Here is a 72,089-nt window from a genome sequence, read left to right as displayed (position 1 = left end):
ATCGGTTATGTATTTGTTGATTATTTATGTAATAAATTATTAAGTATTTAAGGTAGTTCGTTAAAGTATAGTCTAGTTCGTTAAGGATGTTTAACGAACTAGATCTATGTTAATATCCCTCCTAATTCCTTAAGGATGTTTAACGAATCAGGGGGTGATTCGTTAAGGATTATTTCATTTAAGTGTATGTAACGAAGTGGATGCTAGTTCGTTACGGAATGTGTAACGAACTAGATCCATATCCTATATATAGTGGCTTTAGTCCACTGTTAAGTTAAGTTTCGAGATTACATTAACGAATTGCTGTCTAATTCTCTCTCAATCTTCATCTTCATATTAATCTTATAATACACATACATACAATTAAGATCTTATATATATAGCATACAATCAAGAGTATCAATGAACTAGATCCTTAGGTAAATTATTTATATACATAACAGATCTGTGATCTGTGTGTGTTAGGATTATTCCGAGTTCAAACATAATCAAATATCTCGCCTTCTCTTCCTTTGTTTCTTTTGGTGGTAGGTAAGCAGATTTCCCAGACAGCTGTAGTGGGGTCATGTAATAGTCAACTAGCTCTTGTGTGTGTGTTCCCAATGGCATTTGCAAACTTAGATGTGAATAAATATCATCATCATCATCATCAAAATCTCCTTGAGTAGTTTGATCGGCATTATCTATTTCAGTTTCACTTTTCACATATGTTTGATTACATATTAATGTTGTAATAAATGTAGCATTAGATGAAATACATATGAGAGAGTTTTAGATGAAACTAACAAGTTTCTCACCATGTTTTTGTTTCTCACCATCTACATCACCAGCATCAGGATGATGCATTCCTTTCTCACCAGCAGCAGCCTCACTCATTACTTTATTTGCAGAATTCTCTTTATCTGTAGGCTTACCAGCAGCGGAAACACCAACTGTATCACCAGTAGCCGCCTCATCAATCCCCTTGTCTTCACTGTTTTCATCATTTGCAGTCTCACCAGTAGCCGCAACACCAACTGTACTAGCAGCAGCCTCATCAATTCCCTTGTCTGCACTACTTTCCTCATTTGCAGTCTGAATAGCAGCCGCAACACCGACTGTATCACAAGCAACAGCCTCATTTGCTGTCTCATCCGTTCCTTTGTTTGCAGCCTCAACATCAGCAGCTACACCAACTATATCAACATGTCCATACGCGACATCATATACCTCATCTTCATCATTTTTAACATCATCTTCTAAAGGAGGACCGTTATCATACAAGTATCTCTCCATCTTACTAAGAGTTGTTGTTGTTATGTAGTTGACTGGAGGTGTTGTTACGGGAGCCCTAAATGGACCATATTTTTTGAGAATGCATTTGAACTTCAATCAATTGATTCATTCATTTCAATTGATCACTGGATCTAGTCATATGATATATGTATAATAATCTTAATTAGGTTAACGAAATGTTGATTAATCAGTTGGACAGAGTAACGACAAGGAGAGAATAATATAAAAACACTTAAATTAATATGCAGGCTGATCCGCCTATTTATAGAAGACGAACGCCATTCATTACACATTCCGTAACGAATGGCCTTGATTCGTCTTCATTACATAAATAATAAAATGGTATAGCGAATGACTCATTCGCAATACCCCATTCTTCAACATTCCATGACGAATGGATACATATCAATAATGATTAAGGTCCATTTGTTTAACATCCTTAACGAATGGACGGTGATAAATACTATTGGTCTCATTCGTTAAACATCCTTAACGAATGGGACTTATAAATTACTAAAATGCCCTTACATTAAAATAATAATAAATTACAAACGATTACAAAGATTCGAGACGACCAGAACCGTGCACTAACAAACACCCCTCGTCTCATGCTCTTTGTCTTTAAGTTACTTGAACCTCTTCGACTTCCAGTCAGCACAACTATGAACGCCAAACGCGTGACACACACGAACAACGCGTTGGAATTGCATAGCTCGATCATAGTCTTCATGATTTGCGAATAGGATCTTGTTCTTGAATAGCAACTCATTGTCGGTCTCTGATAAATTAATGAGCAACATAGGATCTATGACTCGTATAAAATTAATCTTCAGCCATTTTCCCATAACAATGATTGCCTCGCATGTTTTGTTGTCGCAGTACCACCAATTAAATGACATATGAAGATCTTGCGGAAAGGTCTTCACCGGTACTCGCTTTAAAGTCTTTGCCAGTTTTACTTCAAGAACAAGCTTCTTCCAACCAGTACGAGGATCAATCTCATTGATGTATTTTCTGGTTGGCATCTGTGGTTTAAAGAACTTAAACCCGTGGTTGACCTCAAAGAGCAGATGTTGATGAAACCATCCTTCTAACTGATTTGCCCCATGGTTAATAAACGGCCGATGGCGAGCGTCCGCACGTCCCACCTCGGCAGTGAGAGAACGTCAGTAATATATTGAAATCACTGAACGCTGTTCTCCCACTAAATAATACAAACTCTTAACTCCGAATTGTTAATGATAAGAACTCACCCTCCTCGATCTCATCAAAATTTGCAGTACTCATCACCACACCCCTATTAAAATCCATAAATAGTACGGTGTTGGCTATGATCGACTCAATAGGATTGACATTAGAAGTATCTTGATAGACTACTATTTTTCGATCATTGCCCTCACCATTGCCACTACTAGTACATGCAGCAGATGAACCGTGAGCTTGTTTAGGCTCACTACGGCTAGCACCAGCCGCATCAGGATCCTTATCTTTATCATCGTTCTTCAATTTCTTTAGTGCATCGTCTTTGCACGTTAATTGAAGAATAAGGTCCTTATGTTCCTTTATCTTCTCCCCCCTGAGACGTAACAATCTCATGCAGTTCTTTCGTCTCCTACTGGCAGAATGAGATATAACTCATTAACCGTCGTTGATTCATCAACATTTGATCCTGTTATTGATGATCAGCTGCCATCTGATTCTCGTATAAATGAATCAAACTTAGAAGAATATCCATCTGCTGTGTAGACGGCAAGGTATGAAATGAAGATGGTACAGGCTGCACTGGACCTTGTGGACGACTAATTCTCATAAATCATAGAGCCGAAGGTTGTGTCGGCCTCAATGTAGGAGCAGGAGAAGTTACCATCGATGTCATAGGAGGTATATGCATGGAAGATAGTATCGATTAAGGAATCGAGCCAAACCTCGGATCGGATGATGTTGTCAGCGTAAGAGTAATTGTTGGGGTCCTAACAGTAAGCGACCCACTGACGTTTGTTGCACAGACGATCTAGGCACTTGTGTACCTATCTCCACACCCGAAGCGTGCCTAATCCGACGCTTTGGCGGTTGATCTTGAAGCTTTTCCTTGAACTTACGTTTACATTGAGCATCATATGAACTGGCTGCCTCAATGTCAGCTCATCGGCCATCACCCCCATTTCCACCGTCTCCACCTTCATCATCACCACCCTTCCTACCTAGTCCCTCTTCACGTTCAGATCCAATTCTTCATGGATCCAACGATCATTAGAAGGACATACATAATTCGGATTCACCAAATGACCAATTAGTCGTTTGGTTCTTGGAAGATATTCTGGTGCTTGACTACGATATGTCTTCATTCTCTTCATCGTATCAGCCGTCATATGTTCTAATTTCAACACGTCATTTTCTAAGGACTGATCAATTACCAGATCAGGAATCAAGTCTTGATAAATAGTTGCACGAATGTTGGATACATGAGAAACTTGTTCTGACGATTCTTAACCAAACTGTTCTCCTTCAAATGGTAGAATATAAGCTCGGAGAAATTGAACGCTTTGTTCAATATAAGAGCGACGAAAGCGGATTGGAGCATTATCCGACATTTGTCAAAACCACCTTTTCGTCCCCCAAGGCAATGAATCAAAACGTGTAGTAAGTACTTGTATGGAACACACAAGTACGCATTGTTATATTGGGAACGCTCAAGGTCTCCAGTATAGAACATTCTCCGAATGAACCCACATATCAACGGCTTATCAAATTCACATGGAAGATCCATGTTGTCTGCAAATCTTAGCACCCGACATATCACACCAGGAGTGATAGTGATAGTCGTCTTGTTGATCTCAGCAACGATGTGGTTCTCGGACTCCACATACTTAGTTGAATCCGAGAAAGGACGGATTACGCTAAAATATACGGGTACATCAGTGGTTATAGCATGATAAATCCGGGATCGGCGTAAGAATGTAATAAGGTCTCTAAAGACGTCTTGATCAGCAAAATTATCCTGCATAAATGCACAAATATTGTGCTTCTTGTCATATGCTAATGCAGGAGCAGCTTGAGCTTGTTGTTGCTGTACAGGAGGTTGTTCTTGTTGAGAAGCGGGTTGTGGATCGACAACTGGTACATCTTGGTTCATCTCATCAGCCATTACTATAAATACACAAACCCGAAGATTAGTAACGTAAACTTTATTAACTTAAAATCAAATTTTCATTAAAAACTTAGTGAAAATTTTAATTTTAGTGAAATATCATTTGTTACCCCATTTGTTATAACGAATGTTGTCATTCGTTATGACGAATGAACACATTCCTTATATTTCAGTGACGAATGACTATGTAACGAATGTACATGAATGAATAAGATCATTCGTGTAATCTGTAAGACGAATGAGGAGTCTATTCATTACAAAAATAAAACGAATATAGGTTATTCGTGATTGAGGCTCAAAGAATGGATTCATTCATTATAGTTCAACAAGAATGATCAGCTATTCGTTATGCATAAATAATAGCTAACAATAATTATCTAACTTTGACTCCAGAAGTCAAAGTCAAGATTAATAAGAACTCAGACAGTCAACTTGCATTCAAATTTCCAATTAAACCATAAAACACGATGAATCTATAAACAAGTTATATCAACGAACTCGGAATGACATCGTTGAGCAACCCTGATCAATCAATGACCCAAACATCATATTTATAGGTACTATTGATCAGTACATTAACCCGATTAATAAATTGATAAATTAACCTAGCAAATGTGGACGAAATTTGACAAAATTCATTGCGGTAGAATCGTTTATACCTTAAGTTTCTTAAATGATCAACGAAAATCAGTTTAATGATGTTAAAAAATGCTGGAAAAATTTTGCAAGAGTTCTCTTTGTTTTTACTGTAAACAAGGTGAATGAATGAGCCTATTCGTTCACCCCTGGTCATTATAAGGGATAGATTTGAACGCAATCCTAGACAAACGAATGGACCCCGTTAATTCAAAATTAACGAATGGTTGACATTCGTTAACACTGTTAATGAATAAACGATAAGTTACATGCCATAACGAATCAGCCAAGATTCGTTCTTCATTCGTTATCATTATTAACGATGAATGAGGTCATACGTTATCAGAGTGAGCGAAAGCGAATAGGATAGCGAATGAGTACATGCGTTATATTATTTAAGGCACAAAACACCATCAATCGTTATCAAGAACGTTAACGAATGGGTTCTATTCCTTATGAATGCTCATAAAGAATAGAAACAAATTAAGAAATAGTCATTTTGAATTTTCATGAATTATATAATGCATCAAAACCGTGTCCCGGTGACCTTTACCTTAAAACTTCTTACCACTCGGAGTAAGATGCAATACCTTAACGTGCTTTGCGTTCAAAACACATAAGTTAAATGAATTAACTTAAAAACCGATTAATTTAAAAATTTAAATAAAATAATTAAATAAAACTTGGGAAAATCTTTTTGGTATTTTCTTTTTCAAATTAGTACCCTTTAGCTTGAAAATCGAAAATAAATCTTGAAAAAATAAGATAAAACAAAATACTCGAAAGTTTAGTACCCTTTATAACAAAACTTTAGCCCGAATATATATATATATATATATATATATATATATATATATATATATATATATATATATATATATTGTGTTTTCGAATATTTTTGAATTAAAAACAAATATGAAAACTATTCTAGAGAGTTGAGCAGAGAATCATATTGACCAAATTGTTATTCCATCGCAGTTTTATATTTCAGGGTTATTATGACTGGCTTTAAGTCGGTCATTGATATTGGTGTCCACTTAAATCTTATAACAAAAGTTTCGATAATTTTTGTGATATGATTTAGTTTTCAATTTAGGCACTGTAATATTAGAAACTATCAGCCCCTAATCTCGGTTCAGGCCAAGTTTGACTTTTACCATATCACCCCAACTTGACTTAAACCATTATGCTACTGATTAAAATATAGATTTATAGATTTATAAGCAATCTAATTTCGTAATCCCCACTACAAGGTATACCCCCGTTATCAAGCAATGCACCAAGCTTCCTTTACTATGAGTAAGTATACACGAGTTCATCTGTAGGTTTATAGGCATTGTATCCCGTGGGGTCCGTTTCTTACTGGTATTAGGACGTGCGCAAGGGAGGAACAATGTATGACTAATAGCTGATTTTGATAAAGTCAGTAATGAGTTTGTACGATGTACAGTGGTGATCAAATTTAATGACTTTGCGTTCGCTCTAAAAGAATTTGAAATATTCATGTTTATGAATACCCAGATAATTAAGCCGCATAAAGACTCACAGTGTCAATAAACCGGATGCATCCCATCAATACAGAATTTGAGGCCAAAAGACCATACACTGTTGAAGTGTTAACTATAAACTAGATGCATTTTATTTAGAATTTTTGTTTTGGTGATCAAACAAACATAAGGCTTGAGTATGGCATGCTATTACATTTCTGCATTCGTTACCAAAACTTTTGGAAGAGACTAACACCTCTTTCAATTTAGCAGTTCTTTTTGTTTATATCATATACTTTACTTTACAGATTGTTTAAGACCTATCAATGCACCAATGCAATTAAGCACTCATTCTATTAAGCTTATTTTTTTTGGATATGGGACTAGATGATCAATGTACTATCATTTTCTCTTTTTGCTTCAAAACTCATTTTTTAGGAGAAATTTTTAATGTTGATGTATTTTTGAAATATTTTTGTTTTTCTCTATACAAACCAAAATCACAAATTTTTTTATTTTCGTATCTTTCCCATTTCTCCCCCAAAAACTAAAATATTAAAATAACCAAAACAAAAAAAATGATTATCTGAGCTTAATTAGGATATCAGCAAAAGTTTTCAATCCGTTTAAACCAAGCAAAAAGTTAAAGCGAGTTTTATCAAAAGCTTTGGTAAACAGATCAGCTTTCTGAAAATCCGTGTGCACCTTCTCTAAATCAATTAATTTATTATCAAAACAATCACGGATAAAACGATATCGAATCTCGATATGGTTCGTCTTAGAGAGTTGACGGGGTTCTTTGTGATACATATTGCATCTGAGTAAGAACTTCAAACCGCAATCCCGCGGATGTTGCTGGATCCAAAGAACCTTTTGTAACACCCCGTAACCGCAGCGGAAACGTAAACGGGATGCAACAGACACCTCTGATATCAACCACATTGTTTATAAAGAAAACTGAATATATTAATATACTTCAAATTACATTATCTCATGTTTCATTACCGTCTAGGTGATACACACATCATACAATACGGTACATAATTCTATTTAATATAATGTATCATAACATCCCGCATACAAATCTTACACACATCAAGCACTTAGAACGTAAGCAATCACTTCATCTTAATCGTACCTGAAAAGCATGTGAGAAAACGGGTCAACTACGAATAGTTGGTGAGTTTCACAATTTGAGTAAACCATGATAAATCAATAGCATAATATAATATTATCGATGTAATTATGTTGAGCCCACAAGTGAAACCTCTGACTATCCACACACAACCCCGTGGCATACTCCGCCCAAGGACCTGCCCCAAACCGCTATGTCTAACATTACATAGCAAAATAAATAACAACAAAATAGACATGTGCAACTGGCTGGGAAACATCAGCAAATCCATGCCGGACCAGTTGGGTTTGTCAGACCAATAGTACTTTTCACACTCTACCAGCTTTCAGCTAATCACTCGTGTTGCGGGGCTTTACAATGTTAGCAACTCAGACAATTACCATATTAGTACATTTCCGTACGATTCCCGTACAATAAAATATATATAAATCCGTGCAAATCCATGCGTTCAGTATGTACTTAAACATTTCAATAGTAACATGCTTTCCGCCCCGGGAAAATATTTAAAAACAATTCAGAAAAAGGGGCTCGTGAAACTCACCTTATCACATACAAGCAGGTAACAACAGTCATTATCAGTTAACACGTCCAATCTGTAATATGATCCCTACGATCGTTACTATACAATCACTATTAATATAACTTTAACCGTGTTAACCGGTACATCTGGGGACACTGTTAACTCAGTACTGTACCCGTTCCGGGGGTAATGTTAACCCAGAACTGTACCCGTTCCGGGGGCAATGTTAACCCAGAACACTTCTCCGGACTCAGATTGTGATATCGTTTAGAGTTCAACAGTCAAAATTACTATTAGTTTGTTTTCCCCGTTTTGCGTGCCTAGCACGGTTATCCGTTTTTACGTTCCAAAATTGAGTTTGGTCACACACGACTCGAAAATAGTCGTTGACTGATAATTTAATTAAAGTTGTGAAATTAGAACTCGATTTAGACGCCCCGATTGGCCGTGGGACCCGTTTCCGTCTTTAGTGTACCGGAAACTGTTAAATTGGATAAAATTACCCAAATCATCCGAATTATTTTCGGATGATTAATTTTTTTACTTGTTTAACTCATTTATATGAAAATAGTTCATTTTTAGGGTTTTTATACACCAGTCAGCTCGTTTAGGCGAACTTTACCGGTTTACGCGTTTTAAACTTTAAAAGTTTGTTTTTACACAAATAATTATCATTTAATCCCGGATCTTGAAATTTTGCACAAATCACTTTTTAAAAGTGGGGAATTTTATAAAAATATTTCCAGAATTAATTTTTATATTTAAAATTTATTTATCTATTTTTAAACACTAAATATGTCGTAAATACCAAACGACCTTAGAAAAATCCCAAATTTTACCTGGATGACCCCTGCCATCCACATAGTTCCCTGTAATTTTTCCAGAACCAAAATCTCTTTTTACATGCCATTTTCACTAAAACCGAGCTAGAAAACCCTAGAACTCGTTTAACCAAAAAGCCTACTTAGACTTCTCCAACGGACCTAAAATTTTATGTGTGACTTTTACATGTTATAAAAAGCTTATCTGGAATTTTCCAGAATTTTTCATGATATTTAACTATTTTCCCCCATTTTTGGCCAAAACCGAGCATTAAATTCACCAAATATTCATCCTTTATCAAAATATTACCAAATTTTCACATAACTCATATTTTCATATATCTAACACCTCTGTAAAATTTCATGACCTAACTCTAAACGTATCACAATCTGTCCAAAACACAAATATCATACAAAAAACCGAACTACCTTGTGTTTCTAGCTTCGAATCGCAAGGATCTCGCTTTCTAGCCTTTGTTACCAACTAGATACAACACCTACAAGCACAATAACACCACACCAAGCAAGTTACACCCGCAATCAAGCCATTTCTTTCATGGTTTCGGTTATGATTTAAAAACAAAGATTTAAACCGTAAAAATTCGTTTTTGGTTCGTTTAACTCCTTTCTTGGACCAAGATCCCTTGTATAACCCGTATACATCACTTGATCATGCAAGAATCGGTTTCATCTTGGGTTTTCACCCTTTATCACTTGAAACCTCATTTTCTTGCAAATAAACTCAAGAAACGAAGATGGAAACGTAAATAACTCAATTTTTACCTCGGTTTTCTTGCAACACACTCGGGTTTTTAGATTATGAAGTGGAGAGGAGAGGAAGATTGTTGAGATGTTTGTGAAAAAAAAGAAAAACAAGACAAGGGGTTATACCCCCTTGTCCGATCGGTCCAAAGAGGGGAGGTGGGGTGGGACCCACTCCTCCATTTCTAGCCACATATTTGGATTTCTGAAATCTGGATAACGTTTTGGATAATCTGGTTCAGTTCGTTTTTTGGTTAAATGTTTAATCTAACTTAAAACGAGGCTAAAACGGTCGTTTTCGGCTTAGAAATGAAATTTATATAAAACCGATTTAAAAACTTTAAAAACTTAAACCATGACATTTATTAACTTAAAACATCATATTATTAATAATTGCGCAACTTTTTCGGCTTGATCGATCGTCTCTTGCTCGGTTTGGTATTGAAGGTTTCGTTTAATGTACCGACGTACCATTAAATCGAAAATTCTTTTTCTGTGCTTTAATTCACTTATCCCGAAGCTTTAATACTTCGTAAACATCACTAAATATTATATATCTCGTCTATAATGTAACCCTCGATTCGTTCGGGTTTCAATAACTATCGATCGATTAATCGCATGTTCAATACGATAAGTTATATATTCACGTACAATCAATACAGTGAACCATGTATTCTCGTATAATTATTATGGTAATTCGTGTACCCGACATTAAATATAACGTAACTATTGTCTACCGGTTAGGGTATACCTGGTTTCGTTGGAATCGTTACACCTTTGAACAGAAACTCGAGGCTGCCACATACTCTGCTTCGGCGGTTAAAGTGGAGACCATTTTCTGCTTATTACACTGGAAGGAAACAAGTTTTCTTCCTAGAAACTGACAAGCCACTGTAGTTGACTTGAAGTTGATCTTGCATCCTCCGTAGCCCGAATCGGAAAACACAGTGAGTTCAAAGCTAGCATCCTTGGGATACCATAACCCGGTGTCAGGATTACCCCTCACATAGTGAAGTATAAGTTTAACCGCCGCCAGATGAGTCACTCAGGGACTCGATTGGTACATGGCACATAAACAAACAGAAAACATCATATCAGGACGAGAAGCAGTTAGATACATTAAAGAACCTATCATTGCTCGGTTAAGAGTTGGATGTACGGTCCTCCAATTCATCTAGTGACAAATTGTGACCCATAGGAAAGGCGTTGAAGGAATTTTTCCGTCAGTAATCATGAATCGGCTCAAGACATCATTCACATGTTTCGTCTGATGAATAAAAATTTCAATGTCAAACTAAGGAACCTGCAACCCTAAGAAGAAAATAATCTCCCTCATCGAGCACATTTCAGATTTCTTCTGCATTGACTTTTCAAACTCCTTACACAGCTTGTCGTTCGTATAACCAAATATGACGTCGTCGACATATATCTGGACGAGGAGCAAATCATCTCCGACAGTCTTATAAAAAAGAGTACAATCCATAGTCCCTTGTTTGAAGCCACTATCAGTCAGATGGTCAGCAAGTGTGCTGTACAAAGCTCTCAGGGTTTGGTGTAGACCATAAAGAGCCTTGTTTAATCAGTAAACACGGTCAGGATAATCTGGATCTGCAAAACCAGGAGGCTGCTTCACGAGCACCTCTTCATGAAGTTCCCATGAGAAACGCACTCTTGATGTCTATTTGATAAACTTTAATATTCTTGAAAGCTACATAGGCCAATAATATTTGTGTAGCCTCCAATCTTTCAACTAGAGCATATACTTTTGTGTAGTCTACGCCTTCTTCCTTATGAAACCCTTGCCAAGAAGCACATAATCAACATGTTTATATTTTACATATTAAACATCTTAAATATTTTTTTAAGGAAGAAGAGAATTTCATAAACCATTACAAATAATGGCTTTATAATTAAAAATAACAAAAGTGTTAACTTTAGTCACTGTGTATCTTAGTCTAGTCGAATGGATAATAAGGAATTCCCAAAATTAAAATCCTCCAAAGTTTCATTATGGCTCCATCTCTCCAAAATATCTCCTCTTTGCCGCTAAAATTCTACTTCTATGAATGTAACACTAATGGCGCCGCTCCTAAGGTTTTCCACTCATAATCGAAGCTCCATATGTTGCTCAATTAGTTTCCCTTAACAATCGACACCCTCTACTAATTTTGTGATGTAACCAGGTATGAGTTTCATTCAATGTATAGGTTTTGATAACTAAAATTGTGCCTAATTTCTACTAATTTTGTTAACTGTATTAATATAATTGATGTTTAGGGGATGTAATCTTTAGGCACGGTGTGCTCTTCTTTTGAAATTTGAGAACCAAAAACCTACATCAAATTAGAAGGTAAAGTTTAAGTTTTTTTTTTTAATTTAAGTTTATTTTTACTTTTATCTCTTATGGTTCGGTGGTAAAGTAGGATCCTTAGTTCTTGTGTCTCGTTTGAGAACATGATTAGATAAGCATGTTGTATGGAAACTAAGCTCGTGTATTCTTTAAACGGGCTGCTTTAAGTAATATTTTTTGCTCATGAGCTGTTTAGTATAGGGATCTTACTAAATTTTGACACTGAGCTATGCTAAATTTGGTCTTGTTTCACTTTTAGTGTAATGGTGTGAAGTAGGGGGTGTTCACAGTCCAGTTTTCGTGGTTTTTGGGTCAAACCGTAAACCAAAACCAAATAGTAGAAATCTTAAACCGAACCAAACCGATAGTAATGGTATGGTTCCAGTTTGGTTTCATGGTTTTAGTTTGTTGGAATCTCTTATAAGATCTTTAAATACTTTTTTATCTATGGTGTGTCATTTGTACTAATCTTTTTACGTACACTGAATCAAGGTTTTACATGATTAATTATTATGTGAACCATTCAAAATTTGAAACATATAATAAGTTGAAAACACACATGTTAACGGATAATTGTTGGGTCAACAAAGTAAAAAAACTAATGTTAGTTTGTTTAATTTTACTTCACTTATCTTATTTTAATCACAAAGAATCAAGGTTAGGTCTTGGTCAAATTCTTTTGACAGCAATTAACAAATTACACTAAAATTTGCAGTGCTTAACAATAAAATACAACAAAGTACTTATCAACCAATCACATGTTCATGTTACATCTTTTTTATGTAGGATAAACGAAATGGTGGACCATTTGTCTTTGTAATAATTTTCATTGATACCACGCCACCAAGGAAAGCAAAAAAAAAAGATTAGGAGATGGGGAAGTTAATGTCAATGACTTGGAAAAGTTGGAGTTTGTTACGGATCGATCAAAACAATCGTTTGTAAGTTATCATTATCATTTAAATATAATGTATCATCTTTTAGTACAGTAACAATCACTTTGTTATTATAATGTATCATCTTTTAGTACAATAACAATCACTTTGTTTTGATAAATGTAGGCATCATACAGTAAGGAACTTGAGAGGTTGTATGGGAAGGACCGCAATCATAATCTGAAAGATCGTAATGATTTGGCTGTGAGGGAGTGTGTGCATCCCAACAGTAGTGGTCGCTGGAAGCTCGGGATAGGATCTTCTAAACCACATTTTGTGGTTACCGGGACACCATCTTCCGCAGCTTACGGGCATAGATGATTCAATGGCGGGCAACAGTCACAGGAGGTATTGTAATTATTGTAATTATTATTTTATTATTGTTTAGGAATTACGGTATACTATTTTATCATATTTTAGGGTCAGTTACCGGGTTTGGAGGATCGTTTTTGAATCATTGTGTTCATGTTGTACTGCATGGTTTATTTAGGTATTGTTGTTGAGTTACGACCGGTTTTGGAAATCATGTTAATAATAGAAATATTATTAAATTATGAACTCGACCTGTCATATTATATATTGCAGCGACATGTTGATTTTATTATCACGTTTTTCGATGCAACAAGTCAGTCTGTTTATATATGTGTTTGTGTTTGTCTTTGTCTGATTAATTGTGATTTGGTGTGCGATGTAAATATATCGAGACGCTTGTTTGTTTGTTTGAGTGACTCTTCGGGGATATGCTTTGCAGTTTGAATTTTAAAACGAGTATTGATTGAACTAACCGTACTCAATCTCCATTCGGGCGGGACTAGAGGTGCACAAATCGGTTTTTTTTAAAAAAACCGGTTCGGTTAATAACCGGACCGGTTTTTCTTGGCCTGGAAAAAAACCGGTTTTTAAATAACCGGACCGGTTTATTAACCGGTTTTTTTGGTGCAAAACTCGGACCGGTCTAACCGGTTAGGACCGGTTTAGAAACCGGTTAGAACCGGTTAATAACCGGTTTTTTTTAATTAACCGGTTTTTTTTTTAAAATAACCGGTTAATAACCGGTTTTTTTCATAATAACCGGTTTTAAAATTAACCGGTTTTTTCCATAACCGGTTCAGTAACCGGTTTTTTCTCTAGAACTTGTAACCGATATACGAACCGGCGGTTACTAAACCGGTCAAACCGGTTTTTAAATAACCGGTTTTTGTAAAAACCGGTTTCCGGTTTAAACCGTTGAACCGGTTCACCAACCGGTTTTTTTGCCCATCTCTAGGCGGGACACTATGGTTTTATGAATATGCGTACAGGGTGTCTTCGAATTTTTCATTTTTTTTTTATTTTTTCTTATTTTATTTTCGTGCATTATTTTCTTAATATTTTATTATATGGGACGACCGCGACTAAAATGCTATACGGTCGTCACCATGGGTTCTCGTTTATATATCTAATTGAACATATTTATTTTATAGACATGTATGTGGCAAGAGTAGGGATGGCAATAAAACCCGAACCCGATTGGTATACCCATAACCTAGGTAACATGCCGATTAAACGGGCATGGGACCGAGTATGGGATTAAAAATTATAATTTTTTGGGTTCGGGTTAATGAATGGGATTAGGTGATACTCGGCCCGATTATCTGAAATATATATACCCGATTACCCACAATTATACCCGAAATATCTTATGTACAAATTTAATTTTATATTTATTTAATACTTTAATTAATAATTCATTACTTTAATGATTTATTTATGAATTAAGTTTCACATGTGACTCTTCATATAGCTTATCCAATTAATAGGTTGACATGTGACAACCGTCAAAAATTAGGCTAATCTGGTAATTATCTTAACTGTAATCGCATATTAATTAGTGAGATAAATATATAGGGATAATATTTTACCTAAAGACTTTGATTTTAGTTGAGTTTTAAAATATGGAGCCCGAAAAAGTTCAATTTTGTCGTCTAGCAGACACTGTACAAATTGACACAGGGTAACGACTCAAAACAAATAAATTCATAAACATGTCAAGATGACTTCGAAAAATTAAATTTTATATTAGGATATTAGAGATAGTATATAAACTTAATTTTAGAAGGTTCGAATCACAAAAATTAGAAAATAAGTAACCGAAAGCCAGTAGAGGACACTGTAAGGACCGACATCAAGTTTTTCAGAAAATTATGTTTTTAGGCAGACATTGACTGTAATCTTGTTTCGCTCAAAGTCTGATAAAAATTATTGGAAACGGATGTCGTTGGGCTAGATAAATTACGAGATACGTTAAACCTTAACACCTAGATAATACCATAAGCCTTGATATTAACCCAACTCTTCCACTCCCCCTTTGTTCCAGCCGACCCACCCTCACACAAACCCCAACCCACTTGCATTATTTTATACAAAACACCTAATGATTACTATGTTACTTGTAAGAACTATAACACTCCAACACAACACCCTAGGATACAATTTATCAATCCTATACCCCTCTCTCTCCACATAAAACCGTATACCATCATCATCCTCATATTATCACCATTTCAAAAATCACCATACCTCCATTATTGAATACTAAGGGTTTTGCTGGAAGTTTAAGCAAATAACAAGGAGTAGGAAGCCAAGGAAAGGATTATAGCTAACACAAGATCACATTATCTTTCCCTTAGGCACCAAATCCGAAAATCCAAGGAAACCCACTTCAATATTGGGTATATTAGTTGTTATATGATGTATAAAGTTTGATTTTAGTATGCTTGATAATGTGCATGCAAGTATAATATGGATGTATGCATGCATGTGTGTGACCCGTGAGTTTGTGTGTGAATGTATAAGATGGGTTTTGTTGATATTAGGACTTGTAATGGTTGCATATTAGCTTGTTTAGATTGTCCATATTAAGTTTACTTGAGTTTGTTTAACAAATGGGTTTAAGTATTGTTATAATAATCAAAGTAAATATGTACATGGTCAAAAGATTGAAAATGATTTATGGGTAAAATACCCACATGAGCCGTGGGCATTGGTATGGGTTATGGTTGGGAGATTGTTAATTATCCTCTTAGCTAAATGGTTAAAAATGATTGTTAAATTTGAAACCCACATAGTTGATTTATCAAATATTACTTGAAAAGTTGTAAGTAATATTAATAATGGTTTTGAAAAGGTAAATGGGATCTTGGAAAAAGGGTTTACAAAAGTGGTGTAGAGATTTGATGATTGATTATTTTGAAAAGTTTACTTACACATGCAAGTAATACAAAAACTTGATTTTGATATAACGTTCATACTTGTCTTATATTGATTTTTGGTGTGGAATGAAAGTGACAAAGTAAGTGATTGAATGGGACATATGGAAAGGAATAAAATCAACAAGAAGTACTAGGTTGCATGAAACTTGGTAACTTAAACAAATATGAAATTGTGTTAAGACTTACTAATAAAAGAAACTTTGTAAATTGTACAAGATGTTTTGTAAGTTGGTTTGATAAGTGAACATAATCTTGTATAAGTAATTAAGGACATATGGTTAGGATTACTTTAGTAAACTCTATTGTAAAGATTTTTGGGATAATAACAAGGTTGTTAAAATTGCTACTTGCTAGTAATAGTAACTTTGTTAATGAGTACATGGAAAATCTAAGAACAAGTGTTTAATAAATTGTTAAGAGTTTTCTATCAAACTAGTTGAATGAGATAGATATAAGTTAAACCTAATTACATTTGAAAGTTGGAATTGAATGAAGGTTGATAAAATAACCGAATTGCCAAATATAGAAACTTTGTTGTTAAAAAATCAAGAATGTTTTTGTTTAAAGGATGTTAAAGGGATGGATTAGGACTATATTATGGGTTGTTAAGATCTGGAAAGTTTGATACATAAACACCTTGTAGAGATTATAGGAACAACATGCTCATTGTATTGTTAAAAGCTTAAGCTAAGGCTTGAGCATGTATAGTGAAAGATTTGTAAAAACAATATTCGGATGTTTATTACTTGTTTATATTTTAGGTGTTTATTTACATAATTATAAATTAGTAATTTGTATGTGATGTGTGCTTGTGTGAACTTTTAGATTAAGGTATATATATATATATATATATATATATATATATATATATATATATATATAGTAAACCAATTTTGGTTAAACCCGAACTTAAGATTAACGAACGTGTACTAATATAGGACACAAGCATTTGGGCGCTTACCAAAATCGAATGTGAGTTCTTCCTCCGAAAAGCATATTGTATATCTATATTCGTATTTATATATATGTTTTGAAAGCGCATTATACTTTACAAATTGTCGTTATTGTGGGATGAATAAATTTGGTTAAATAACTGTTAACCGAATTGAGGGCACAGAAATGTCGGTAGATCTATCGGGGTGACACCCCCCACTTCCATTCACGTTGGGTTAAAACTGGGAATATTTCGAGTATGGTACGTTTCGAGTTATCAAATTGGTAGTCATACATGCGTTGTACTCTTAGCTAGTTTACAACTAACGCTTTTTGTGCTTAAAGATAAAATACGGGTTTCGTTATTGTGTTGTACAGTGTACATATCAGTATTGTTGGGAGTATAATGGCCGTACACTATTATATTCATTTGTTGTTTATATATATAAATTGTCTATATTTATATAATATTTTTTCTCGGGAATAACTCACCAACATTCGTGTTGACCCAAATATTATTTAAAAATGTTTTATATGTAAATGAAGATTTGGCGAGGAGGCGTGGAGCGAGGCGTAGGTGTTTGAATAAAACAAATGTATGGGACCGTAATGTAGTTTTTATAATAAAAACTATGTAAACTCTGATATTTAAATAATATGTTTAATATTATATATTAAACATTGTGTTATTATGACTGGCTATCGATTAACAACTGTCACCGCCCGAAAATTTGTTTAGTTGTAAAGACTTCCGTTGAAATTATCATTATGGGTTTTCGGGGTGTGACATAACACTATCATCAACATTTTTTTACTCAAACAGACTCATTAGTCATTATTTCATTAATACAATTGTCACTCCCCTTAACCCTAATATCATCGACGATTCCACGTGGTTCATCTCCAGAAGCGATATCATTCATCCATTCATCAAATCAGTAATCAGTTGCAGAATTGAAGCCTAAAAGGTAAATTTTCTCCTTTATCTTTTAATGGTTATTCTTATAATAAACTTTTATTCTATAGTAAACAAACAAACTAATAAGTATCCCACTAATGTATTAATGGGTCACATATATTTGAAAGTTTTACTCATCCGTTGTGCTTATGGCATGTTGTAAATAATATGATTTGGGTTTTGGAGTAGATCAATTTGTTTATGTATTGGCAGTTGGGGGGGGGGGGGACTTGGATGATTGAATACTAGTATCATAGAATGCAACGTACACACAAACACATTGCTTATCATTGCTTATGATTGAATACTATTTTATCTTCACGTGCTACTGTGCCTTTTTAGAATTTCTTCTTTATTTGATTTAATTTGTATAATTGTTTTTACTTTTTTTTCATGTGCTTACTTTATGTGTATATATTCCTTTGTAGGTAATATTGATATGCAAGGAGAAGGAATCATAAATTTTGATAGCCCAAAAACGGATACACATGATGGTAGTAATCAAGGAAATCAACAAACTCAAGATGAGAGCAATCATGTTGAGAGAAAAAGAAAATTTGTTTCAGAAGTATGGTAACATTATAAAAAGATAAAGGTGAATGGTGAGGACAAGGCAGAGTGCAATTATTGCCTGTCCAAATTAGGAGCAAAGTGTAAAAGTGGGACACACCATTTACATGCTCATATGGAAAGTTGTGAGAAACGAAGAAAAATAAAGATATACGCAAACAAGGGTTATCGACGAATCAGATTAAAACATCAGGACCATCAGATCTCTCTTGCTACAATTTTGATGCTGATTAGTCAAGAAAAGATATTACTTAGATGATAATTGTGCATGAGTATCCACTTATTATGGTTGAGCATGATGGATTTAGAAAATTTGTGGGGAGTCTTCAACCTTTCTTTAAGGTTCCATCTCGAAATACCCTCAAAAGTGACATATTGAAAAATTTTTTATTATGAAAAACTGAAGACAATGAGGTATAACTTATTATTATTTTTTATTAAAACCTTTATTAATTTATGTTCATACTAGTGATTATTTATTTTAGGATGTTGGAGACGAATGCGAGTAGAATTGCAATAACCACATATATGTGGACATCAAGCAATCTGAAAAAGGGATTCATGGCTATTACTACTCATTTCATCGATAGCAATTGAAAGTTGCAAAGTCGAATAATGAGGCATATCATGTTTTATTTATATATAAATTTTCCATTTAATTGTTTAACTAATTCTTAAAAAATTACACTAGGTTTATTTATGTTCCTTGTCCTCATACTGCTGAAGTTCTTGCCAATGTATTACATGAGTCCATGTGTTATTGGAACATAGATAGGAAAGTTTCAACTGTAACCGTTGATAATTTCTCAATAAATGATTTGTTAATTAACCTATTACTAGACAAACTCTCTATGGGTGATCTTATTTTAGAGGGAAAATTATTTCAGATGCGTTGTTGTGCGCACATTCTAAATCTAATTGTCCAAGTTGGGTTGTTGGTTATTTCTGATGGGATAGAGAAAATTAGGGATAGTGTTGGTTTTTGGACAGCAACACCCAAACGCCTTGAGAAGTTTGAAGAAGCAGCTCGACATTTAGCAATTTCATCGACAAAAAAAGTTATTCCTTGATTGCAAAACTCGTTGGAATTCAACATACCTGATGTTGAAAGTTGCTATTATCTACAAAGATGTTTTCAAACATCTTAAGCAACGGGATAGTCATTATAATAGTTTGCCAATAGAAAAAGATTGGGAGTTGGCTTCCAAAATTTGTAACAAATTGAAGGAATTTCATGATTAGACCGAATTGATTTCTTGATCAAAATAACCAACAGCAATATATTTTTCAAATCTATATACGAAATAAAGTTTGCATTGGACAAGTGGAGTAGAGATAAGGAGAAAGTGATCGAGGACATGGCCAAGAAAATGATTTTCAAATACAATAAGTATTGGTCCTTCGTTCATGGGTTTATGGGGGTAGCAGCTATTTTAGATCCTCACTACAAGTTGACAATTATGAAGTATTTATTTCCTAAGCTTTATGATTCAGCAAATGATGCAGATGCTGAAGTTGAGAACCACGGAAAATTTATATATGAATTGTTTGAAGACTATAAGACAAAAAGTTATGAGAATGGAAGGAACAAAGATTATAGTAGTTTGACTTCAAACAATGACGAGTGAAAATGGATTGTTTGATGACTACTCATCATATGTTGACAATGAGAACACATCAGGTATGGCTTGTTTTTACTATATCTAGTTATTATGTACGTGTTCAAATAATAAGACTCTAAAAATTAATTTAAATGTTGTAGGAGGTATTATGTTGGAGCTTGATCATTTTCTTGAAGAGAAAGTTTGTTCATAGAACATGGATATTGATATACTATCTTGGTGGAAAACAAATGGTATGAAGTATCCGATTCTCAAAAGATAGCCCGAGACGTATTTGCAATCCCTATAACAACGATTGCATCTGAGTCCTCTTTTAGCACTAGCGGTAGATTGGTAAGTCCTCATAGTAGTCGTCTTCATCCATATACATTAGAAGCGTTGATATGTCCTCAAAGTTGGTTGCTAAACGGAATAAGAGGTAATTTTATTTGGCTTAAGTTTTACAATGATCTTATTTCTTGAATTTAATTGTGTTGCCTTTTTTTTTTGTAAACACAGCAACTTGTTCAAAGGAAACCGAAGCATATTGTAAAACAATCGAGTATGACCATGATGATGGTGATAAGATAAATGTATAAATACATACATACATATATATATATGTGTGTGTGAGTGTGTGTGATGTATGTAATAATATGTTTTTTTTCTTTTTGAATCTTAGGAGTGACATGGAAATCAAAGAAACTTGTAGTGTCAAAAAAATGAGATTATTGTCTTGGATATGCATTTCTGAATGCAACTACAAACTTATTTTTTGTTTGAATATGTATTTTGAATGCAAAAGCAAACAGTGGTATTCAGATTTGCAGATTATTTTGCCTTTTCTTGGAATCATTATCTTGATATTTGATATATTATCTAATAGTGATGTTGTATCCTTGTATTTTGTCATATTTAATGAGTTGAAATTTTTAAAAGGTTAAAGTTTGAATCATGAAAATCTACTTACAAATTCTTGCAGATAATTTTTTTAAACTAATGGGTATACTCGATATCCGCGGGTATGCCTGATACCAGACGGATAATTACCCGACGGGTAATGAGCCAGGTTTGGGACACGGTTTTACAAACGGGTATGGGCATGGGATTACCAATACCCAGCCAAAACCCGTCCCATTGCTATCCCTAGGAAAGAGATGCACGCGCCGCTGGGCGCAAGAGAACAAGACAACAGAGACCAGAGGGTTCGGCTGCCGTGGCCCGATTGTTGCTCCTCGGGTGGGCACCCAAGGACCAAAGTTCATTCAGCAGCCACCACGGCCGCCGCATGAGATTAGGTATAATGGTGACGAGAACCAGATCATCGAGGATACAGTGAGGCTTGATATAGATGGGGAAAATGTGCGTAACTGTCACACGGTGCTTTGTTTTACCGCACTTTCATAGGATAACACCATGTATAAACGGATTCAGCCGATGCAGCTTCTTCGAAATAAGACTTTTAACTGGGCGTTGATGTGTTAGTTATGGATTTAGGATCGGATTAGAGATATGTTGAAAGATCGGTGGGCGGCTGTGCTCAGGTTGAGCTCACATGTGAGTTTTATTCTAAATTCCGACACACACCCACCTACTTTGCAAAGCCTGATGCAGTTTCGTTTGCCTTGGGCCACACATATGAGATGTAAGTAACATTTTTTGTCGTGGCCACATGTTTCTACACACAGGAAGAAGTTCAGACTCCTGCATTTCTATAGAGTTTCTAGGGTTATACGTTGCGGGCTTAGCATGATCGTGAGTTTTGGTTGACTAAGGCTCAGTTAGCTCAGTTTGGGAGCATATTGCAGACATGGCCCACTCCAGTACAGTGGTCGAGTCCTCCATACGGAACCTCATCGATCGATATGTACACAAAATCGTTGCATGCACTATCAGTGGCCGTCACTCTAGCCACGAGAAATGCAGCAACTTTGACTTATTATGCTTCTTGTCCATCATTGGTCGTCAAGAGGCCAACATTGTGATGGTGCTAGTTACATCATTTGTACGGGGTCGTAGTTACAGGGTTTGTCGACATGTTTATCTTTGGGGCCCTATATTATGCGGATTGTGGGGCCTATAGGGGTATTTGCGCGATATCGGACAGATTACTTTACCCAGGGGCCCGCTACTGAGACTTACATGTTGGAGAATGGCCGAAGGGCTAGGATCTGCGACTTACATGATCCTCCAGCATTGTTCCTGGTTAGACAGGGCCCACATGCTCTACCACCTCCTAGGTCAGATGTTGTTATCACATTACAGATGGGAGTTCCCACACATAGGCAGCACGTCTTGGCCCCACGCATGATGCGGCCTAGAAACAGGGTTTGCTCAGGCAGCAGCCACAGCAACCAGTCACCCTTGACATGATTTATTAGCAGCAGGTCACCATACTTGCTAGTCAGGAGGAGACACGTGCCCAGTTGGTCTGCAACAATGATACTTCTGTGCTTTAATTACTCATTTGCATGTACCAGTTCCCGCATCACTTTAGATTCCTGGTCAGCAGGCCGACGGTCAGGCTGAGGGAGAGAGTGGTGAGGTAGCATAGGCTGGCGATGCTCCGATTACGGAGTGATTGGGGATTGCAGCAGACTACCGGTTACATTTTGGTTTTCATTTTCCCTTTATTTTGTTTTTATTATCATGGTTTGTATTAAATAATATTATATTAGGGAAATCTGTATGGGAAACTGGTTGGGTAATATATGTATATATATCTTTATTTCATGTCTGTTGTGCTTGATTGATTGCATATTTTGTTGTATTTTGAACTTTGTGGGTGTAGTTCACTATAAACGGTCACGAGACCTCACTCGTCCACCACCCAGGCTACCGGGGGGTTTAAAGGGCTTGTTGCATACGTTAAATGCTTCAGTGATTCCTATGAAAATGATTTAGGTCTTTAAACACTTTAACTAGTTTAACAAAAATTGTTATCAAACTTAATAATCGGCTCAGAATTGTCTTATAAAATTAATTAAAAATAATATTTTCAAAATTCTTAAAAGACATCTTACACTTGTGGGAAGCTTCCTTCTACACGTTTCGAGATTTTGCAGATTCGGTTATTGTAGTTGGGGGAGATGAGTGTCCACGAGAGTTTACGAGTCACGTTGAACATTGCTTATCATTCAATCAATTTCAACCTCGTCCTCCAAATGTTCAATAAACGATTCATATTTTTAACATTGAGGACAATGTCAACCTCAATTGTGGGGATGGGGGAAAACAGAAATTTTTATCCCGATAGTATTTCGAAGAGTGTTCGGAAACCAAAGTTGTTAACAGTTAATTATTGTCATTAATGTCAAGTTGTAGTTTCTGGTCATGGATGATTTTTCAGGTTCTCGATAGTTTTACTAACAATTTTATTCAAAAAGAGAAGTTGAAAGTGGGATCATTTAGGCGGGGATAACGATTCAAAGGGTGGACATACATGTTTCATATCGGCAACCTATATTTTCTTACATATTATGAGATGACCGAATACTTAATACACATATTATACAATAAATACAAAATATGCCATATTATGATTTTGAGTGTAACCGGTATGTTTCACATAATTATAACTTGCACGTACATACATTTACCCACTAAATATAATTCCTTACCTGGCATTATCCCCTTAGGAGCCCATTTGGACCTTATTCCATTTAATTTGATAAACCCACATTACACACCATTTTAGCCTTGGCCTTTATTTTATTTTAACCCTATGTGATTAAATCCAGTTCGTTATCGAGTTGTATATTGATATGGGCTAAATTATACATATTATTATATAAATATTTCCTTCACTTTTAAATTATTTTTAAGACAGGTTTTTATTAAAAACCAGTGCAATTGACTCATATTTAAATTTTATAAGTTTAAAGAGACAACAACCTAAAAAGATATGATTTATATTAAAACAAACTAATTTAAAGAATTAAAAAATAAATCAACTTTTGGTTGGAAACTAATATATATCAGTGTCAAAATTTATTATTGATTTAGTTGAAAAATTTATATAAAACTAGATATGTGCCCATCATTGGTTGTTTAGTTGTGAAATCAAGTTTATTTGTATCCTTGTGATGTTGAAATAATGTGATTAATGTAGGGAAAGTGAAAACAAAAGAACCAACTGATACGTGGAGCAAGGAATTAAAGAAAAATCCTTAAGTGGGTTTCCATAATAATATGATGGGCCTTTCTTTTGTTATGGGTTTGGTCCATACGAAAATAAAACATTGGTTGAAAAGAGGATATAATGGATTAGAAACCTACGAACAAAGGAGGGGACGAAAAAAGATTACAAGGCTAAATTGGGTTTTATTAGTCCAACTGAAGAGGACATAACCACACAGCTCCACAGCCAAAAAGAATAAGAAAATAAGAGAGAGAAAGTTTTTGGTTCGAGTGGAGATCGTTTGGGTTCAAAACATACCCAACCAAACATCATCACTATTCGGTTTGAATTTAATATTTTAATCATGAGCTTGGTTGTTGCACTTAATTATTTTAGTTTCTTTGATTTTAATATGATAGGCTAAACTTATTAGATTGCCTAGGCTTGTGATGAACCTTTGTTTGGTTTGATTTTGATTGTGTCTTTTGCTTATTTAAATTTTTGTATTTATGTGTGAAATTTGTGACGGTCCTCACTTTACCATTAAATGCCCATACTATAGTGCTCACCCTAATTGTGATACGTGTGGTGGTCTTCATTTAACTCATAGATGTTCATATTATTGTACTAACCCCTATGCGCAGCAATAGTCTTATCTTTCACAGGGTCCCCGTCATATTTTTATAACTAACCGGATCAAGGATATCAATACAAGCAAGGGCAAGATTATGGTCAACATTCCAAAAGCAACCCCAACAGGGGTTCTGAGAAGTATTTGAATAAGATCGAGGAGTTGTTGACCCGACAATTAGAGAAGGATGCCCAATACCAACAAAAATTAGCTGAACATCATGCTATGCTAAGAAATCAACTATCTGTTTTTGCAGGTCTCCAAGATGCAGTTAAAGAAATCTCTGGAGTACTGACAAAGGTGGAAGAAGGGTCAAAGCAGATCTCCCAATGCGTGTACGAGTCAGATAGCGAACTTATTCGAGAAATCGAAGAGGAGAGTGTGCAGCTGGAGGAACAACTGACACCTGGTTATAAGTATGATTCGGAAGGCAACTATTTGGGATACATGAATCGGTTGGTCGAGTTGTTCCCGATGTTTCCAGAAGAAGGGAAAGAGCCAATCATGGAGTATATAGATGATTCAGAGGAGAACATTCTAGATACGGAGACACGAGTGGATGATAAAGTCCCACCTCAGGCCACACAGGTATGTGTTGTTGATTTTGCAGGTTGTTACAGTGAGTCTGATGATAAAATAAATGAAGAAGAGTGGGCTTCTTATCAGAGGTCGTTAGTGAAGAAAGAAGAGATAGAGGATGTCATGGATTTGGTGGATTCACTTGAGTTGATGTTTGGCGTTGAGAAAAAGGTTGTGAATGAATTGAGTGAGGAAGATGAATTCCTTGATCTGGAGTTGGATGGATTGTCAGAGTATGACGAGGGAGACACATTGGACATTAATGGGGATGTTGCGTTTTTCGAGGCCCTATTTGTAGAGAACGTTGTATATGAGTGGACATCGTTTGGGTTCAAAACCTACCCAACCAAGCATCATCACTATTCGGTTTGAATTTAATATTTTAATCATGAGCTTGGTTGTTGCACTTAATTATTTTAGTTTCTTTGATTTTAATATGATAGGCTAAACTTATTAGACTGCCTAGGCTTGTGATGAACCTTTGTTTGGTTTGATTTTGATTGGGATTATTTTCGTTATGGATTTTATGTTTTAAGTAAATTGTTGAGTTTGATAAAATTGATGCGTATGATTACTTGGTTTTATTTATTTAAATTTATTGTTTCACATTACCCTTGTTGATTGTTTAATAGGATAGGGTTTTGTTAGGTCATTTACTGTGTGTTCTTGACTAGTTTATGATTGATATCGATTAAGTTCATAGAAACAATAAAACTAATTAAATAGATAAAAGTGAACTGCCAGCTTAGAAAGCTGTAAGGTGATAGGCTATTGATAGATCTTTGTTGGTCAGGATTGCTAGATTTAGTTCTTCATAAGGAGTCCGTCTAGGTTTGATTGTCACCTTAGTCGATTAAGTTAATTGAGTCTGCTTTGCTATCTTTGAATTTCGCGCTGTAAGGTAGGTTTTCGCCATAAAGAATCTTAGACATAAATTATTAAATAACCGTAAGGAAGTTTAATCCATAAAACTGGTGAGTCTTAAAACTTGTTAAAAATCCATAGGCGTCTTCTTGAAATTCAAGGGTCCTGTTCGGGTTTTCTGTCAAGGGTCTATTTTACGATCTCAGTCCCATAACTTAAGTTTCCCACTTAATTAATAACCGTAACTTTGGGGATTCTAGCCTACGTAGTTGCTTTTATCATCTGAAGTAATCTAAGTTTTTTTAATAGTTTATTATATTTTATTTAACTAAGGTTAAGTTTAATATTACATATAATTAATTAGGTTTAAGTTATCATAATAGTATATTATTATTTAATTAGCTAGTGTTTACTTTATAGTTTATTATTATTTAGTTCAAAACCCCCTTTTATAATAATAATAATTAAATAGTCGTGTCAGTAAGTCGAGTCTAATTAGTTAATATACGTAATTTAAAGAGTCTCGTGGGTTCGATATCCGGACTTACTTAGCTGTACTAGATTTGACCGGTTCACTTTCCAGTAAGTAGTTTTAGTTAAGTTAAGAGTCTAGATTTATTACTTAGTGTCTAGATTAGCTTTTTTTTAGTTAATAATTATTAGACTACTTTTAGCACATCAAGTTTTGGCGCCGTTGCCGGGGACTCTTGGCGATTGCGTTATTAGTTTTGATTGGACTTACTTGCTATATACGTGCTAATATGTTTTTTGCTTTTGAGTTTTTTTAGAGTTTTAGTTAATTAGATTTTTGCGTATTTATTTTTTTGCTTTGAGTCGTAGGTGTCTAATTGTCTGTGTCTTTTGCTTATTTAAATTTTTGTAATTATGTGTGAAATTTGTGATGGTCCTCACTTTACCATTAAATGCCCATACTATAGTGCTCACCCTAATTGTGATACGTATGGTGGTCTTCATTTAACTCATAGATGTTCATATTATTGTACTAACCCCTATGCGCAACAATAGTCTTATCTTTCACAGGGGTCCCCGTCATATTTTTATAACGAACCGGATCAAGGATATCAATACAAGCAAGGGCAAGATTATGGTCAACATTCCAAAAGCAACCCCAACAGGGGTTCTGAGAAGTATTTGAATAAGATCGAGGAGTTGTTGACCCGACTATTAGAGAAGGATGCCCAATACCAACAAAAATTAGCTGAACATCATGCTATGCTAAGAAATCAACTATCTGTTTTTGCAGGTCTCCAAGATGCAGTTAAAGAAATCTCTGGAGTACTGACAAAGGTGGAAGAAGGGTCAAAGCAGATCTCCCAATGCGTGTACGAGTCAGATAGCGAACTTATTCGAGAAACCGAAGAGGAGAGTGTGCAGCTGGAGGAACAACCGACACCTGGTTATAAGTATGATTTGGAAGGAAACTATTTGGGATACATGAATCGGTTAGGCGAGTTGTTCTCGATGTTTCCAGAAGAAGGGAAAGAGCCAATCATGGAGTATATAGATGATTCAGAGGAGAACATTCCAGATACGGAGACACGAGTGGCTGATAAAGTCCCACCTCAGGCCACACAGGTATGTGTTGTTGATTTTGCAGGTTGTTACAGTGAGTCTGATGATAAAATAAATGAAGAAGAGTGGGCTGGTTATCAGAGGTTGTTAGTGAAGAAAGAAGAGAGAGAGGATGTCGTGGATTTGGTGGATTCACTTGAGTTGATGTTTGGCGTTGAGAAAAAGGTTGTGAATGAATTGAGTGAGGAAGATGAATTCCTTGATCTGGAGTTGGATGGATTGTCAGAGTATGACGAGGGAGACACATTGGACGTTAATGGGGATGTTGCATTTTTCGAGGCCCTAATTGTAGAGGACGTTGTATAGGAGGATGCGGTGTCAGATTTGTATATATTTGTTCAATGTATTGCCTTATCAGTGTATTAAAATAAACCATCAAAAAGCCAAAGAGAAGTTTTCAGTCTATATTCAATCATTGTAAATAGCAGCTTGTTTGTATTAGATTGTTTATTTGTGTATTTGTAAAAGTTTGATTCATCCATCTTAGTCACTAAATATGCTTAATCCGCACCCAAACCTAAGCCTCAGCAAAACCCTAGTCTGAGTCTTTGTGCAACCGGTGGGTAATAAGTGGAGATAAGACTAACCTACAAGCATATTAAGTTGTGACTCATAGTTGGCAATTGAAGGAAGATACCTATACTAGCATATCTTTTGCTAGTCCAGATATTAAGTTGGGCATTAATTTCTATGGCAGGATAAGTTTTTTTTAACTTTTGTAAATTGTCATAATTATTCAATTCAAATATAAATATAGTGTATGTAACGTAGTATTATAGTGAATATAATAGCAAATAAAAAATGATGTTTTTCACCAAAAAAAGATCGCATTACCGCAACGCACGGGTAAATTGCTAGTTAGCCGCAAAAATAAACCGGCGCTACCTTCCGACAAAATTCCCACAAAAACTATTATTTGTTTTTCTGCATTATCGACAATTTTCCCACAAAATTGTTTTTCACTATTATTTTATATTTGCTAATTAAAATAATAATAACACTGTTCATTCTTTCATTAATCAAAATAAAACTAATAAAATATTATATTTCCGACAACTTTCCTACAACAAAACTTTCCTTCTACCGACGATTTTTCGATAAAAACAAATTAGCCTTTACATACAAAGTTCCGACAAACACTAAAATAAATTATTATTATTTTTTTTCACGTACAAAGATACATAATTTGAAAAACCCATTTTGTCTACCAAAAAAATACAATAAACTCATTAAACCTTTTGATTACAAACACGTTTCAGTTACAAAATAACCACAGTATTTAACACGTGCCTTTCACAAACAAAAAATATAATACATGCGACACGGTTCACAAAATAATTATAGACAACGTGCGTTCTAGATAATACATGTTTTAATAGATTACATACTAAATTACTTATCGGCCAATTTTTTCATGATCTCTTCAAATTGTTTTTATAATTGTTGCTCCCTTTCCTTTCATCCAACCCGCTCTCTTTCATGATCTCGTTCCATTTGTTCCAAACGGTTTGTTGGTTGTCTTGTTCTTTTTCTAGTTCGGTGAAGTTCAGTAAGTTTGTATATAGTTTAGTTTGTTAAATATTTAGTTTTACCTGTTTACTTCACGAACTTCGATACTGTCAAGTCCCCGATTTCAGCTGGATCTTACTCAAATCATGTCATAACTCACACAAATACATGTGTCGACAAGGGAGTTAATGACGGGTTGCAATATTTAGAAAGATTACCGTTTGTTAAAAGCGGAATCAATAACAAACATGGTAACTGCAATTAATAATCAAAGGTAACTAACACACTCAGGATTCACTCAAAAGATTTCCATTTATATAACATTCATCATACAAAGGGTAATCGATTTAGGGTTTCTTGAGGGAAAGTTTTATCCGTACAATTCTAAGACAGCCGTCACACTCAATAATATTCTCTCTGAATTAATGAGTCTCTCTGCCTTAGGAAGCGTGCCCTAAATTATTCCTTTTATAGGCCTGAAACCTCCTTTACAGCTGTCATTCCTTCTAGAAACCCCAAATGTAAACACATATTCAAATTACATAATCAGAAATATTCTAAGTGTAAAACAAGTCTTCCGGGTAGGTTTTGCAAAAATATTTATTTTCCGAGTAGGCTGTCGACTCTGCCATCCTTCAGGATTTGGTAACATAGAAGTGTATTCGGGATCAGTTTCCGGGTAGACTTTACTTGAAGAGTATTTTACCAAGTAAAATACTCACCAGGTAGACTTCAATCTTTCTGACTTTGCTAGACATTGCCCGACAAATCCTTACGAGCAACCTTGTTCTTCAATGGTCCATTCAACTCTTTGCTAGAAATTAACTTATTAGCAAAGTGTGCTCGGTAGCACTGTTCCTTGCTTGAGTTGAACCTTGCCCGATATTACTTAAAGATATTCCATTAATTCATCAAGCTTGCTTGGACCACTATTATTAATGAATACCTTGCCCGGTCTTCCAATCACTTGGTTTCATGAGCTTGGATCGCCAAAAGCTTACTCGGGAGTGAGCTTTACTTGGCTTTGAAGAACAGACTTGCTTAATAAAGTGAACTTTGCCCAGATCTACATAAACTAGTGAACCTTGCCCGACAATGCACTAATTTGCAAACCCTGCTCGGATATCCACAAAAGAAGACTTCTTGAAGATAACCTTGCCCGATAGACAAAATATCGTACCCGGCTAAGTAGAAAGCTTGCTCGGAGGTCTAAGGTGTGCCCGGATCCATGTTTAGCGAATTCTGAGGAGGTTGAGAAGATTCCAATCTTCTATATGTCTTTTAGAACAAATCTTTGACCAAACAATCTCCCCATTAGGTCAATTGTTTGACTCAACAATCTCCCCCCTAGATTGGAACACCTCAGCTGACCCAAAACATGTCTATGGTTACTTACACTTAGTCAAAATACAAATTAAATCAAAATCAAAGTACATATTCATAACATAAACAAGTTACATAATCAAAATTTTGTCCGAAGACATTACATAACAAAGCCTAATCTATGAATCTTGTCTCTTCCTTGCATTATGAGCGGCTTGTCTTCTGTTTACTATCGCTAATGCAGCTCTCAGCCTAAAGATATCAAGGATTTGGTAGTGAGTATGACTTTCTAGTATTACCAAATCCCTTATATCCATCAGATCCTCATCATGCAGGTAAGTTAAGTCTTCATCCTTCTTGATTGTCCCCAATATTTTTCCATCAGAGTTCCTCAGCAAGTAATGGCCAACATTTTCTTTGTATTCCACCTCTGTTATGATGCCATTTCTTTGAGCTATGTAGTTGGGGCGTGTCATTCTTCTTTCAAGGCTTATGCATGGGTTCATGTTTGACAAAGGATTTCTGTCTCTGACATTCATTTGGTAGTACAATTCAGCCTTGTTCATTCTCCTTAACTTATCTGACCTTCTTGATCTGTGAAGTTGAATCATTCTCCAACTTCTCTTTTCTTTTAAGAACCGGAATCCCTTGTCAGCTTCTTCTTTCAAAAACTTTGAGAGATCATTCATTTGCCTTCCTGCCATCTTGTTTCTGTCTCTATAATCATACAGGTTAAGTGTGACCATTCTTTCTAGTTGTTCTTGAGTGTACTCATAAAAGTCACCTCTCACAACTATCTCTCTCATCTTTCTGCTTTCCATAATCACTCTTAAACATTCAGATACAGAATCATAGTAGAGTTCTCTTGGAAATTCCACATCTGATTGTGGTCTTGTTGTTCTTTGTTGTACATACCTACTTGATTCACCTCTTCCCCCTTGTTGATGTCTTGTAGAAATTGGAGGCATGAATGGAATGGACTTCTTGGGTTTTCTAGGCCTTAAGTTGAAAGTGTTGATGTAGATTGCCTGTACCATCTCAGGTGGAAGGTTAGCTAGTTCAACAAGATCCTGTCATGCTTGTTCTTTAAGAGTCATCATCATTTTAACTAACCCAAGACTGTTTGATAATCCTGCAGGTATGAATCTTCCTTCAACAAAGCTTCTGGGGTTATCACCTTCCCTCAAAGCTTTTTCCCAATCAGCCTTTTGCATATAGAAAAGATCTTTTAAGTCTTGCTTTTCTAAGGCATTAAATGAGGCTTCATCCATTCCCCTTTGATTAATCATTATCCCCCTTAGAATATTTATCATTTCTTCATTCTCCCAAGGGACAATAGGTTCATCTTCAGGTTCAGGTTTGACTTCTTGTGGGGTTGATGTGTCAACAGTAGGTACTTCCTTTGACATTTCCTTTTCACCCTGAATCTTCTGTTTCTCCCTTAGAGTCATTATCTTTCTTTTCTTTGTTGGAGGCTCAACAGTTCTTTCAGATTGTTTGGTAGACCTCTCAGTTTGTGCCCTCTTCAGCTTCTCTTTTCTTTTCAGTTTATTGTACTGGTCCAACACTGATTCTCTTGTCAAGTTCTCAACTATTTCAGGCTTCAATCCTTTTCCAGCAGGTATCCACACATACCTCCAAACTTCTTTTTCAAAGTTTCTATCTTTTCAATCTTCTCATTCTCCTTTACTCACTTTTCAATCACTTTTGCTCTCTCACTGTTTTAGAGATCTTGGATTTGGTTAAATTTGTAATTTGTGAGATCCTTTTCTGAATAACCATGCCTTCTCAAATATTCTCTGTATTTTTTATCATCTTTGTTCTTTTGTTGCATGGCTCTTTTGATTTTGTCATTTTCTTCATCCAGTCTCTTATTCAGTTCATCATCATTCAATTGAGCAATGCTCTCAAATTTCACACCAAGTGCCTTCAGCTTCATAATCACAGGATGTTTCATTCTAGCATTTAACAAACTTTGCTCAATGTTATCCCTATGTTCATCATTCATTGTCACATGTGGGGACTCATCATTGGCAGTCTTGGCACTCTTTCCTTGATCATCATCAAGATTATCATCATCATCAGAATCCTCAGACTCATCCTCCTCTTCAGTTGAATCATTTACAGCATCAATCTTGGGTTCATCAGAGGGTGGATGATCTGGATTTGGTTCAGTTCTAATGGGCACATCAGGAACACCTTGAACCCTTTCGCATGGTTGCAAGGTTTGCAATGGGACTGCCCTGATTGGGCTTGCATCATCATCCGGAGTTTCAACAAAGTATTTGTTCTTATCATCCCATTTGCCTCTCTTTTTGGATCTTTCATGCTCAGATTGTTCAGATGCCCTCTTTCTTCTCATGTAGGTCTTAGCAAACCTATTGACTTTCTCAGCAAATTCTTCATATAGATTAGAAAGCCTTTCTTTCTTTTGATGAATTGTTTCTGATCTTTGAGGTTGAGTCACATTTACCCTTTCAGACCAGCTGTCAGTTGGGTTCTTTAGATCTTCTTTCACTTGCTCAGCTCATTTCTTGGCAGCCATTGCAGTAATGGACTCATCAATTTCTTCTTCAATAATCATTTAAGTATTCAGATTGGTTGGTTTAGCATTTTCTATTGACTTACTTTCTTGTTGACTTTGTGATTGAAACATGCTAACCACCATAGCTAAGGAATTGTCAGCTCCCTCAACTCTCTTTAACTTAATCAAAGCATCAATCACATCTTGATCAGCCACTTCTTCATTTATTACTTTAGCAAAATTGGCTTGATTGAACAAGGCTTCCTGCTCTGCCAGTTCTTCCGGAGTCAGGGTTTGGGCCAGTATCTCCCTTTCCCTTGTCTCTCTTATGATCTTTTCTTGTTCTTTCAAGGCTAGCAGCAGCAACAATAGCATCATCTTTGAACAAAATGTCTTTCTCTGGATATGCCTTGACAGGCTCTTCTTCTGTAACCTTTTCTTTGCCTTTATCCATCCTTTTAGGCACTTCTTCCTCCTCATCAGTTTGCTGATAATTATCAATTTCTTTCTCAAGTGCTTCTAATTCAGGGTCATACTCTACCCTCTTGGAGCTTTCAGGTTGCTCAACTTCAGTAGTAATTGGCTTCTCAGTAGCAGTATTCCCTTCATTAATTTAATCAGTTTGGGTCTCTTTCAACACATTAGTGACCATATTAGTGGTAGTCACTATCTCTTCATCATTAATCTTTTCAATATCATCCTCTTTTTCAGCATTCTCTTCACTCCATTAAACATTCATTATTTCATCATTATAATCACAATCTTGCTCTCCAATATTTGATTTGTCTCCTTCATACTCATCATCTTCAATTATCCTCTCCTCACTATCTTCCTCTCCATCATCATAAGCATTCAACATCAGTTTCAAACTGTCTACAGTCTCTACACCTGTTTCACTTTCGGTCTCAACATTTACCCTTGAGTCAGTTGGCACATTTTCATTCTCCCCCTGTTTTGGGGCAGCTGAGGTCTTCTCAACCTCATGCTATATGGATTTAATTCTCATTTCAACTCTGACCAACTTATCCAACAACATGACATTCTCCATAGTAACCTCCTCATTCCTCTTCTTCAATTCGGCATTTTCTTTCAATAAGTCCAAGTTTCTCAGAAATAGGTCTGTGTTAGAATGTGGGGTTGTAGGTGGTGATGTAGAAAATGGTTCATACTCAGGTGGGTCTTGGGTTATGGTGTGAGTTTGGAATATGGATAGTGGTGGTGATTGTGTATGAGGTGGGCTTGGAATGAATGGATCTGAGTGAATTGGGCTAGATGTTGGTGGTGTTTGTGGTGTTGGGGATACATGAGATGATGTTTCAGGTTGGGATTGGCTTAGGGTTTGGGGTGGGGATTGAGTGGTTTGATGTGGTGGAGTTTGTGGTGGTGATGGTATAATGGGTGGTCAATAGATAGTGATGATTGTGGTGGTGTTGGAATAATGGGTTGTTCTGGTTCCTCAGGTTGCTCCCCCTGATCTTGTGCACCAGCAATCATGGCTCCTCCAGCCCCTCATTCATCTCCATCATTAGCATTATCATCTCCTTCAGAGTCATCATCATCACTTCCAAAATCATCTTCCCCTCCTTCCTCCTCTGAGCTCAACTCGGGCATTGGCATCACCTCCAAGTCATGGTTCAACAACTATGGCAAGATCTCAAGTGGAATGTTTGAGTTAATTCTATTGGCGACACCTGGATTTCTGATTCTTCTGTATGTGTCAGGATTCTGCAGTAGGTGTGTAATGCCAATAGTGGGTAGATCTTGTAATTCACTGTTGAAGATTATCTGTAGAAATCTTGGGTACTGTAGAAATCTATCTACCTCAGCGTTCTTCATATTTGATACCAATCCTTCAAAGATCATCTTTGAGAAATTAAATGGCAAATCATATATAATCCCTACAGTGGCATTTGCTAAATCACGACTCATCAGAGTCCATGATCCTTTTCGTGGAGCAAACCTCTGTATCACATGATGAATAAGGAATCTATACAGCATAGGAAACATCCCTTTTTGAAACTGTCCATCATGTAGAGTTCCCTGATAACCCATCGTCTCTTCAAATATTCTCATAAGGTGTGCTGTATTGAAGTTTATTGGATTACGGTCATCATCATTCAACCGCAAGCATATTCTTATCATTCTTTCTGTCACTTGAATTTCATGGCTTGCGACTGTTGCTTCGATTCTTTTCCCATTAATGTCATCAACAAATCTTGCAGATCTCCAGAAACTTAGTGAATGATTTCTGTAGATGATTGGGCATTCTGTAAAAGCAAATCTGACATTCGATCGAGCCATCCATATAATCATTCTCGCCACCGGCTCGTTATCAGGTGTGACTTGCAGAAGTGCACACATATTGTGTTTCTTTTCAAAGAAGTATTTGGGTTGTTCTACTTCTTCTGCCATATCTGAACAACGCAATCAAACATATTCAAAATGAAATTAGTCATAAAGTTCACTACTTTAAGTAATTTCAAGTTATAAAAATGAAAAAGAAAAAGAGAAATATAATCAAGAACCTGTTCTTCAACAAGTTTATAACCTAAACACAAAAACAGAGTATTAGTAATCAAATACATAATCAAAGCCCATTATAGTCTAATCGTGATCGGAAAGCACATTATTATTGCTTACCGAGTCAGAATTAAAGGGCTAATTCAAGTTAGGGTTTGGATTAGGAATGAATGCGATAAGTCGGTTTAGGTTTCTTTGTGAGTAAGCAGTTGCAGTGGAAGGAGAGAGAGGGAAATGTAATGTTGAAAAATTTTGCCTAACTCCCTCTTATATACCTTTTAAAAGTGGGTTTTAAATGTTTTTTGTCGTTTAGTGAGTTATTAGCTGTCAAACAGTAACATTATCCACTTGATATTTTAAAACATTTGTAAAACATATAACTCTTTATCATTTTAGGCTTAACAAACCTTACTCGGAAAAGTAAACCTTTGCAAAGTCTACTCGGTATACTTCCACTTACACAAAGCTTACACAATAAAAACATCAAACCTTGCTTGGTAAAGTTTTTCATTATTAGATTAATAGATTTACAACTTTTGCCCGATCCCTTCCTCTCACAAACCTTGCTTGGTCAAGCTACGTAATTTAAAGTCAAGACACTATTGAAGAAAGCTTACCCGAAATACAAGATTTCTTGAGAACTTAATCACAAGGCAAATAATCAAGTATAAAATATCAAATAAACAACCTTACTAGGAATCAATTAAGATCCCCATATTAATTTCTTAATTTTAAATTAAGAGCTCAATCTAGCATAAACCCTATCAAAATAAGAATCATGTTTAATCAAGCATACCTGGTTGCACAGTATGCCCGAGCAACATTCACAATGTTTAATGTGCCCGAACAACCTTCTTATGCAAAGTATACCCGAATAACCTTCCTAGAGTACAAAGTGTGCCCGGCATGATATTTAGCAGACAATGTACTCAAAAGTCAAGTTTTGAAATTACCAAGTATATTGAGGGAACAAAAGTGTACCCGAAATATAAAGTGTGCCCGGTAAACAAGGTTTGTCCGGAAACACTTGTAATCTCAAAAGAAATCATAAACACAAATATCACAGAGCATGCTAGGAATGAAATTAAGATACATAAACATTTAAGTGTGCTATAGTCTAAAATTTCAAAGAGCTTGCCCGAGGATCCTATGTTAGCACTAAGCTTACTAGGATACACATATTCGATCATCAGGTATGCCTGAGAACTAAACTAAGCAGTTTAGTCTACCATAGAGATTTCAACATATCAAACCATACCCGAAAATGACAAACTTAAAAAATAATATCTAAGTGTGCCCGGAAAGGTTAAAAAACCTTTCCTAACAACATATTCACACAAATCACAAAGCTTACTTGGTGTACTAAACTAAGTTCACAAAGTTTGCTAGGTATAACAATCAGCATACAAAATGCAAAGCTTGCCCGGAATAAGAATTTCTTGTTAAAAGCTAGCTACATCACATAATCATCTCAAGACTTCAAGCTTGCTCGGGAAATTAGTACAATAGTGTACTCTACTCGGAAAGTGTAAACACTTCAAAGCATGCCCGAAAATCATAAACTTAGCCAAAAATGACTAAGCTTGCCCGGAAAGGTCATAAAGCATCAAACCTTACCCAAAAATACATATTCAAACATATTCAACTGTTTTGTGTCCGGAAAGGTTATAAAACATCAAACCTTACCTGAACTCACATATTCAAACTATTAAAGGCAAAATGCAACACTTTTTGACTTAAACCAGTTGTCAAATTATATTTTTCATTAAGGATCATAATTTAAGAGCAAATGGTGCATTCAGAGATAAAATTTTAGTCATATTTATCTTCAAAACAGTTTCTTCCATTTTCTGAAAGATCTCAAGAATGGGATCATATTGACTAAGTAGTTTTCTCAATACTTCATTCTCAGCATTATTATGACAACATAGATAAGTTAACAGCAGGTATAAACTTAGCATAAATTTCATCTCTTTGGTGATATGATTAAGGTTTATTTATTAGCATAATGCATTAATGGTCAACTTGTGCTATATGCCTCATATCTCTTCTCAAAGCTTATTTGGCTTTCCCCAGATCACCCCAATTTGACTCCAACCTCCTGTATTTGGTCAAAAATTGTTTTTGTATGACAGAACTTATTGGATCTTTTTGTATTTTTGATTTTCAAACATGTATAGAGGTTGAACGTCGGACTTACTGTTAAATAACAGGCCTTTCATTCAAGATGAAAAGGATTTTGTCAACATCTTTGTAGTTCATGTTGTAACCCTCTTGTTTGATAAAATATTTAATACACTTATCAATTTTTGGTTGATTTATTCATTCTTCCCCTTGTTTTTGATATTTTCTCAAATTTTCTAACACATGTTCTTTGTCATATTTAAAGATTTTTCATTTTTGGTTGATCAAATAACAACAGGCTTGTGTATGACTGGGTAATCACTTTTCTGCCTATCATTTGGAGAGATTTATCTTGAGACATGCAAAGACAACTATGTATCTCCACATAAAGATTAGCACATTCATTATGTTTATATCACCTAAGATTTTACATCTTCATGAGAAAGCAACCATGCATGCTAATGACTACACTAAGGTCCTTTTAGCCTATTAAATCCATATGATTGGCTAAGTAGTCAATGTACTATCATTTCCTATTATAAGTTCAGTTTAGTATTCAATCACCCAAATGTCTCTTAATTGGCAGGTAAATGGCTATCCTGTTTGATCACAAGTGGTCAATAGGACCAAACATACATGTGAATATATGTCATTTCAAAGTCAGAGCTATTGACATAGTTTTAAGTGAAGGAATAAGAAACAAGTCATAATTGCTCCAAATGCATTCATTTTTCTGGTTAATGGCTATCCTTTGAATCTGTAGAGATTTAAGGACCAAACATACACAAGTGCATGTCCTTCCAACTGGGCAAATGACTCAATTTTCAGTAAAAAATAACTACTTGAGTCTTTTCTTTAAAAATCCTTCTTTTAAGCTTCTTTAAAGCTTGAACTGAATAATCTTATCATATCTCTTCACCATTAACAACATGCTCGTGTTTTGATCAAAATAGAGTATTTATGTAAAATTCATTAGAAAACTTCATTTTATCACTTAATTTTGACATAAGACTCATTTTGACACAAACAGTTGTAACATAATCAAATCTTAATCAAACCTAATATCATCAAGAAAAGTAGACAGTAGTAACTTTCAAGGTCTATTCAATCTTAATAATATCAGTAGATCAGATAAAGCACATATTTAAGCAATTAAGCAATGATGTCTGATAAGCTTACATCAACAAGTAATTCATAACAAGAACACTTATCCTAAAATCACACATGCACATATAAATCAAATCAATCATGTCAAATTTTGCACACATAATCAGTTAAATCACATAACAGTTAACATATCAAGCAGCATAATCAATCATATTCACTAAACATTCATTATGTGTGACCTCTAACAAAATAATCAGCTAGCATATAGAGGTACACAACTAGGCACACATCCTTAATCAGATCTCATCAGAGTTGATCATTCCCAGGGCTTTCTAAAGAAAGTTGAACCTGGTTCTATCAAGTGGTTTGGTGAATAGGTCAGCCAAATTGTCACTTGTATCAACTCTTTGCATTTCAATCAAACCTTTTTCACTACAATCTCTTATGAAGTGATGTCTGATTTCAATGTGCTTAGTTTTAGAATGTTGAACTGGATTCTTAACAGTAAAATATGCAGCAGTATTGTCAATAAGAATAGGGGTGTTTAGAAAATTCAAACCATAGTCCAGCATCTGATTTTGAATCCATAGAACTTGTGCACAGCATGCAGCTGCAGCAATGTATTCAACTTCTGCAGTGGAGATTGAGACAGTAGTCTGCTTTTTGCATTGCCATGACACTAGCCTTTCACCCAAAAATTGAAATCCTCCTGAGGTTGACTTTCTGCTCATGTTACAACCATCATAATCATTGTCTGTGTAGGTAATCAGATCAGATGATTTATTCTTTGGATACCAAATTCCCAAGTCTGGTCTTCCCTTCAAATATCTAAAAATTCTCTTCACAGCATTCATGTGGGAAACTTCTGGTTTGATTGGAATCTTGCACACACACATACAACAAACATGATATCTGGTCTTGTTGCAGTAAGGTACATCAAGGATCCAATTTTGGCTCTATATTCATGTTCATCTACAGGCTCCCCCTTTTCATCAGCAATCATCTTTTCTTTAGTGTCCATTGGAGTTGAAGCAGTTTTGTATTCATGACGATTGAACTTGTTCAAAATGTCCTGCACATATTTGGTCTGGTAAATGAAGATCCCTTTAGCTTTCTGTTGAACTTGCAATCCAAGGAAAAAGTTCATTTCTCCCATAGAGCTCATGCTGTATTTGGACTTCATTACCCCTTCAAACTCCATGCACATTTGTTCATTTGTAGATCCAAAGATGATGTCATCCACATACACTTGTAACAGAAGCAAGTCTGATCCATTTCTTTTACAGAACAGTGTCTTGTCAATGGCTCCTCTTTTAAAACCATTTTTAAGAAGATGATTTGACAGCTCATCATACCAAGCTCTAGGAGCTTAATGAAATCCATATAGGGCTTTGTTCAACTTATATACCCTGTTTGGATACAAAGGATCCTCAAAACCTGGAGGTTGAGCTACATACACCTCTTCAACAATCTTTCCATTTAGGAATGCAGACTTAACATCAAGCTGGAACACCTTAATGTTCTTTGAGGCAGCATACGCAAGAAAGATTCTGATAGCTTCAAGTCTTGCAACAGGTGCAAAGACTTCCTCAAAGTCTATTCCTTCTTCTTGAAGACATCCCAATGCCACAAGTCTAGCTTTATTCTTAATCACCAAATCCCTCTCATCCCTTTTGTTTCTAAAAACCCATTTGATTCCTATTGCATATCTGTCTATTGGCCTATCAACAAGATCCCACACATGTAGGTCTCTGAACTGTGCCAGTTCCTCCTGCATTGCTTCCACCCAACTATTGTCTTTTAGTGCTTGAGCAATTTTCTTTGGCTCTATTTGGGATAGAAAGCATGAGTAAAGACAGATGTTTGCAATTTCAGAATGACTTTTTGTTACTCTTTCATGCAAATCTCCAATGATATTTTCAGAAGGATGATTCTTTTCCACATAAGAAGTTTGTACAATCATATCTGTAGACACATTTGTGTCAAGATTTGTTTCATTGAGATCTGGTTCTTCAATGATCAAATCAGTTTCTGCATCATGAAATTCTGGTGCTTCTTCATTATGTTGTCCTGAAGTAGATGCACTATTGTTTTCTTCTTCATTTGCTTGGTTGCTTGTGTTTCCCTCATTCTGAAGTTGATCATTCTATACTTCTTGAATGTCTTGACTAATTTCAGTATGATCATGTTCAGGATTGTGATTGTTTTCTTGATTATTTTCTTGATCGTTCAACCACATCACTTGAGGATTTCTTCACAAAAATAAATTCCTTTTCTTTTCTTGCAACCTTTTTCCATAACTCTTCTAAGTCCAATGGTTTCTTCTTCTCTTCAATTACACTGGTCTTGTAGAATGAGTCATCAAAGTCTTCAGGATAAATCTTGAAGGACCTTATCAACTTTTCATGATCAAACAACCATGCTGCACCATCAACTGTGTTGAATTGATTCTCATTAAATATGATGTAAGATGATTATATAACACTCAAATGGTCTTTCACATATACTCTGTATGCTTTTGAGTGTGTAGAATATCCAACAAAGAAACAATCTAGGGATTTTTTTTGAAACTTGTTCAAATAGTCCTTTGTGTTCAGAAGAAAACATTTGCATCCAAAGGGATTGAAAAACTTGATATAAGGCTTTCTGTTGTGGAATATTTCATATGGAGTTTTGTTATGCCTTTTGTTGACAAGTACCATGTTCTGAACATAGCAGGCAGTATTTATGGCATCAGCCCAAAATGTAATAGGTAAATTAGCATCTGCTAACATGGTTCTTGCAGCTTCAATCAAAGTTCTATTCCTTCAATCAGGAGTTCTAGGAGCTGAGAATTGTTGAATGATTCCTTTTGCTATACAAAATTCTTGCATAACTCCGTTCTTGAATTCTGTACCATTGTCACTTCTCATCATTTTAACCTTCTTTTTCAGTTTGTTCTCAATCATTGTTACACAACCCTTAATCAACTCTGCAGTCTCATCCTTGGTACTTAAGAAATAAACCCAAGTATATCTTGAATAGTCATCAATGATCACAAGACAATATCTTTTCTTTCCTATACTTGGCACACTCACAGGAACAAAGAGATCCATGTGAAGTAATTCAAGTACTTCATCAATTGAGTTGATGAGTTTTGGCTTATGAGTAGATTTGTGTTGTTTTCCTTTTTGGCATGAACTACAATGATCTTCCAATTTGAACTCTCTTGTAGGTAGACCTATTACATGCTCACCTTTGACAAGTCTATTCATGTTCTTTAAGTTCACTTGACAAAGTTTCCTATGCCACAATATTGACTCATTTTCAGTGGCTTTGGACACAAAATATGCACCCCCTCTTGAAACAGCTTCTTTCATATTCAATTCATATAAGTTGCCATTTCTTGGTGCCATCATCATAATCATTTTAGGTGGAATTACAAATTCAGGTTTTAGAATGAAACAGTGGGAATCATCAAAACTGACTTTGTATCTCTTATCACACATTTGTGAAATACTCAGTAGATTATACTGAAGACCGTCAACATGAAATACATTATCAAATGAAACTTTTCCATTTGTTAAGATTCCTTTCCCAACAATCTTTCCACCATTCTCATCACTTCCAAATGCTACAGGACCTTCAAAATTTTCTTCATAATTGACAAGAGATCTCTTGTCACAAGTCATGTGCCTAGAACATCCACTATCCATATACCATATGTCATTCAGAGGAGTGGATTGTCCCTGCATAAAAGAAAGAGTTTGATTAGTTGAGTGATGAAGTGCAAGCTAGATCAACTTGCAGCTCATCAGATTCAGTTTCAGAGGTAGCTTGGGAAGTGAGTGTTGTTGGTTCAGGATCTTCATGAGTGACTTCTATATTGTCTGAATTATCTGTTTCATAACCACACTCTCTTGGGGTTTTAACAAATGAGGTTGAGCTTAGACAGTCTTCTGATGCAGTGTCACACTCCTTCACCACATAGTCTTTCTTTTCAGAGAAGTCTCTTACATCATGAATTGTCTCAACCTTAGTTTCAGTTTTAGGTTTCCAAAGGAATCCTGCAGGTTCAAATCCATGTTTCATCAGAAACTTTTCATCACCAGAGAGTTCTGTTGGTTTCATTCTAAGAAGTGCATCCCTTTTTCTTGTTTTTTCACTGCTTGATAATCCTTGAGAACTATCAGATTTGACAGATTGAGTATCCCTTTTAGGGATGATTCTCAAGGGTTGAGAGTTCTGTTTGACATTTCTCTCATGCTTCACAGGAGATTTACTCCTTTGAGCATGCTTAGCCACATGTTTCTTGGCTTTCATTGAAGGCTTTTGGCTTTCTTTCTTCAGAACTTCCATTTCACAAGGTTTTCCCTTTCCCAGGTATTCATCATACTTTTGCTTGTACACAACAAAGTCTTGTCCATACTTTGTTTCATCTGGGACATGAAAAGGCTTGAATTTGAGTCTTTCATTACAAGAGTCTGTATGATGACCATACTCATCACACTTCTTGCACTAAACTTTTCCTTTGTATCTTTCATATTCCTTTTCTTTCTTGAATATTTCACTTGGTCTGGGTTCATTGACTCCAATGGTCTTCTGATTATTTAAACTATCAAAGTTGATTGAGAAAGTGTAACACCCCGTAACCGCAGCGGAAACGTACACGGGATGCAACAGACACATCTGATATCAACAGCATTGCTTATAAAGAAAATACCACTACATTAATTTATAACATATTACATTGTTGCGAGTTGCGTTACTGTCTAGGTGTTACACACATATATTACCAATAAAATATTAATAAATTCATTACAAAACATAGAGCAGCAAGCTTCCAACAGGTAGCACAGATAGTTAAGCACATATCAATCATTCCAACTTGGGCATACCTAGAAAACATGTAAAGAAAACGGGTCAACTACGAATAGTTGGTGAGTTTCACTAATTTAAATAAACACTGACAAATCATTTTAATAATCATTTATTAACAATATAATCATGCTGGGAACTATGTTACCCCAGAACATTTCCATTAACTTTCTGGGAACCATGTTACCCCAGAACAATAATAACCCCTGGGAACTATGTTACCCCAGAACAATAATAACCCCTGGGAACTATGTTACCCCAGAACAATAAATACCCCTGGGAACTATGATACCCCAGAACAATAATAACCCCTGGGAACTATGTTACCCCAGAACAATAATAACCCCTGGGAACTATGTTACCCCAGATCAATAATAACCCCTGGGAACTATGTTACCCCAGAACAATAATAACCCCTGGGAACTATGTTACCCCAGATCAATAATAACCCCTGGGAACTATGTTACCCCAGATCAATAAATACCCCTGGGAACTATGTTACCCCAGAACAATAATAACCCCTGGGAACTATGTTACCCCAGAACAATAATAACCCCTGGGAACTATGTTACCCCAGAACAATAATAACCCCTGGGAACTATGTTACCCCAGAACAATAACACATTATAAACATTTTATATATTCTATGCATCAGTCCATATATATATAAATGTACAAGTATTTCCATACGATCGGTATGTACTTAAATACTTTAAATAAGACATGTTTTCCGCCCCGGGAAAATATAATTAAAACAATTCATTAAAAGGGGCTCGTGAAAACTCACCTTTTTGGGAGTCGGGGTAATATGAGGAACAGCTACGTGCTGGGATCTGTAATAGGATATCTAAGTCGTTACTATATAATTCCCACAAATTAAATCTATGTAAACTGTACATCGGGGAACACTGATAACCTAGTTAAGGTGATGAAATTATAGCTCGGTTTGACACCCCGTTTGGCCGCGGGGCCCGTTTCCGGTATTTCGGTGCCGGAAACGGTAAAAATCGGGTAAAATTACCCAAATCATCCGAATTATTTTCGGATGATTTATTTTTACTTAATTTACTTAGGTTTATGAAAATAGTCTATTTTTAAAGTTTTCGTGTACCAGTCAGCTCGCTTATGCGAGTTTTGCCGGTTTACACGTTTTAAGCTTTAAAAAACTTGTTTTTATGTTCATTTTAGCACAAATAATTACCCGTTTAGTCTCGGGTCTTGAAATTTTGCACAAAACTCAATTTGACAGTAAGAACATTTTATAAAATTTTCCAGATTTATTTTCCTATATTTGCATTTATTTACCTATTTTTAAATCTCATTAAAACACTAAAAATATAAAAAATACCAAAATACTTTAGGAAAATCCCAAGTTTTTCTGGGATGATCTTTATCATCCTCATAACTTTCTGGAATTTTCCCAGATTTATTTTCCTACATTTACATTTATTTATCTATTTTTAAATCTTGTTAAAACACTAAATATATCAAAAATACCAAAACACTTTAGAAAAATCCCAAATTTTTCTGGGATGATCTTTATCATCCTCATAACTTTCTGGAATTTTCCCAGATTTATTTTCCTACATTTACATTTATTTATCTATTTTTAAATCTTGTTAAAACACTAAATATATCAAAAATACCAAAACACTTTAGAAAAATCCCAAATTTTTCTGGGATGATCTTTATCATCCTCATAACTTTCTGGAATTTTTCCAGAATTTAAAACTTATTTTTCAAGCCATTTTCACCCAAAACCGAGCTAGAAAGCCCTAGAACTCGTATCACCGAAAAGCCTACTTAGACTTTTCCAACTGAGCTCAAATTTTGTGGGTGACTTTTATATGTTATAAAAAGCTTATCTTAAATTTTCCGGAATTTTTCATCATGTTTTGCTATTTTTCACTATTTTTGGCCAAAACCGAGCATTAAATTCACCAAATATTCATCTTTTATCCAAAAATTACCAAAAATTCACAGATCTCATATTTTCATGTGTAGATCATCTCTGTGAAATTTCGTGACCCAAATCTAAGCACACGGAAATCTGTCCATTTTTCATAAACACCCGAAAACCGAACTATCTTGTGTTTTCTAGCTTTAGATCGCAAGGATCTCGGTTTCTAGCCTTTGCTAGCCGCTAGATACAACACTTTCAAGCACAACAACACCACACCAAGCAAACTATACCAACAATCAAGCCATTTCTTTCCTAGAGTCGGTTAAAACATCAAAACAACGATTTCAACCGTAAAAATTCGTTCTAAACACTTTTAACTAATTACTTGGATCAAGATCCTTTGTATAACTTGTATACATCCTTTGATCACACAAGAACCGGTTCCATCTCGGGTTTTCACCCATATTTCATTTGGAACCTTTTTGTTCTTGCAAAAACAACTCAAACTAAGTAATTAACACCAAAGATCATGTATTATAACATGTTTATACCTTTGTTCTTGATTAGAAATGATGGAAATGGATGGAGGATCAAGGGTTTGTGATGGGTGATGAAAAGCTTGAGAGATGGAGAGAGTTTTGAGAGAGTTTGTGTGTGTTTGTATGAAGAAAAAAAAGAAAATGAAAGATAATATCAAAGGAGGGGTGGCCGGCCCCTTTGTGGTGTGGGGGTGGGTCCCACATCTTCAATAATAGCCACAAAATTGGATTGTGTAATCCGGATAACGTTGTGGATAATCTGGTTCAGTTCGTTTCTCGTTTAATACTCGTAATTCGGCTTAAAACGAGCATAAAATGGTCGTTTTTTCGGGTTAAAATAAAATTTATATAAAACTGATTTAAAAACTTTAAAAACTTAACCCATGACATTAAGACATCATATTATTAATAATTACGCATCTTTTTCGGCTTGATTGATCGTCTCTTGCTTGGTTTGGTGATAAAGGTTTCGTTTAGCGTACCGACGTACCATTAAATCGAAATCCTTTTTCTGTGCTATAATTTACTTATCCCGAAGCATTAATACCTCGAAAATACCACTAAACATTATATACTTCGTCTATAATGTAATTCCCGATTCGTTCGGGTTTCAATAACCGATCAATGATTAATTGTAATTCTAATACGATTCACTATATAATTGAGTATGATTCATACTGTGAACCATATATATTCGTATCAATGTGCTATAACTCATATAATCAATATTAGATAACACGTAAATAGTATATTCCGGCTAGGGTATACCTGGAGTTGCCGGAATCGTTACATTCTCCCCCCGTTATAAAAATTTCGTCCTCGAAATTTTATGCGTCAACTACTTCCTTTTGAGGAAATAGGTGGGGGTATTTCTTCCGAAATTCATCCTTTCGTTCCCAAGTAAATTCTGGGCCTCGTTGTGAATTCCATCTAACTTTGACCAACGAGATCTTATTGTGTCTAAGTTGCTTGATCTTACCGTCCACTATTTCGATGGGCTCCTCTACGAAGTTGAGCCTATCACTTATTTGCACACCCTCTAAGGGTAACACCGATGTCTCATCCGACAGACATCTTTTCAAATTCGACACATGAAACACGTTATGAACTGCACTTAGTTCCTCAGGCAGTTCTAGTCGGTAAGCTACCGGACCGATCTTTGCAGTAATAATGAATGGTCCAATATATCTAGGGGCCAACTTCCCCGCCTTTCCAAACCTGACCACTCCTTTCCAGGGTGATACTTTCAAATATACTTTTTCACCCTTCTCAAATGACAACGGTTTTCGACGGGTATCGGCATAACTCTTCTGCCGGTCCCGCGCGGCTTTTAGGTTGTTCTTAATTTCAAGAATCTTGCTGGTCGTCTCCTGGACCAGATCCGATCTAATGACCTGCGGGTCACCCACTTCAGACCAGCAAAGTGGTGATCGGCACTTCCGCCCATACAATGCTTCATAGGGTGCTGCCTTTATACTGCTATGGTAACTGTTATTATAGGAAAATTCAACGAGTGGGAGATGTTGATCCCAATTTCCCTTAAAGTCCAGTACGCAGGCACGAAGCAAATCCTCCAAAGTTTGAATGGTCCTCTCAGACTGACCATCGGTCTGAGGGTGGTAAGCTGTGCTTAGGTCAATACGTGTTCCCAATGCTTCTTGGACAGCTTGCCAAAGTTTGGAGGTGAAATGGCTATCCCTATCGGAGATGATCGAGATGGGGATGCCATGACGAGACACTATTTCATTTATATAAATTTGCGCAAGTCTCTCAGTGTTAAAAGTATTCCTAATTGGAATAAAATGTGCCGATTTGGTTAATCGATCCACGATTACCCAAATCGCATCATGACCTCGGGGTGTCTTGGGGAGATGTGTCACAAAATCCATTGTGATCTGCTCCCACTTCCATTCGGGAATTTCCGGCTGATGTAGCATTCCCGAGGGTTTCTGGTGTTCCGCCTTAACTCTCGCACACGTCGTACACTTGCCGACGTATGTGGCTATATCCTTTTTCATACCTGGCCACCAGTAAAATTCTTTCACATCCTTGTACATTTTATCTGATCCCGGATGTATGGAATATTTCGATTTATGTGCTTCATCCATGATCAAATCACGAAGGTCATGGAGGGTCGGGATCCAAATCCGATTTTTGAAATAAAGAATTTCGTCCACACGCTGTTCGAAATTCTTCTCATTCTCGTAAAGTCCTTCTTTATCCAATTGGCCCTCTTTCAACGCCTCGCGTTGAGCGACTCGAATTAAATCTGAAAGGTTTGACTGAACTATCATCCCCAACGCTCGCACACGTAGTGGCTTGACTCGATCCTTTCTACTCAAGGCATCGGCTACAACGTTAGCCTTGCCGGGGTGATATCGTATGTCACAGTCGTAGTCACTCAGCAACTCGACCCATCTTCGTTGCCTCATATTCAGTTCTTTCTGATCGAATATGTGTTGCAAACTTTTATGATCAGTGAATATGGTGCACTTTGTACCGTAGAGATAGTGTCTCCAGATTTTAAGTGCAAAGATGACTGCTCCCAGTTCCAAGTCATGGGTAGTGTAGTTTTTCTCATGAACTTTTAACTGTCGAGACGCATAGGCTATGACCTTTTTATTTTGCATTAACACGCATCCTAACCCTCTACGGGATGCGTCACAATATACAACAAATCCATCGTCTCCGTCGGGGAGACTTAAGATTGGCGCTTGGCACAATCTTTGCTTTAGCGTTTGAAACGCCGCTTCCTGCTCTTCACCCCAATCATACCTTCGATCCTTTTGGGTCAGCAGGGTTAAAGGTTGGGCAATGCTGGAAAAATTCTCAATAAATCGACGATAGTACCCAGCTAAGCCTAAGAATTGGCGGATTTCCTTTGGAGATTTAGGCGCTTGCCAATTCTTAATAGCTTCAACCTTACTCGGATCAACGTGTATTCCTTGGTGGTTTATAACATGACCGAGGAATTGCACCTCTTGTAACCAGAAGTTACACTTGGAGAATTTTGCATATAACTTCTCCTGATCCAGGAGCTCTAAAACTAACTTTAAGTGTTGCTCGTGCTCCTCTTCACTCTTCGAGTATATCAAAATATCGTCAATAAATACAATGACGAACTTGTCGAGATAGGGTTTACAGACTCGGTTCATGAGATCCATGAATACCGCTGGCGCATTTGTTAGCCCAAAAGGCATAACTAAAAATTCGTAGTGGCCGTAGCGAGTCCGAAACGCGGTTTTTGGGATATCCTCCTCTTGAATTCTAACTTGGTGGTATCCCGATCTAAGATCAATTTTTGAGAAATAGCTCGCACCTTGTAGTTGGTCGAACAAATCATCGATTCGGGGAAGAGGATACCTATTTTTGATGGTTAACTTGTTCAATTCCCTGTAGTCAATGCACATTCGAAGGCTTCCGTCCTTCTTTTTCACAAATAGCACAGGTGCACCCCACGGGGAATAGCTGGGACGAATAAATCCCTTATCCAACAATTCCTGCAACTGGTTGGATAATTCTTGCATCTCGGACGGTGCAAGTCTGTAAGGGGCCTTAGCAACAGGGCCAGCTTGAGGAAGTAAGTCGATTCTGAATTCAACTTGTCGGGTTGGCGGTAATCCAGGAAGTTCTTCTGGGAAAACTTGTGGAAATTCGCGCACCACGGGAATATCGTCCATCCGTTTTTCCTCAGAATCAGCGGCCGTCAGGCTCGCTAGATACGCCACACATCCCTGACGTATATATTTCAACACCTTGAGGTGGGATATAAATGGTATCATGGTGCCGGATTTTTCTCCCTGCACTAATACCTCCTCGTCATCCGACACCCGGATCTTGACGGTTTTCTTTTCACAGTTTATTTCTACCCTATTACGTGCCAACCAATCCATTCCCACTATCACATCAAAACTACCCAATTCTACCGGTAACAAGTCAATCAGGAAGGATTGTTCGCTTAGAATAAAAGGGCAATTCCGAACAATCCGATTAACTATCATGGTTTTACCGTTAGCAACCTCTACGGTGTAGGGTTCTATGGTTTCACCAATAGGAAGGTTTGCTATCGAAAGGAATCTAACGGAGACAAAACTTCTATCGGCGCCTGTATCAAATAATACAGAAGCGTAATGATCAGAGACGAGGAAGGTACCTGTCACTACGCTGGGGTCCTGGCGCGCCTCGTTCGCTCCCATCACAAATGCCCGGCCTCGCGCCGGATTGGACGCCGATGGCTGACCCGCGAGTTGTCTCCCGTTTCCTCCCTGATTCAGTTTCGGGCAGTTCCTTTTGAAGTGATCCGTGCTGCCGCATTCGTAGCAAGCACGGCTAGTGGTCACCATCTGGTTTCCTTGCGGGTTCTGCTGTCGGGCTGGTTGAGTTCTAAATGGTTGCGCCCGAATAGGTTGCGGTTGACGGTTCAGGTTGTTCAGATTTGTCTTACAATTTGGTGCGTAGTGTCCAACCCTGCCACACCGGTGGCACACCACCTCCTTGCACACACCACTATGGTGGTAACCACATTTCCCGCATTTAGGAAACGTTCCCCTCTGCGGTTCTTGCCTTCCGCCCGAACTAGTCATGGCATAGCTCTGGGCAGCGGGCCTAGCTCGTTTGTTTTGCTGCTTCTCTCGGATCCTATTGTCATACGTACCTCGCTTTCCCCCAGCCGACTCTCCCGTCGCCTTTATCGATCCGCTCCTTAAGAAATCATATGTGACAATACCAGCCTGTGTCACTGCACCCTCATACGTCTGGTGCCCTCCCGCGTTAACTATGCTCCTCACTACTGGAGTAAGTCCCCAAATATAACGTTCCACCCTTTTTGACTCTGGGGTGACCAACCACGGCACTAATCGTGACAGTTCATTAAACCGGTTGGTATATCCCAAGTGGTCCGCCCCATGCATCTCTAGGTTCCACAACTCATGTTCCAGTTTCTGCAATTCATTCTTTGGGCAGAAATGTTTCAAAACAAGATCCTTAAGCTCTGCCCAGGTCATGCGGTTTGTCGCCGCCTGACCTCGAGTCTGTACTATGGTGTTCCACCATGTCAAGGCATGGTCTGTGAACGTACAGGTGGCGTACTTAACGACACAATCCTCGGGACAGTTGCTGATATTTACCACTGATTCTATTTTCTCTAACCATTTCACTAACCCATTCGGTCCTTCCGACCCGTTAAATTCTAAAGGCTTGCATAACATGAAATCCTTGATTGAACAACCCCTGGATGGTCCAGTGCGGTTGGTCTCTACAGTAGGGATAGGGCCATTACTGTCGGTAGCGACCACCGTAGGCGGTGCGTCAGTACTCGGCATAGTGTTATCGGTAGGTGGAGGATTAGCATTATGTTCCCCACCATTATTTATGGGCGTTTGATTGCTCGGAGGGGTTGGATTAGACGAATTATTAATGCTGGCGGCGATGCGCGATACTATATCCGGTATCGCCGCCTCCAACTGTTGAGCAATCAAACGGCTCACATCTACTTCCGATACTTTCGTTGATCGTTTCGGTGCCATTCTACACAATCATCAAAGAAATATATATAATCAATACCATCTCAAAATATAAAACACAATACATACTTCATTCATTAGTAAACATTGATTCATATTACACAAACATCAATTTACATACTTCCAGTCAACATTACATAACTACGTTTTAATACAAAGGGCCTATGTTGGTATCATCCTCGACATAACCCGCAATGGGTCAGTGCTTGAATGATACCCAAAAGTATCGATAATGATATGCCCTACAAGAGACCCCCTATGGGCCAGTGGTTGTACTATAGCTAAACAAGATTCACTCCGTGTTAGTATCACCACTAACTACTTACACGGAGTATCAAAAAGCGGTTCAAAATTCTACCATCCAACACGTCTACACATGGTGGTAAACCAACCCCACCAACACCGCCACCAGCACCACCAGCACCGCCATCATAACCCGCATTCGGGTTTCCATCTGGTCGATCAACCAGTGGGAGTATGAGCACTCCCTTTTTAACTGGTTAATAGCATACTGGTGGTCCAGTATGCTGTCCCCGTGGTATGCCCGCCTCTGTACCCCCACAACCAGGGCGGCAGAGTGCTCGTTCACCTGTTCGGTGAGAACACGTAGCCAAGCCGCCAAGTCCCGTTCCTGCCTCGGAAGACCCCACACAGGTAGGGTCGCAGGCTCGGACTGGGGGCGGGAAGACTCGCCCTGGTGGTATGTGGATCTGGGTGGGGTAACAGTGGGCGGAACATACGGGGCACTGATCCGCGCCGTGAGGCGAGGACCGCGCCTGAGGGGAATCGGGGCGGTCTGTGGTGCGGGCGGGGTAGGAGACCTGGTAACCCTAGCAGGGGAGGGTACACTAGCACTCCTAGCTGGGGTGGTCTGTCTAGAAGTACTATGACTAGCCTCCGAAGGCTCGGAGCTGGGTGCTACACTTGGGCTTCCAGAGGCCCCGGAACTAGCCTCTTCCGGGTCCTCTTCCGTCGACACACTAGGTGTTCTTGCCATTATACCTGCACACAAGTTAACAAACATATAGTCCTTTTCGTAGTGTAATTCATAATTAAATTAACACATACTTATTTATACAACTTTACCACATAATAATATTATCATATATTTACACATATGTTGCCAATTTTACCTATTTAAGTCCCCCGTGACTTCCCCTGAATTTCCTCGTGCAGACAAGTCTGTTATTATGTTCCGGACCATAATAACCCACTTGTCCATCCAAGTTCATCCCGATCTCGTCACAATATATTATTAGTTGATATTCAGATCCTATAATACTTGAGCTACTGGTTATATTTTAGGTATCTTTTTCAGACATCCTAATTCTTTATAACCAATGGCTCTGATACCAAGTTCTGTAACACCCCGTAACCGCAGCGGAAACGTACACGGGATGCAACAGACACATCTGATATCAACAGCATTGCTTATAAAGAAAATACCACTACATTAATTTATAACATATTACATTGTTGCGAGTTGCGTTACTGTCTAGGTGTTACACACATATATTACCAATAAAATATTAATAAATTCATTACAAAACATAGAGCAGCAAGCTTCCAACAGGTAGCACAGATAGTTAAGCACATATCAATCATTCCAACTTGGGCATACCTAGAAAACATGTAAAGAAAACGGGTCAACTACGAATAGTTGGTGAGTTTCACTAATTTAAATAAACACTGACAAATCATTTTAATAATCATTTATTAACAATATAATCATGCTGGGAACTATGTTACCCCAGAACATTTCCATTAACTTTCTGGGAACCATGTTACCCCAGAACAATAATAACCCCTGGGAACTATGTTACCCCAGAACAATAATAACCCCTGGGAACTATGTTACCCCAGAACAATAAATACCCCTGGGAACTATGATACCCCAGAACAATAATAACCCCTGGGAACTATGAAAGAAAACGGGTCAACTACGAATAGTTGGTGAGTTTCACTAATTTAAATAAACACTGACAAATCATTTTAATAATCATTTATTAACAATATAATCATGCTGGGAACTATGTTACCCCAGAACATTTCCATTAACTTTCTGGGAACCATGTTACCCCAGAACAATAATAACCCCTGGGAACTATGTTACCCCAGAACAATAATAACCCCTGGGAACTATGTTACCCCAGAACAATAAATACCCCTGGGAACTATGATACCCCAGAACAATAATAACCCCTGGGAACTATGTTACCCCAGAACAATAATAACCCCTGGGAACTATGTTACCCCAGATCAATAATAACCCCTGGGAACTATGTTACCCCAGAACAATAATAACCCCTGGGAACTATGTTACCCCAGATCAATAATAACCCCTGGGAACTATGTTACCCCAGATCAATAAATACCCCTGGGAACTATGTTACCCCAGAACAATAATAACCCCTGGGAACTATGTTACCCCAGAACAATAATAACCCCTGGGAACTATGTTACCCCAGAACAATAATAACCCCTGGGAACTATGTTACCCCAGAACAATAACACATTATAAACATTTTATATATTCTATGCATCAGTCCATATATATATAAATGTACAAGTATTTCCATACGATCGGTATGTACTTAAATACTTTAAATAAGACATGTTTTCCGCCCCGGGAAAATATAATTAAAACAATTCATTAAAAGGGGCTCGTGAAAACTCACCTTTTTGGGAGTCGGGGTAATATGAGGAACAGCTACGTGCTGGGATCTGTAATAGGATATCTAAGTCGTTACTATATAATTCCCACAAATTAAATCTATGTAAACTGTACATCGGGGAACACTGATAACCTAGTTAAGGTGATGAAATTATAGCTCGGTTTGACACCCCGTTTGGCCGCGGGGCCCGTTTCCGGTATTTCGGTGCCGGAAACGGTAAAAATCGGGTAAAATTACCCAAATCATCCGAATTATTTTCGGATGATTTATTTTTACTTAATTTACTTAGGTTTATGAAAATAGTCTATTTTTAAAGTTTTCGTGTACCAGTCAGCTCGCTTATGCGAGTTTTGCCGGTTTACACGTTTTAAGCTTTAAAAAACTTGTTTTTATGTTCATTTTAGCACAAATAATTACCCGTTTAGTCTCGGGTCTTGAAATTTTGCACAAAACTCAATTTGACAGTAAGAACATTTTATAAAATTTTCCAGATTTATTTTCCTATATTTGCATTTATTTACCTATTTTTAAATCTCATTAAAACACTAAAAATATAAAAAATACCAAAATACTTTAGGAAAATACCAAGTTTTTCTGGGATGATCTTTATCATCCTCATAACTTTCTGGAATTTTCCCAGATTTATTTTCCTACATTTACATTTATTTATCTATTTTTAAATCTTGTTAAAACACTAAATATATCAAAAATACCAAAACACTTTAGAAAAATCCCAAATTTTTCTGGGATGATCTTTATCATCCTCATAACTTTCTGGAATTTTCCCAGATTTATTTTCCTACATTTACATTTATTTATCTATTTTTAAATCTTGTTAAAACACTAAATATATCAAAAATACCAAAACACTTTAGAAAAATCCCAAATTTTTCTGGGATGATCTTTATCATCCTCATAACTTTCTGGAATTTTTCCAGAATTTAAAACTTATTTTTCAAGCCATTTTCACCCAAAACCGAGCTAGAAAGCCCTAGAACTCGTATCACCGAAAAGCCTACTTAGACTTTTCCAACTGAGCTCAAATTTTGTGGGTGACTTTTATATGTTATAAAAAGCTTATCTTAAATTTTCCGGAATTTTTCATCATGTTTTGCTATTTTTCACTATTTTTGGCCAAAACCGAGCATTAAATTCACCAAATATTCATCTTTTATCCAAAAATTACCAAAAATTCACAGATCTCATATTTTCATGTGTAGATCATCTCTGTGAAATTTCGTGACCCAACTCTAAGCACACGGAAATCTGTCCATTTTTCATAAACACCCGAAAACCGAACTATCTTGTGTTTTCTAGCTTTAGATCGCAAGGATCTCGGTTTCTAGCCTTTGCTAGCCGCTAGATACAACACTTTCAAGCACAACAACACCACACCAAGCAAACTATACCAACAATCAAGCCATTTCTTTCCTAGAGTCGGTTAAAACATCAAAACAACGATTTCAACCGTAAAAATTCGTTCTAAACACTTTTAACTAATTACTTGGATCAAGATCCTTTGTATAACTTGTATACATCCTTTGATCACACAAGAACCGGTTCCATCTCGGGTTTTCACCCATATTTCATTTGGAACCTTTTTGTTCTTGCAAAAACAACTCAAACTAAGTAATTAACACCAAAGATCATGTATTATAACATGTTTATACCTTTGTTCTTGATTAGAAATGATGGAAATGGATGGAGGATCAAGGGTTTGTGATGGGTGATGAAAAGCTTGAGAGATGGAGAGAGTTTTGAGAGAGTTTGTGTGTGTTTGTATGAAGAAAAAAAAGAAAATGAAAGATAATATCAAAGGAGGGGTGGCCGGCCCCTTTGTGGTGTGGGGGTGGGTCCCACATCTTCAATAATAGCCACAAAATTGGATTGTGTAATCCGGATAACGTTGTGGATAATCTGGTTCAGTTCGTTTCTCGTTTAATACTCGTAATTCGGCTTAAAACGAGCATAAAATGGTCGTTTTTCGGGTTAAAATAAAATTTATATAAAACTGATTTAAAAACTTTAAAAACTTAACCCATGACATTAAGACATCATATTATTAATAATTACGCATCTTTTTCGGCTTGATTGATCGTCTCTTGCTTGGTTTGGTGATAAAGGTTTCGTTTAGCGTACCGACGTACCATTAAATCGAAATCCTTTTTCTGTGCTATAATTTACTTATCCCGAAGCATTAATACCTCGAAAATACCACTAAACATTATATACTTCGTCTATAATGTAATTCCCGATTCGTTCGGGTTTCAATAACCGATCAATGATTAATTGTAATTCTAATACGATTCACTATATAATTGAGTATGATTCATACTGTGAACCATATATATTCGTATCAATGTGCTATAACTCATATAATCAATATTAGATAACACGTAAATAGTATATTCCGGCTAGGGTATACCTGGAGTTGCCGGAATCGTTACAGAAAGGGACAAACTCCTCAATCTTGATATCTTGTCTTTCAGTCTTACTCTTTATAAACACAATTTTTTGCATATTCAGTGGTGCTTCATATTGACTCTCTCTATGTCTTGATTGTCTCTTCTCATATTTTTCCATTGTTTCCACTTCTCCAATATCAAGGACTTCATGAATAGAGAAAATTGGATAAACAGGGATAAAGTTTTCAACATCCACATTTTCTTTTACCCTATTTTTGTTGTTCTGCTTTATCTTTTCCAATACTGCTTGGCTTGGAGGCCTTACAGCATTGTAATTTACCTTCTTCTTTTCACATATGTCAAAGGACACATACTCTCTCTTTGTTCTTTCATTCTGTTTCTGCATTCTTGATGTGACAGGTGGATATATTGGAAGTTTGTCAATGGATTCTGGTTTCTTGTATTTTCTTCCTCTTTAGCAGCTTTGATTTCCACATCAGTGATTTGATCACTTAATTCACTCAAGTCATCGTGATTCAAATCAATTCAATCAAAGTCATCTTCAGAGACTTGAACTCCAATTGACTTTTCTTCCTTCAAATTTTTTTTCACAACAAAGTCTCCTTTTTCACTCACCTCAACATTCTTATATAAATTCACAAGTTCTTCTTTGTGTTGAAAAACATATTTGAATTGTTGTAGATATGCATTTCTTTTTTTCTTTATCAACTTTTGGCATAAAGTTGTTGAAAGGTGGTGGTATTGCTTTGTACTTGTCTTCTTCCTTAACTTGTTTTAAAATTCCACAGATGTTTCCAGTGGAAACCAAGTTCTTCAAGAATTCATTGTCAACTTGCAACTTAGTGTTTTGCACCTTTTCTCCTATAATCATTTTCTTCAACCCATCTATTTCAGTTGTGAACATTTTCGGAGCTCTGTAACTGTTTACACAGTCTTCTTCCAAACTTTTCATCCTTTCTTCACTTATCAGTTCACTTGCCTCATATGCATTTATAATACATTGTTTCTTAAAACACTCACTTTCCAGCTTGCCTACTTTCATTTTCAAATCATTGATAACTTCAGTTAAATCAATAGTAGAAGCAGAATGTACCTGAAGTTGATCCAGTTTCTTTCTCAATTATGGCCATGAATGCCACATTTTCTTTCTTGATATCATCTGCAATGTCTTCTTCATGATTTCTCCAATCAAACTTACCCTCATGCTGTGTAGTTACAGCAACATTTCCTTGATTTCTGATCTGATTTTGGTTGGCTGGAATAGTGTTGTCTGGAGCAGTTTGAAGGTTTTGGTTGTTGTTTCTTTGAAAACCTTGATTCTGAGGCATTCCTTGATTATGATTGTTCATTTGTGGCTGAAAGTTGTTGAAGTTGGGATTATAGTTGTTGGGATTGTTGTTAAAGTTGTTGTTGTTGGATCTCTGTTGATTCTGTTGATATTGAGGCTGCAGATTTCTTGGTTGGTTTTAAAATTGGTTCATTTGAAAGTTTCTTGGCATGTTACACTCTCTTGCAAAATGACTAGGCTGTTGACAATTATAGTAAATGGCTTTTGACTTATCAAAACCAATTCATTCATTAGGCCCTGATAGGAGTGACCTACCAGTCCTGTTGTAAAGCCTCTTGCTTCTAAGAGCCAACATGGTTGCTTGCCACTTCAAATCTATGTCCTCCAAATCATTAACATCTATCTGCTTAAGATCATCTTGTACCACACTTGTGTGAATCAAATTCTTTGCAACAAATTCATTATATGATTCTGTAAACATTGAAAGCATGGCCTGTGTTTCACTGCCTTGACCATGTCCACCACTAGTATGAGGTACATTCCACTTGCCATTAAGGTAGAATCAGTGTCATCAATCAGTTGCACATTGAATCTTTGCTGGTTTCCAAGATTACTTGTGCTATCACCAACAAAGGATTTTGGAGTGTCAGTACTATGCTCAACTGGTTCTTCAATAATAGGAATCTGCTGTTGATTCTTGGTAGTCAGATTACCCATAGGTGCAATCAATGCATTTGAAACATTGAAGCATGGTCTTTCCTCTTTAATCATCTCATTCTCTATCATCTCTATCTCTGCAGCTTGAAGAAAGCATACTACATCATCCAATTTCAAGTCATTGAAGTTGTGCTTCTGAAGGATGAATTTGCAGGCAGTGTACCATTCCTTTGGCATAGAGTTGAGCAGCTTGGTATTCAGGTCAAAGTCAGTCATGACATAGTCTGTGGTTCTGAGATCATTCACTATTAATAAGAACCTTTCAAGAATAGATTTCAACCTTTCTCCTTCTTTATACTTAAATCTTTCTAGCTGCTGCTTCAATATCTGCTTCTTAATGTTTTTGAGCTCAACATTTCCCTCAAACATTTCAAGTATTGCATCATACATTGCCTTGGCATTGGAATGATGTGCAACCTGGGTAAGTATTTCCCAAGACAGACCTAGCTTTAACATAGCTAAAGCCTTGTCATCTACTTTTCTCATTCTTTCTCTCACAGAAGCAGTTGCAGCTGTATTTGCACCTTCCTCTTCAGTGCCTTGTGGACCATTCTTGATGGAGTTTCACATATCAACATCATTATAGCAACCGGCTGCTTCAAACAAGACCTTCCATTTTGTGAAATTTTCCTGTCCATACAGTCTAGGAATCTTGTTAGAAGACACTTTTTGTTCTTCATAGCCAGAAATTTTGTGAAATCAAAAATAATTTCTTTGTGAAAAGAAAGTTCAAAAATAATCAGATCTGAAAACCGGTTGTTCAGATCTGAGTTGTCTGATGCGAATAGAACAAGATTTAAATGTTGGTGCATAGATGTCAGTAGTTCATATGTCTAAAGTCTGTAATCGAGTCTGTAATATTGTTTATGTAATTGTTTGTTTAGAAGCGAAGTTGTTGACAAGTTCGCTTAGGCGAACTTGTTAACCAAGCGAAGTTGTTGACAAGTTCGCCTAGGCGAACTTGTTCAACGAGCGAAGTTATTGACAACTTCGCCTGAGGCGAAGTTGTCGTGTATTTATATTGATAGTTTACAGGCTGTTTTAGGTTAATCGTTTAATCAGTTGTTAGTGAGTTCAGTTCGTGTAAGTCTATTGACGTGAGTCTGTAAGCATCTCGGTTTGAGTTATCAATATAACGTGTGGTTGTTCGTATTGTGTGTACGTGTGTTCGTGAGCTAATCTTCTACGTCCGTAACGATCTACACAGGGATTCCGCACCTGTGTATATCGGGATATCTCGTGTGATCCGTCCAGGGAACCTACAATTGGTATCAGAGCATTTGCTCGATTGTGAGGTTCGGGATATTCACGCGGGTGTAGAATTCGTTTCATTTCGGGTATTACCGGGACGAGTTTGTGGTGTTTTTGCTCATTCTAGCTTCCTACCAGTGTGTTTAAGCCTTCAAACCATCAAAATCGTCGTTAAAATCCATTTTTCAGATCTGCAGAAAGTTCAAGTTCGTCAGGCGAAGTTGCTGTTCATCAGGCGAAGTTGCCGTCAGGATTCGTAGGGTTTCAGCGAAGATATAAGGAGAAGCGAAGTTATTCACAACTTCGCCTACCTCCTCAACTTCGCCTAACTCAGCGAAGTTCTTCTCAAGTTCGCCTTGTTCAGCGAAGTTCTCTTCAAGTTCGCTTACTTTCTAAGTTCGCTTATCCTAAGCGAAGTTATTCTCAACTTCGCCCAGTTACGCGAATTTACGAAGGATCCAGCGAAGTTATTACTTAAGCGAAGTTATACTTAACTTCGCCTACAGTACTGTTTCGAAGAAATTTTTCTAACTTCGCCCTTTTCAGAATTTTTTGGGTTTCTTAGTCTTCAAGAAGGATGTCGTCAATCAACATTTCAGAGCTTGTCAAGATGGAAGTTGAAGCGGGGTCAGCTACAAAGGCCCCAAGGCTGCTAAAGGGAACCGACTTTGTTGCGTGGTAGGATCGGTTCATACAGTATGTTAAGTACCAGGATGCGAAGATGTGGGTATGCATCCAAGATGGATATATTCCACCGATCATGGAGTATGAGGGTCGAGACCAAATCAAGAAATATAGTAAAATGGAAGAAGAGGAGAAGAAGATGTATGAAGCCGAAAGCAAGGCTCATGCTGCAATCACAATGGCTCTTCCACAGGAGATCCTACATACATTCAGAAAGTATACATCAGCGAGAGAGCTTTGGGAAGCTCTTGAGAGCAGATTCGAAGGAAATGTAGGCATTCGGGCCTCAAAGATAAAGCTGCTTAAAACTCAATTTTCAGTCTTTAAGTACTTAAAGAACGAATCTCTTGATGATATTATCACGCGATATTATCATCTAATGACTGAATTGAGTAACTACTCCATTTTCTACCGAGAAGAAGAGATTGTGGAAAAACTTCTCGATGCTCTCCCACCAAAATGGGAGATGTATACAGTGCTGATGAGGGAAGACAAGGACTTTCCTACTTACGATCTTGAAACCGCTGTGAACAAGCTCAGAACTTTTGAGCTTAATATGGTAAGAAAAGAAACATCTATGGATCAGGTTCAAGATCCAGGCATGTACGGTGCGAAAGTAAACTCCAATACAAATTCAAAGACTGATTCTGCCGCCTACTACTCGAAGGGTGAGTCGGGTGCCAATTCTTCACAGGAGGGGCAAGTGTCAGTAAACTCGAATGGGGATGTTTGCTTTGTTGCGGGTGGATCAAGTGGTACTCAACAGACAGCAAACAAGATCAGTGGATCTTCAAGTTCCTCAAGCAATAATTACTCAAAGATGCCAATGAGCGTCAAATCTGCTGAAGAGCAGTTTGGCCTCTATGCTTCATTTATTGCTTCTTATGAAAATTATATTCAAGGAAAGGTGGTTGATCCGGCGATGCTTGATGAAGACTACGACCAGATCGATGCTGATGATCTGGAGGAGATGGATTTACAATGGCAGATGGCCATGATAGTGAGGAGAGTGAAGAAGTTCATGCGAAAGACGGGGAGAAAGTTTGTTGGAGGCAGGCCAGGATTTGACAAGTCTAAGGTGAGGTGCTATAACTGTCAACAAAACGGGCACTTTGCCAAAGATTGCAGAAACGAGAGAGTTGAACGTGGTCAGGGCCGGTCTGCACAGCACACTGGAAGTACTAAAGATGTCAATTCCATGTTGTCCAGAGAAGCAGGTGAATACAACTGGAACCTGCATTTGAATGAAAATAGTGAACAGGCTAATATGGCTAAGGTTGAGAGTGAAGAACGTGAGAAGACTACCGGAGAAGAGAAAGCTACTGGTAATGAAAAAGCTTTCATGGCAGATAACAATGATCAAATCTCCGAGGTAAGTTCTAAATCTATTTGTACTAAATGTGAGAATTTGTCTGAGCAACTTGCTACCATAACTGATCAGTATGTTCGTTTAGATGCTGAATTTAAAACCCTTAAAGAAGATCATCACTTCACAAAAGCAAGAGAAAACAGTTACAAAGTTAAAATTAAAGCATGTGAAAAAGATGTTAAAAGCTTAAAAACTAAACTTGCTGAAAAAATTGAAGTAATTGATCTAAGTTATGAGGTTTTAGAAGAAAAGACTAAACTGATTGCTGAACGCGAAAAGCAGATTGCTGACCACCAGGTGAAAGTGGTGGAACTAAACCGAAAACTGGAGCAGTTCCAAAATTCCTCAGCTATTCTTGATCACCTTGTTAGTGATCAAGGTACCTCTACAAAGAGAGGAGAAATTGGTTATCACGAGGTTCCACCACCGTATAACCACAATTACACTTTTAACCCTAGTGTACAGAAATCTGCTGATTTTGAAGTTCCTCAGACAGTTCCAATCAAGGTTACAAGTAAAGAATCAAGTGTTAGTAGTGGCGAAACGAGTTCGCCTGTTTCAAGTGTAAATATTTCTGTTACGAGTCCAGTCTCATCGGATTCGGATAAGTTGTCCGAATCGGGTAAGACAAAAGAGAAGGTAGTGTTACCCACTGGTGGAGATGAAGATAAAACTTCTAAAAAGAGTACTCCACTCAACCCGTACGTCCCACCTTATGTGAGACGACCGGCTGGTAACACAGCCTCTACATCCAAAACAACATTTGAAAAGAAAATGGAGTATAGGTGTTGTTTTCGGTGTAATAAGGTAGGACATCTTGTTGCAGATTGTCCTCTGACGCCTAAATTCAGAGGCGTGAGACCTATTAAAACTGAGCATAAGCTTAATGGTAATTTTAAGAATGAAAACCCTTTAAAGTTTCAAAATGTAACTAATTCAGGTTTTCAAAGAAACAAACCTCAGTTTTACAATGCTGATCACCAAACCGTAAAATATAATACTTTCAATACACATAGGTTTGGTAGGCCTCACATTCAATTTCCAAGGAGATTTCCTACTAGGACTGACAGGAATTATCCAAATGCTAACTTCAAAAAGCAGAAGTACGGGATGTATAGATCCAAGACCAATTGGTCTTGGGTCCCTAGATTCTAATCATTTGCTTTATTGTGCAGGAACAGTTGAACAGGGCTGCCCACAGTCTTTGGATTGTAGATAGCGGTTGTTCCCGGCACATGACGGGCAACAAATACTTATTGCATGACTTAAAACCTGTTTAGGGAGCCAGAGTTAGTTTTGCTGGTGAAAGTGGAGGAAGAATTACTGGAAGAGGAACGGTGTCCAATGGGAAGATGACACTTGAGAATGTGAATTTTGTGGAAGAGCTGAAGCACAATCTGCTGAGTGTGTCGCAGATTTGTGATAAGGAGTATACTGTTCACTTCACGAAGAATGAGGCGATCGTGTTGAAGCCTGGTTTTCCGATACCAGACGAGTGGATAGTGATGACAGCTCCACATGATACAAATACATATGTGATGGATATGAGGTCTACTGAAATGGCCTTGGGAGAATCTTGTTTAATGACGAAAGCAAGCGAATCAGAATCCGAACTATGGCACAGAAGGATGGGGCACATTCATCTTCGGAAGATGAACCACATTGTCAAAAATGGGCTTGTGATGGGCGTTCCCTTGAAAAGTTTTAACTTTGAAGACAAATGTATAGCATGCAAGAAGGGAAAGCAACACAAGAAATCCCATCTCACCAAGAAGGTCAACTCAATTGCCAGTACTCTAGAACTACTTCACATGGATCTTTTCGGTCCAGTGAATGTACAAAGTCTAGGAGGTACTTCTTACTGCTTGGTGATCACTGATGACTACTCGCGATATTCGTGGGTATATTTTCTGAAATCGAAAGATGAGACGGCTCAAATGGTGAAGAATTTGATTACCAAAGTTGAGAACGTCATGAGTAAATCAGTAAAGTTCATCAGAAGTGACAATGGGACGGAGTTCAAGAACTTTGAAATGGAGATCTTCTGTCTTCAGAAAGGAATTGAACATCAATACAGCGCTCCGTATACTCCGCAACAGAATGGAGTGGCTGAAAGGAAGAACCGAACTTTAATTGAAGGAGCCAGGACTATGCTGGCAGATTCGAAGCTTCCTGTGATGTTCTGGGCTGAAGCGGTTGCTACAGCCTGCTATGTTCTGAATAGGGTATTAACCGTTAAGAGACTTGGTAAAACTTGCTACGAGCTTATGCATGGAAGGAAGCCCAACTTGAGTGGTCTTGAACCATTCGGGTCCCCTTGTTCGATCTTGAAGAAAAATTCTAAATTTGGGAAAGTAGCCGATGAAGGAATATTAGTCGGTTATGTTGTTGGTACTCCCAACAGACGGGTCTTCAATACTTCGACTTGCAAGGTGGAGGTGGTGTGCAACACTGACATCACAAGTTACCAACCGCCAAAACCTAGCAATGGACCTGCTGAGCTTTTCGACTATGTTAAGCTTTTTAAGTCGTTTAACGTACCGGATTTGGAGATTTCTGAAGAAGAAGAAAGAGCTGCGACGAAGATGATACTCGATGAGGAAGAAAATCTATTACAAAGACAACTGATTGATAAATGTCAACCTTCCTCATCAAACACTATCGATACTCCTGCTGCCTCAACTGAAGAAGAATTTATCAATCCTTTTCACTCTCAGCATGAAACAACCATTGATGAGATCTCTTCTAATTTGGAAGATAATTTGCATGTCGGTTCTGTTCCGACCACGAGAATTCATAAAGATCACCCTTTGGATAATGTGATTGGTGATGTGTCCTCAGGTGTACAAACGAGAAGTAGCTTGAATGAACACACCTGTGTTTATACAAGCATTAAGGAGACAGGAATAATCGATGAATGCCTGTATACCTGCTTTATAAGCCAGATTGAACCGAAAAATTATCAAATGGCTTTAAAGGACAGCTCGTGGGTCGAGGCCATGCAAGAAGAGTTGGCTCAATTCGAGAAGATGGAAGTTTGGACTTTGGTTGAAAAACCAAAGAATGTGCATGCGATAGGCACAAAATGGGTGTTCAAGTGCAAGAGAGATGATAAGGGGATCATTATAAGAAACAAGGCGAGGCTTGTCGTGAAAGGTTTTAATCAACAAGAGGGGATTGATTATAACGAAGTGTTTGCTCCTGTCGCCAGGTTGGAAGCCATAAGATTGTTTTTGGCGTTTGCTGCTCATGAAAAGATGAAGGTGTTTCAACTAGATGTGAAGAATGCGTTTTTAAATGGGAAAGTTGATGAGGTTGTGTATGTTGAGCAATCTCCGGGTTTTCCTGACCCAGACTATCCAGATCACGTGTACAAGTTGAGCAAGGCACTGTATGGATTACATCAGGCACCTCGTGCCTGGTATGCAACTTTATCGGATTACTTGCTCGAGAATGGTTTTGAAAGAGGGAAAATTGATAGCACGTTGTTCTTCAAAAGAGATGGAAGCGATATCATGCTGGTTCAAGTCTACGTGGATGACATTATATTTGCTGCATCAAAAGTCTCCATGTGTCAGGAGTTTGAAGCCGTCATGAAGAAAAGGTTTGAAATGAGTGCTATGGGTGAACTAACTTTCTTTCTAGGATTGCAGGTTGATCAGAGGAAGGACGGGATGTTCATTCATCAAACGAAGTATGTTCATGATGTGCTCAAGCGCTTCAAGATGGAGGACAGTTCTCCATATGATACTCCAATCTGCGTCAATCACAAATTGGGTGCTAAAGTAGACGGTGATGCAGATGTGGACCCAACTCAATATCGGGCGATAATAGGTTCTTTAATGTACTTAACTGCATCTAGGCCTGATATAATGTTTGCTGTTTGTCTTTGTGCACGTTTTCAGGCAAATCCAAAAGAATCTCATTTGAGAGGTGCAAAGAGGATACCGCGGTATCTCAAGGGCAAGCCGAAGCTGGGGTTGTGGTACCCGAGAGGAGGAGACTTGGAGCTGGTTGCTTACACAGACTCTGATTATGGAGGGTGCAATCAGAGTCGGAAGTCAACAACTGGAGGTTGTCAGTTTCTTGGTGGCAGATTGGTGTCGTGGCAATGCAAGAAGCAGACTTCAGTCGCAATCTCAACTTGTGAGGCAGAATACATGGCTGCATCCAACTGCTGCTCTCAGGTTCTTTGGATACAACAACAGCTGCGCGACTATGGTCTGAATTTCTTACTTACTCCTATTTGCATTGATAACACAGCTGCTATCTCAGTAACTAACAATCCCGTGAAACATAGTAAAACTAAACACATTGACATACGTCATCATTTCATACGGGATTGTGCTGAGAAGAAACTGATAATTCTTGAAAAGGTGGATACGCTTGATAATTTCGCTGATTTATACACTAAAGCGTTTGACAAATCCAGATTTCAAAACCTTATTGAACTGAATGGGATGATCAATCCCGAGTAACCATGCTTTTCTTGTGTTATTTAAAAAAAAAAAAAAAAAAAAAAAAAAAAAAAAATAACGTCACTAATCGCTTAAAAATTATGTCGGTTACATTAGTTTGAAGGACTTGTCTTCGGATATGTTTTGGTCCTCATTTTCTACTTGTAGATTTTGAGGATAGCCATTAACCAGATTACTGATAGTGACCGGGGCGGTTTATGATGAATTTTTCGTTCTTTCGCTTAAAATTAGTCGATCATACTTAGTTAGAAGGACACATACTAGTATGTGGTCGGTCCAGCTGATCCATTGGATCTTCGGGATAGCCGTTTACCTGAAGACTTTGTTTTGGTCGGGGCGATAAATGTTAATATTTTTTTTAAAGGGAAATGAAATTATTTTTCAAGTCTGTTACTTCGTAAGAAGTTCGTTTGCTATGTTAAACGGAAAATTGATCCAACCTTGGAAAATGATAGTATACTAATTCTGTGTGCTTAGCTAGTGAAGTTATTAGGCTTAAAAGGCTTTAGGACAGCCATTGTATGTCATGGTAACTTTTTATGGTGCGTAAAAGTAGATGTGATACAAACTAATTTTACTTGATTTTACGTGGAAACTCCTTAAGAGTTTTGCGTGTCTTCATATATATCTTTTCGAATGATAGGCAGAAAAGCGATTACCCAGTCATACACGAACCCATGTGTGTTCTGATTCCCGTGAAGATAGCGTTTCAAGATACTGCAGTGATCCAGATTCGTGACTTGCAGTAATTTACTACTTTGAAGTCTATGTTTGTTTAAAAAAAAAAAAATTATTATTGAAACATATTAGTGATGATATAATCAAGACTTCTCTATCTTAGAGTAAGAAGAAGAACGGGAACCAGAAGAAGAGTACATACATGTTTAATCAGACACTATGGGTCGAAGTCAATTCGGGGTGACTTGGGGAAAGCCAAATACGCTTTGAGGATAGATAGGAGGCATCAATATTTCTGAGTTGTTGCCCACTTAAATTTTAAGGATTAATTGAACCTAACTCGTATCACAGAAACGATGAAAACCATCTTAAGTATATTACCTGCTTACAACCTGTCTCTATATGTCATAATACAGCTAAACACGGATCTATGTGACAGTCACGTAGTTAGTATGATTCCTGTTCGGATCTTTTCTAAAACGGAGCAGCCCCTACCGAGACTGAAATTTGATCCCTTATACTTTAAATTTTTAAGTTTTTGTACTTAGATAATTTTATGATTTTTCAACTGGTTACTTAGAATTGATCATGTTATTTATTTCTTCTTGGAAAGTTTTATAACTTAATTGGAAAATTGTTAAAATTATAAGGTTTGATTTTGTAAATATATAGGCGATGTTGTTGAACAGGCGAAGTTGTGGTTAACTTCGCCTAGGCGAAGTTATCTGTAACTTCGCCTGTACAACAGATCCCCTATATAAGGGATACTTAAGGTCAAAATTGTTCATCAGTTTATTAAAATTCAGCGAACTTATTCAAGATAATTCTCCGGCGAACTTGTTCTTTACACCGTTTACGTGTTATCTATTCCGATTTTCACACCGATCAAAGGTTCGAGATGTTGCATTATCGTATATTACAAGTTCTTTCATGATAATCAAGGGTCGTTTCGACCCGGTTATTAACCTCGAACCAATCGGTTTTGAAACCGATTCCCTTAACTTGTGTTTTTACGTGTTAAACACTATTCTGATCGTCAACATGTCCGTAAAACTTATGTTTACGAGTGCTTAATCGTCTAAAACAAGCCGAATCATCACCTGCACGTTGTTCCATGAATCTCACTGTCGCCGATTCAGATTCAGGCGAAGTTAAGGTTTAGGCGAAGTTATTCGTAACTTCGCCTGGAGCTTAAGTTCGCCTGAGGCGAAGTTATCCGTAACTTCGCCCGAAGCTTAAGTTCGCCTGAGGCGAAGTTATCCGTAACTTCGCCCAGAACTTAAATTCGCCTGAGGCGATGTTGTGATGAAACGAAGTTAACTTTAACTTCGCCTAAGATCAATTTTACTTAGTGTTTATTAGACGAATTTAAAGCTGAAGCGAAGTTGTTCCCAACTTCGCCTCAACTTTAACTTCGCCTATACAGAGTTTATCACAACTTCGCTCATGGTAACAAAGCGAACTTGTGCTATGTCTTTGTGTCGTTCTAACTTGGTTAGTTTGTTGCAGATATGGCTGCGATAGCGGGTGCTGGTGGTGCAAGAGGCGATGATGGTGACAATCAGAGACAGTTTTTCCCGGGTCACAATATGTACATCACTCTTGACCAGAAGGCGAGCGGTGTGGACGACTACCGCGAGATTATCACGTTCCTCCTGCGCTCGAGGATTTTTCACGCGATTACCAACACGCTGCCGATATCTCTACCGAACATCGAAGACTTCTGGGAGACGGTAGAATACGACTGCCGTGTTGAGCCCCCGGTGATGAGAGCTTCGGTGAATAATCAACAGGTTCAGTTCAACTCTGAACATATCCGGGTGGCGCTACGGTTCGGAGACGAGACTCGAGACGATCCTACAGAGTTCGTAGCTCCTTTTCGTGATGGAGAATTTCTTCGAATGGGCTACTCTGGTCAATTAGGAGACACCCAGAGGAGGAAGGGTTTCCTTCTAGACCAGTGGCGCTTCCTCATGCACGTTATGATCGTGTGCATGTCGGGGAGGAAGGCGGGCACAGACGGTATGGGTGCGACCATGCAGTCTGCCATGACTGCACTGACCTATAACAAGCTTTATAGTTTCAGTCAAATGGTCTTTTACGAGATAGACAGGCAAAGAAGGGCGATGTCTCGGGAGCGGTTCATCATGTACCCACGCTTTTTACAGATGATATTGAACCATGTGGCTCCGGCTCTACCTCAGAGACGCCCGATCAGATACGTAGAATCAGTGAGCAAACGTATCTTTGCTCAGTGCCGCACGTCAAGTGCGAGGAGCAATCCTGAACGTCGTCCCAGGCATACTCCTCTATTCGGGTTTTTAATCAACCCAGAGTATGTTCCTGCTGGCGGGGACGAGTTCAGAGATCCTCAACCGCAACAGGCAAGAGCAACTCAAGCTGTTTCTGCTCCTGCTGTGCCTGTTGCATCAACTGCTGAGGATATAGACCTTGACGCTGTTTTTGGAGGTCAAGGCTATTATGATATGGATCAAGTGGAAGAGGTGCAAGTCTCAGCTGCACAGAGTTCGGGTGTAAGTGTTACTAGAGCAGCAACTTCGATGGCTGACTCATACTTGGATGAGATTATGGATGAGGGGAGACGGTTGATGGTGTCTCGAGAAAGAACGATTGGGAAGAGGAAGAGAACAGAAGATGATAATGAGTCGGAAGAGGAAGAGGACATTCATAAGTTGATTAGAAGATCAAGAAGGGAGAGGACAGGTGCTGGCATGGGAGCTGGAGAGACTTCAAGGACTGTACGATTTGCTCCGGCCGCACTGTCTGGTATGTCCATTGTTCCTTCTTCCATACAGGTGACGAGTACAAGCACTGCGGATGTTGCCGTGGTGGCTACATCAACGGCTGGCATTCCATCCACCACTATCATCCAGACGTCGACTCCGGAGATCGTGTCTCTACCGCCGCCAACGCTTACTCAATCGGTGGTAGCTGCTCGTTTTGTGGAGTCAACGGTCGTCACAGCTGCAGGGTTATCAGGTATGATACCACCTGCGGTTACGCCTGCTTCTGGAGTCTCGCCTTCGCCAATGTCAGACACAGAAAGGATAGCTTCACTAGAGCGGATCGTGGTAGAACAGTCGAAGACTATTCAAAGCCTAGTGGAAGCAAATCAACTACAGGCATCCCTCCTGGTTGAGCACGGGAAAATCATAGATGCCTTGAAGGAGTTCTTGGCGTCTCAAGGGGAGATGAGCTGTAAGGGCGACGAGCTCAGAACGAAGAAGAGAAATGACCGAGACGATGATCCCAATGCATCGAAAGATGCAGGTGGTGAGCTGCCAAGAACTTCTGAAGCTCTTGGTACTTCCACAGCTGAGGGGGAGTTTACTGACGTGGTTGGTGGTTCTGGTGATGATGTGGTGTTAGTTGAAGATGATGTGATAGATGCGCTGAAAGAGCTTGACGACGACATGTTCAGTGATGAGGTGTTGTTCGATGAAGATGTGCTGCCGAGTGACATGATTGAGAAGATCGGTGAGCAGAAAGAGATTGAAGATGGAATAGAAGAGGGGGAGATAGTAGAAGAAAACGTTGAACACGAGATCCCTGAGGTTGAGAAAACCGATGTGAGTGTTGAGATGGATGAGACTGAGTGGGAGGAGCAGCCTAGGTGGAAGGAAGGCTGTGCTCATTGGTTTATCAAGACCAAGAAGTCTGCTGTTCCTGCCATGTTCAAGAAAAGTTATAACATCAAAGGCTATGCTGAGTCGAAGAAGGGAATCATCTGTTGGATTTATGACGAACAGATCAAGTTGTTTGTGGTGAAGCGTTATGATGGCATTCAATACTTCAAGAGAATGTTGAGATCTCTCAATACGTTGCCGGAATGCGAGGTGAAAGATTTGGGCAGGTTGGGCCTGATAAACAGATGTGACAACAATATGGCAAGAATGATTGAGAAGATTGTGTGGAAAGAAGGCGTAAAAGAAAAGAAGTTTGAACTATTAAAGCCACAGAAGGGAAAGCTCGTGGAGGATACAGAGAGGGGATTGAGAGCAGATGGCAAGCCATGGATGGTGATGAAGTACAAGCCGATCCGATGCATCAAGGAGGCTCCAATGAAGAATATGCCTCAAGATGTGTTGAAGAATCTGAAATGGTGGTACGTTGATTGCCAGACTGCTGAAGTCGTGATGGAAGACGAAGATGAACAAGAAGTGCTGAGGGTGTATGACCCGATGCACCTTGTTAACTTATCGAAAGCTGATTTGCAAGCGTTGAATGAAAAGAAGATATTCTACATTCCTGCTTGGAAGGATGAAGCAAGGAAATATCAGCGAGTAGTCACGGTGTGTGTGAGAGAAGGAGTACATGCATGAAGATACAGGATTACGAGACAAGAGCTGAAAGATCAAGATATGAAGCTACTGCCAAGGGGGAGTCTGTTGGTGCATAGATGTCA

General features: G+C 37.5%; 1 protein-coding gene across 1 annotated transcript; it reads left to right on the top strand.

Moving 5' to 3' along the window:
- Positions 1–22,443: 22,443 nt before the first annotated feature.
- LOC143545760 (uncharacterized) lies at positions 22,444–28,475 on the top strand. The gene is made up of 5 exons (XM_077037586.1): positions 22,444–22,710; positions 25,218–25,721; positions 25,800–26,018; positions 27,618–28,172; positions 28,251–28,475. Exons 1-5 carry the CDS (start codon positions 22,444–22,446, stop codon positions 28,473–28,475), a joined length of 1,770 nt encoding a protein of 589 aa, XP_076893701.1.
- The last annotated feature ends 43,614 nt before the right edge of the window (positions 28,476–72,089 follow it).

Source organism: Bidens hawaiensis, unplaced genomic scaffold, assembly GCF_021521415.1.
Source record: "Bidens hawaiensis isolate Kalapana, Puna unplaced genomic scaffold, B.hawaiensis_p1.1 tig00014035_1, whole genome shotgun sequence".
NCBI classification, from domain to species: domain Eukaryota; kingdom Viridiplantae; phylum Streptophyta; class Magnoliopsida; order Asterales; family Asteraceae; genus Bidens; species Bidens hawaiensis.
Note: the sequence above shows the minus strand (reverse complement) of the source record. Positions and strands in the feature narration are given on the sequence as shown.

What these genes read in the sequence shown, in the direction of transcription:
- LOC143545760 (XM_077037586.1), top strand. Translation starts at nt 22,444, where the DNA reads ATGCGGATTGTGGGGCCTATAGGGGTATTTGCGCGATATCGGACAGAT. An exon ending in TGATGCGGCCTAGAAACAGG is followed by an intron (nt 22,711 to 25,217) that starts GTTTGCTCAGGC and finishes TATCAATACAAG; the next exon opens with CAAGGGCAAGATTATGGTCA. An exon ending in TCCCACCTCAGGCCACACAG is followed by an intron (nt 25,722 to 25,799) that starts GTATGTGTTGTT and finishes GCTTCTTATCAG; the next exon opens with AGGTCGTTAGTGAAGAAAGA.